The 72,089-nt window shown below is 39.6% G+C and overlaps 1 long non-coding RNA gene across 2 annotated transcripts; it reads right to left on the bottom strand.

Moving 5' to 3' along the window:
• Positions 1-35,947: 35,947 nt before the first annotated feature.
• LOC309857215 lies at positions 35,948-67,646 on the bottom strand. 2 transcript variants are annotated; one of them, XR_014307553.1, is made up of 3 exons: positions 67,566-67,646; positions 52,185-52,244; positions 35,948-35,976 (listed from the first exon to the last, which is right to left on the bottom strand). It is a non-coding gene; the product is annotated as an uncharacterized lncRNA (long non-coding RNA). The 2 variants fall into 2 exon arrangements; XR_014307554.1 differs by lacking the exon at positions 67,566-67,646 and adding an exon at positions 65,586-65,615.
• Positions 67,647-72,089: the final 4,443 nt, after the last annotated feature.

Genomic DNA, 72,089 nt, shown 5'->3' with positions numbered 1-72,089 from the left:
AGGAAAGGGACACATCTGTCACTGCAGAGCGAAGGAAGCCGGGCTGCTAAGGAGACACGAGGGGAAGATTAGGGCAGGGGAAAGGGCTCCACTCTGAGGAAGGAGTCTGGGCAGAAAGCATGCCTGTCCTGAGCCTTTGGGCCCAAGGAGACAGCAGCTCCTTGGCCACCTGACCGTGGTGGAGCCATGGGCGTGCCACCAGGCGCCTACCCTAAACTCGAGAAACAACTCCCAGAAAGACCTGGCCATCAGATGCCGTCTTCCTCCGGGATGTAGAAGCTTGGAGGAGGCCCGGGTTTTAAGGGGGAGGAGTGGTGACAGTCCCCCAAAGCTCCCTATTCAGTGCACGGGTGGTGTGCAGGGATCCTGTCACCTCTCCTTTCCTGTGGGGAAAGCACAGGCCTAGTCCGCGAGTCGGCCTGAGCGCCAGAGTAAAAGGCCAAGCGATGCCTACACCGGGAGATGGTAGTGTGCATGGAGTGCCATCCTAGGCTAAGCGCGCTACTGCACGGTTGCGACTGTGTCTGCTTAGTTCGGCCTGGCAGGGTGAACCCAGGACGCGAACATGGAGCCAGGGAAAGCAAGGCCCAAGAGGCACCAGCTCTCCCTCAGCTCTTCTTCCCTGACGCGACAGAAGCCTTGCTGAGGGAAGCAGTGGCGAAGTGCTGTTTGCTCCAAACCAAAGCCTCTGCGAAAGGACAGCATTCCCCGAGAAATGTTTTGGTGGCTGCTGCTGCGTGCCTGAGCCCAGTCTCGCGGTGGGAGAAACCCGCATACAGCGAAAGCCCCTTTGCCTTGGCATCTCCCTTTGGAAAGCACAGCATTCGTTGGGAAATCAGAGTTGGGTTTGGGGATGCTGCTGCTGCTTGCCTAAGCGAGTCTCCGCAGCACAGGATAGCCTGCCGCGGCACGAAATGCAGGCCGGTGGCCAGACATGTGTCACCCGCTCCCTGTGCGGAGAGATGGAAGCCTGGCTGCTAAGGAGACATGAGGGGATGACTAGGGCGGGGGCGCGTGCTCCACTCTAAGGAAGGAGTCTGGGCAGAAGGCAGGCCTGTCCTGTGCCTCTGTTACCAAGGGGACAGCATCTCCTTGGCCACCTGTCCCAAGGGCAGACTTGGGCTTGCTACCAGGTGCCATACCTGGAACTTGCAGAAACAACCCCATGGAGAAACGGTCAGTCAGATGCCATCTTCCACCAAGATGTGGCAGCATTGTGGGTGACAGGGGGTGCGGCGGGGAAGGAGTGGAGACAGTTCCCCACAGTTCCCCATCCCAGTGCCCGGGCCGTGTGCAGGGATCCTGTTGCCTCCTCTCTCCTGTGGTGAAGGCACTGGCCTTGACCCCGAGTCTGCCCGAGCACCGGAGCAAAAGGCAAAGCCTTACCAGAGCAGGAGATGGAATTAGGAATAGAGTGCCATGCTAGGCCACGCACGCTGCTGCAGGGTTGTGACTGTGTCTGCCTAGTTCGGCTTAGCAAAGTGAAATCCGGGCGCGAACATGGAGCCAGGGAAAGCAAGGCCCAAGAGGCAACAGCTCTCCCGCAGCTCTTCTTCCCTGACTCGACTGAAGCTTTGCTGAGGAAGCAGCGGCGAAGTGCTGTTCGCTCCAAATCAAAGCCTCTGCGAAAGCACAGCATTCGCTGAGAAATGTTGTGCGGGCTGCTGCTGCTTCCCTGAGCCCAGTCTTGCGGTGGGAGAAACCCGCATACAGCGAAAGCCTCTTTGCCTGGGCCTCTCCCTTAGGAAAGCACAGCATTCGTTGGGAAATCAGAGTTGGGTTTGGGGATGCTGCTGCTGCTTGCCTGAGCGAGTCTCGGCAACATGGTGGAAGATACCCGCATGGAGCGAAATCCTCTTTGCCCTAGCATCCCCTCTGCCTGAGAGAGAAGCATGGTTGCACACGTCTGTCACCGCGCTCCCCAGGAGCAATTTTGGGGAAGGCACAGCACGCCGCCCCAGGGAAGAGAAGGATCCCTTGGCCTTGGGTCTGGAAACACTCGGGAGTCAGAATAGCCTGCCGAGGCACAAACAGCAGGCCATGAGAAGACAAGTGTCCTCTACTCCCTGTGCGGAGAGATTGAAGCCTGGCTGCTAAGGAGACATGAGGGGACGACAAGGGCATGGGTGCGTGCTCCACTCTGAGGAAGGAGTCTGGGCAGAAGGCAGGCCTGTCCTGTGCCTCTGGTCCCAAGGGGAAAGCATCTCCTTGGCCACCTGTCCCAAGGGCAGACTTGGGCTTGCCAACAGTTGCCATACCTGGAACTCGCAGAAACAACCCCATGGAGAAACGTGCAGTCAGATGCCCTCTTCCACCAAGATGTGGCAGCATTGTGGGTGGCCGGGGTGTGCCGGGGAAAGAGTGGAGACAGTCCCCACCGTTCCCCATCCCAGTGCTCGGGCCCTGTGCAGGGATCCTGTCGCCTCCTCTCTCCTGTGGTGAAGGCACTGGCCTTGACCCCGAGTCTGCCCGAGCGCCGGAGCAAAAGGCAAAGCCTTACCTACGCCAGGAGATGGTAATAGCCATAGAGTGTCATGCTAGGCCACGCACGCTGCTGCAGGGTTGTGACTGTGTCTGCTTAGATCGGCTTAGCAAGGTGAACCCCGGGCACGAACTTGGAGCCCGGAAAAACAAGGCCCAAGAGGCACCAGCTCTCCCGCGGCTCTTCTTTCCTGCCGCGACAGAGCGAACGACCAAAGCCTTGCTGAGGAAGCAGAAGCGAAGTGCGGTTTGCGCCAAGCTGAAAACCTCTGCGAAAGCATAGCAGTCGCTGGGAAATCAGAGTCGGTTCTGTAGGCTGCTTTTGTTGCTTCCTTAGCCTAGTATTCGTAGCACGATGGGAGAAACCCGCATAGAGCGAAAGTTTCTTTGCCGGGGCATCCCCTCTGGGAAAGCACAGCATTCTCTGGGAAATCAGAGTCGGGTCTGTGGGATGCTGCCTGCTGCTTGCCAGTGCTAGTCTCCACTGCACGGTGGAATAAACCCGCATGGAGCGAAATTCTCTTTGCCTGGGCATCCGCTCTGCCTGAGAGAGAAGCGGGGTGGTGCCTGTGGAAAGAGCCTTAAGGAAAGGGACACATCTGTCACTGCAGAGCGAAGGAAGCCGGGCTGCTAAGGAGACACGAGGGGAAGATTAGGGCAGGGGAAAGGGCTCCACTCTGAGGAAGGAGTCTGGGCAGAAAGCATGCCTGTCCTGAGCCTTTGGGCCCAAGGAGACAGCAGCTCCTTGGCCACCTGACCGTGGTGGAGCCATGGGCTTGCCACCAGGCGCCTACCCTAAACTCGAGAAACAACTCCCAGAAAGACCTGGCCATCAGATGCCGTCTTCCTCCGGGATGTAGAAGCTTGGAGGAGGCCCGGGTTTTAAGGGGAAGGAGTGGTGACAGTCCCCCAAAGCTCCCTATTCAGTGCACGGGCGGTGTGCAGGGATCCTGTCACCTCTCCTTTCCTGTGGGGAAAGCACAGGCCTAGTCCGCGAGTCGGCCTGAGCACCAGAGTAAAAGGCCAAGCGATGCCTACACCGGGAGATGGTAGTGTGCATAGAGTGCCATCCTAGGCTAAGCGCGCTACTGCACGGTTGCGACTGTGTCTGCTTAGTTCGGCCTGGCAGGGTGAACCCAGGACGCGAACATGGAGCCAGGGAAAGCAAGGCCCAAGAGGCACCAGCTCTCCCTCAGCTCTTCTTCCCTGACGCGACAGAAGCCTTGCTGAGGAAGCAGTGGCGAAGGGCTGTTTGCTCCAAACCAAAGCCTCTGCGAAAGGACAGCATTCCCCGAGAAATGTTTTGGGGGCTGCTGCTGCGTGCCTGAGCCCAGTCTCGCGGTGGGAGAAACCCGCATACAGCGAAAGCCCCTTTGCCTGGGCATCTCCCCTTGGAAAGCACAGCATTCGTTGGGAAATCAGAGTTGGGTTTGGGGATGCTGCTGCTGCTTGCCTAAGCGAGTCTCCGCAGCATGTTGGAAGATACCCGCATGGAGCGAAATCCTCTTTGCCCTAGCATCCTTTCTGCCTGAGAGAGAAGCATGGTTGCTCACGTCTGTCACCGCGCTCCCCAGGAGCAATTTTGGGGAAGGCACAGCACGCCGCCCCTGGGGAAGAGAAGGATCCCTTGGCCTTGGGGTCTGGAAACGCTCGGGAAGCAGAATAGCCTGCCGAGGCACGAACAGCAGGCCATGAGAAGACAAGTGTCCTCACCTCCCTGTGCGGAGAGATTGAAGCCTGGCTGCTAAGGAGACATGAGGGGAAGACAAGGGCATGGGTGCGTGCTCCACTCTGAGGAAGGAGTCTGGGCAGAAGGCAGGCCTGTCCTGTGCCTCTTGTCCCAAGGGGAAAGCATCTCTTTGGCCACCTGTCCCAAGGGCAGACTTGGGCTTGCCACCAGGTGCCATACCCGGAACTCGCAAAAACAACCCCATGGAGAAACGTGCAGTCAGATGCCGTCTTCCACCAAGATATGGCAGCATTGTGGGTGGCCGGGGGTGTGCCGGGGAAAGAGTGGCGACAGTCCCCACCGTTCCCCATCCCAGTGCTCGGGCCCTGTGCAGGGATCCTGTCGCCTCTTCTCTCCTGTGGTGAAGGCACTGGCCTTGACCCCGAGTCTGCCCGAGCGCCGGAGCAAAAGGCAAAGCCTTACCTACGCCAGGAGATGGTAATAGCCATAGAGTGTCATGCTAGGCCACGCACGCTGCTGCAGGGTTGTGACTGTGTCTGCTTAGATCGGCTTAGCAAGGTGAACCCCGGGCGCGAACTTGGAGCCCGAGAAAACAAGGCCCAAGAGGCACCAGCTCTCCCGCGGCTCTTCTTTCCTGCCGCGACAGAGCAAAGGACCAAAGCCTTGCTGAGGAAGCAGCAGGGAAGTGCGGTTTGCACCAAGCTGAAAACCTCTGCGAAAGCATAGCAGTCGCTGGGAAATCAGAGTCGGTTCTGTGGGAGGCTGCCTGCTGCTTGCCGGAGCTAGTCTCTACTGCACGGTGGAATAAACCCGCATGGAGGGAAATCCTCTTTGCCTGGGCTTCCGCTCTGCCTGAGAGAGAAGCGCGGTGGTGCCTGTGGAAAGAGCCTTAAGGAAAGGGACACATCTGTCACTGCAGAGCGAAGGAAGCCGGGCTGCTAAGGAGACACGAGGGGAAGATTAGGGCAGGGGAAAGGGCTCCACTCTGAGGAAGGAGTCTGGGCAGAAAGCATGCCTGTCCTGAGCCTTTGGGCCCAAGGAGACAGCAGCTCCTTGGCCACCTGACCGTGGTGGAGCCATGGGCTTGCCACCAGGCGCCTACCCTAAACTCGAGAAACAACTCCCAGAAAGACCTGGCCATCAGATGCCGTCTTCCTCCGGGATGTAGAAGCTTGGAGGAGGCCCGGGTTTTAAGGGGAAGGAGTGGTGACAGTCCCCCAAAGCTCCCTATTCAGTGCACGGGCGGTGTGCAGGGATCCTGTCACCTCTCCTTTCCTGTGGGGAAAGCACAGGCCTAGTCCGCGAGTCGGCCTGAGCGCCAGAGTAAAAGGCCAAGCGATGCCTACACCGGGAGATGGTAGTGTGCATGGAGTGCCATCCTAGGCTAAGCGCGCTACTGCACGGTTGCGACTGTGTCTGCTTAGTTCGGCCTGGCAGGGTGAACCCAGGACGCGAACATGGAGCCAGGGAAAGCAAGGCCCAAGAGGCACCAGCTCTCCCGCAGCTCTTCTTCCCTGACGCGACAGAAGCCTTGCTGAGGTAAGCAGTGGCGAAGTGCTGTTTGCTCCAAACCAAAGCCTCTGCGAAAGGACAGCATTCCCCGAGAAATGTTTTGGTGGCTGCTGCTGCGTGCCTGAGCCCAGTCTCGCGGTGGGAGAAACCCGCATACAGCGAAAGCCCCTTTGCCTTGGCATCTCCCCTTGGAAAGCACAGCATTCCTTGGGAAATCAGAGTTGGGTTTGGGGATGCTGCTGCTGCTTGCCTAAGCGAGTCTCCGCAGCATGTTGGAAGATACCCGCATGGAGCGAAATCCTCTTTGCCCTAGCATCCTTTCTGCCTGAGAGAGAAGCATGGTTGCTCACGTCTGTCACCACGCTCCCCAGAAGCAAGTGTGGGGAAGGCACAGCACGCCGCCCCCGGGGAAGAGAAGGATCCCTTGGCCTTGGGGTCGGGAAACGCTCAGGAACAGGATAGCCTGCCGCGGCACGAAATGCAGGCCGGTGGCCAGACATGTGTCACCCGCTCCCTGTGCGGAGAGATGGAAGCCTGGCTGCTAAGGAGACATGAGGGGACGACTAGGGTGGGGGCGCGTGCTCCACTCTAAGGAAGGAGTCTGGGCAGAAGGCAGGCCTGTCCTGTGCCTCTGTTACCAAGGGGACAGCATCTCCTTGGCCACCTGTCCCAAGGGCAGACTTGGGCTTGCTACCAGGTGCCATACCTGGAACTTGCAGAAACAACCCCATGGAGAAACGGTCAGTCAGATGCCATCTTCCACCAAGATGTGGCAGCATTGTGGGTGACAGGGGGTGCGGCGGGGAAGGAGTGGAGACAGTTCCCCACAGTTCCCCATCCCAGTGCCCGGGCCGTGTGCAGGGATCCTGTTGCCTCCTCTCTCCTGTGGTGAAGGCACTGGCCTTGACCCCGAGTCTGCCCGAGCACCGGAGCAAAAGGCAAAGCCTTACCAGAGCAGGAGATGGAATTAGGAATAGAGTGCCATGCTAGGCCACGCACGCTGCTGCAGGGTTGTGACTGTGTCTGCCTAGTTCGGCTTAGCAAAGTGAAATCCGGGCGCGAACATGGAGCCAGGGAAAGCAAGGCCCAAGAGGCAACAGCTCTCCCGCAGCTCTTCTTCCCTGACTCGACTGAAGCTTTGCTGAGGAAGCAGCGGCGAAGTGCTGTTCGCTCCAAATCAAAGCCTCTGCGAAAGCACAGCATTCGCTGAGAAATGTTGTGCGGGCTGCTGCTGCTTCCCTGAGCCCAGTCTTGCGGTGGGAGAAACCCGCATACAGCGAAAGCCTCTTTGCCTGGGCCTCTCCCTTAGGAAAGCACAGCATTCGTTGGGAAATCAGAGTTGGGTTTGGGGATGCTGCTGCTGCTTGCCTGAGCGAGTCTCGGCAACATGGTGGAAGATACCCGCATGGAGCGAAATCCTCTTTGCCCTAGCATCCCCTCTGCCTGAGAGAGAAGCATGGTTGCACACGTCTGTCACCGCGCTCCCCAGGAGCAATTTTGGGGAAGGCACAGCACGCCGCCCCAGGGAAGAGAAGGATCCCTTGGCCTTGGGTCTGGAAACACTCTGGAGTCAGAATAGCCTGCCGCGGCACGAAATGAAGGCCGGTGGCCAGACATGTGTCACCCGCTCCCTGTGCGGAGAGATGGAAGCCTGGCTGCTAAGGAGACATGAGGGGACGACAAGGGCATGGGTGCGTGCTCCACTCTGAGGAAGGAGTCTGGGCAGAAGGCAGGCCTGTCCTGTGCCTCTGGTCCCAAGGGGAAAGCATCTCCTTGGCCACCTGTCCCAAGGGCAGACTTGGGCTTGCCAACAGTTGCCATACCTGGAACTCGCAGAAACAACCCCATGGAGAAACGTGCAGTCAGATGCCCTCTTCCACCAAGATGTGGCAGCATTGTGGGTGGCCGGGGTGTGCCGGGGAAAGAGTGGAGACAGTCCCCACCGTTCCCCATCCCAGTGCTCGGGCCCTGTGCAGGGATCCTGTCGCCTCCTCTCTCCTGTGGTGAAGGCACTGGCCTTGACCCCGAGTCTGCCCGAGCGCCGGAGCAAAAGGCAAAGCCTTACCTACGCCAGGAGATGGTAATAGCCATAGAGTGTCATGCTAGGCCACGCACGCTGCTGCAGGGTTGTGACTGTGTCTGCTTAGATCGGCTTAGCAAGGTGAACCCCGGGCGCGAACTTGGAGCCCGGGAAAACAAGGCCCAAGAGGCACCAGCTCTCCCGCGGCTCTTCTTTCCTGCCGCGACAGAGCAAAGGACCAAAGCCTTGCTGAGGAAGCAGAAGCGAAGTGCGGTTTGCGCCAAGCTGAAAACCTCTGCGAAAGCATAGCAGTCGCTGGGAAATCAGAGTCGGTTCTGTAGGCTGCTTTTGTTGCTTCCTTAGCCTAGTATTCGTAGCACGATGGGAGAAACCCGCATAGAGCGAAAGTTTCTTTGCCGGGGCATCCCCTCTGGGAAAGCACAGCATTCTCTGGGAAATCAGAGTCGGGTCTGTGGGATGCTGCCTGCTGCTTGCCGGAGCTAGTCTCCACAGCACAGTGTAATAAACCCGCATGGAGCGAAATCCTCTTTGCCTGGGCATCCCCTCTGCATGAGAGAGATGCATGGTTGCACACGTCTGTCACTGCGCTCCCCAGGAGCAAGTGTGGGGAAGGCACAGCACACTGTCCCTGGGGAAGAGAAGGAGCCATTGGCCTTGGGGTCTGGAAAATTGAACAGCCACATGCAGAAAATGAAATTGGACCATCCTAACACCATACATTATAATCGACTGGAAATGGATGAAGAAGCATAATGTGAGAAAGGAATCCATCATAGTCCTTGAGGAGAGAACAGGTAGCAACTTCTTTGACCTCAGCAGCAGCAACTTCTTCCTAGGAACATCGCGAAAGGCAAGGGAAGCAAGGGCAAGAATGAACTATTGGGATTTCATCAGATCCAAAAGCTTTTGCACTGCAAAGGAAACAGTTAACAAAGCCAAAAGATCACTGTCAGAAGTTATCTGGGAGAAGATATTTGCAAATGACATACCAGATAAAGGGCCAGTATCCAAAATCTATAAAGAGCTTATCAAACTCAACACCCTAAAAACAAATAATCCAATGAAGAAATGGGCAGAGGACATGAACAGACATTTCTGCAAAGAATACATCCAAATGGCCAACAGACACATGAAAAAATGCTCCACATCACTCGGCATCAGGGAAATACAAATCAAAACCAGAATGAGATACCACCTCACACCGTTCAGAATGGCTAAAATGAACAAGTCCGTCAATGACAGATGCTGGCGAGGATGTGGAGAAAGGGCAACCCTCCTACACTGTACGTGGGAATGCAAGCTGGTGCAACCACTCTGGAAAACAGCGTGGACGTGCCTCAAAAAGCTGAAAATAGAACTACCCTATGACCCAGTGCTTGTAGTACTGGGTATATACCCTACAGATACAAACGTGGCATTCTGAAGGGGCACATGCACCCAAATGTTTATAGCAGCAATGTCCACAATAGTTAAACTATGGAAAGAAACTAAATGTCCTTCAACAGATGAATCAATAAATAAGATGTGGTATATATGTTCAATGGAATACTATGCAGCCATCAAAAGAAATGAAATCCTGCTATTTGTGATGACGTGGATGGAACTAGAGGGTATTATGCTTGGCGAAATAAATCAATCAGAGAAAGACAACTATCATATGATCTCCCTGATATGATGAAGTGGAGATGCAACATAGGCAGTTTCGGGCGTACGAAAAGAAAAATAAAAAAAGATGGTATTAGGAGGGAGACAAACCATAAAAGACTGAATCTCACAAAACAGACTGAGGGTTGCTGGGGGGAGGTGTGTTGGGAGAGGATGGTGGGGGTATGGACATTGGAGAGGGCAGGTGCTATGGTGAGTGATGGTGAGTGCTGTGAAATGTGTAAACCTGGTGATTCACAGACCTGTACCCCTAGGGATTAAAACACATTATATAAAAAATTTTAAAAAATAATTTAAAAAACCCATTAAAGAAAAAACACAGATTGCAAGCCCAGAGCTAATCTCATATTCAATCAAAACTTTTGAAAGTTTTCCCCTTAAAGATCAGAAGAAAGACAAGTGTGTCCATTTTCACTACTCTCATTTGACACAGTAGTGGATGTCCTAGCCAGAGAAACAAGGAACACATAGAAATAAGAGACTCCAAAAAAAAAAAAAGGAAGAAGTAAAATTTTCTTTTTTTGGATAACATGAACTTACATGTTAAAAAATCCTAAAAAATTCACAATAAATTTGAATAAACAAATTTAGTAACATTACCAAATACAAGATCAATATATAAAAAAAAGAATTTTGTTTTGTTTCTTTTTTTTTTTTATGGACTGCTTCCCAGTTTGTCATGTCATCCTTGTTCAGTGATCATGCTAATCTTCTCTGCACCATTCCAATTTTAGTATATGTGCTGCCAAAGTAAGCACAAGACAGGAGCATTTTAACATTCTAATGATGAACTATCTGAAAAAATAAAGAAAACAATCTAATTCACAATAGCATCAAAAATAATAAAATACTTAGGAATAGATTTAACTAAGAAGATGAAAGATCTGTACTCCATAAACTATGACATTGATAAAGAAATTGAAGGTGACAGAAATGGAAAGATAGCTCATATTTATGAATGGTAAGAATTAACATTGTTAAAATGTCCATACTACCGTAAACCATCTGTAAATCCAATTCCTATCAAAAATCCAATGTTAGGGGCGCCTGGGTGGCTCAGTGGGTTAAGCCGCTGCCTTCGGCTCTGGTCATGATCCCAGGGTCCTGGGATCGAGCCCCGCATCAGGCTCTCTGCTCAGCAGGAAGCCTGCTTCCTCTTCTCTCTCTGCCTGCCTCTCTGCCTGCTTGTCATCTCTCTCTGTCAAATAAATAAATTAAAAATCTTTTTAAAAAATCCAATATTATTGTTTTACAGAAGTAAGTAAAGAATCCTAAAGTTTATATGAGACCATGAAAGACAACAAATAATCAAAGCAGTTCTGAGAAAGAATGAAGAAGGGAGATTACACTTCTTGATTTGAAACTATACTACAAAGCCCTCATGCTCAAAACAATAAAGTATACTGGCATAAAAACAGACCAATAAACAAGTAGAACAGAATTGAGAGTCCAGAAATAAATCCTTTCATACAGTCACCTAATATTTGACAGGGGCCAACATATGTAATGGGGAAAGATAGTCTGTTCAATAAATGATATTTAAAACTGAATAGTCACATAAACAGTATGAAAAGGGAACCTTATATCACTCATAAGTCTGAACTTGAAATAGATTAAAGACTTAAAGGTGATGCATGAAACTAAATTTCCTAAAGGAAAACATAGGAAAAATTCTCCTTGACATTGGTCTTGCCAATAGTTTTTTGGATACCAGACCAAAAACACAAGCAAAAAAAGCAAAAATAAATAAATGGTATTACATCAAACTAACGTTTCTGCATTGCCAAAAAAAGGGAGAGAGAATGAAAACACAATCCACAGAATGTAAGAAAATACTTACGAATCTTATATCTGAAAAGAGGTTAATAACCAACAGATACAAATAGAAAAAAATATATGATTAAAAAAATAGCAAAAGGATCTCAATAGACTTTTTTTTCAAAAAAGTTATATAAATGACCAACAGGAGCATTAAAAAGTGCTCAACGTAAAAATCTCAGGGCAAAGTCCTTATGTTGTTGTTGTTGTTTACCTCTGAAAAACGCAGCAAGATATTAGAATATATACTACCAAAAAATTGAAACTAACCAATTTTGGTAAATATTGGGGAAAACGGGGAACTTATGCACTGTAATAAAGATATAAATTTGTATGGAAAACAGTATGGAGATTATTCATATTATTAAAAGTAAAATTACCATATGATTCAGTAATCCCACTTCTAGGTATCTATCTAAAGAAAACGAAGTCACTGTTCAAAGACATATCTGCACTCTTATGTTTATTATAAAATTATTAACTCTAAGCAAGAGATGGAAATAACTTCAGTATCCATTAATGGATGAATGAGTAAAATAAGTATGGTAAATATATACTACGGAATACTACTTAACCATGAAAAATTAAGAAATACTGCCATTTACAACAGCATGGATGGATCTTGAAGGTATTATTCTAAGTGAAATATTTCAAAGATTTTATATATTTTTTAAATTTATGTATTATGATATCCCTTACATACAGAATCTGAGGAAAAGGAAAACTAATGGAAACTTAGAGTTGGGTTGACAAGGGGTGAACCTGGGGTGGAGTAAGATGGTCAAAGGGTGCAAACTTGCAACTATAATATGAAAAAGTTCTGGGGATCTAATGTACAGCATGATGATCATAGTTAATAAGATATACATACTTTTTATTTATTGTGCTTCCCTTTAATAAACTTTGCATATATCACATTCTTACAAGTTGAAAGTTTATAGCAATCTTGTATAAAAGAGGTCTGCTGCCACCATTTTTCTAACAACATTTGTTCATTTTGTGTCTCTTTGTCACATGTTGGTAATTCTTGCAATATATCAAGTTTTTTCATTATTATTGTATTTGTTATGGTGATCTGTGATCAGTAATTATGACCCACTGAAAACTCAGAACTAGTGTACTTAAGGTATATACATTGATTTTCTTTAAAAATATAATGCTTTTGAACAGTGCAGTATAGTTTTTATTTTTTATATGCACTGGGAAACATAATTTTTTATATGCACTGGGAAACCAAAAAATATAATAATTTGACTTCGTTTATTGAGATAATCACTTTATTGAGGCAGTCTGGAACAAAACCCACAAGACCTCTGAAGTTTATCTCTACTATACTATATACATAAAAGTTGCTAAGAGAGTAGATCTTAAAATTCCTTACGATACATGCATAAAAATCAGTGGCAACTATACGAGATAGTAGATGTATTAACATTTTTGTGTAGATTATATTGCAATAAAGATGTATACCAATTTATCAAATTGTACAAAATTTACACAATGTTAAAAGTTTGCAATGTTATAAGAAATCATTTCTTAAATTTACAAATATGTCGATTTTTTTCAATAAAGCTGGAAAAAACTTTTTGTAGAATTAATCTATTTTTCAAAAAAGGAAGTAAGGCAGTAGAAACTGCAACTAACTCTGAAATAATAGAATATAAAATCCATTTTCGTTATATACACTGTGACAAAAACTATTACTTAGTTTACAATGGAGGAGTACTTATGAAGCATGAAGGATGGTCTATAAAAAAGGCTGAAAGAGCTCAGTTTTAAGGTTTAAATTTAAAATCTTCTTTTGAAATACTAAACTGACCACCCAGTGTTCCAAACATCAATGTCTTAACTGCATGAATTTATTTCATACAACTCTATAATCTAGTTTCATAAGAAAGCAGCATGCAAAGTTTGAATAAGACAGACTTGCTTAAGTTTCTTTATGTTCAACAGTAAAGGATACCTCCTTAAAAACAAATAGAAGAAAAATCAGCATATTTATTATGATAATTATTATTCATAAGGAGATTCATATTGAATTAGGGAATATATATCCTCAGAGGGGGTAAAGTAAAATGAAATTTATGTTGGTAAATGTGTCTAATAATAGTCAATACAATGCCTCAATATAAATGAATATTACCATTTTGAACAATTTAATTACTATTACTAGAAATATTATAAGTATAATAAGTATAAAAATATACTTATACTTATAATAAGTATAAAAATATACTTATAATAAGTATAAAAATAGCTATCATTTTAGCATGGAATATGAGACTCTCATGCTCCATGCTTCATCACATCCACACAACAACGCTGCATAATAAGTATTATCATCACCATTTCATGGGTGAAAAAACTGAGGCTAACACATTTAGATAACTGGTTTATGATTACATGGGTAGCAAAAATGCATCAAACTAATTTAGGCTTTATGATTTCAGAATTGTACTCTTTCCACTGCACATTCTATTACTCTGTAAATACTTGGCCTGTTTTCATTTGGTTCTTTAATTTTATTCATGTGGTGATGGCTTAAAGCTTCCTTTAAAGGAAGCTTAAAAATTTCATTTAACCAAAAGCTCCCAAGAATTAAAAATGCCACGGATCTAATGTAGACATGGATATCATTAGTTAATGGGTAACTATATATTTTCCACCCTAGTGTGATAACAATCAGAGTATTTTTCTAAGTTTTAGTCTCTCAGTGTTAAAAAGGACTTTGTTAAAATAGAAATATTTAGACAAAGGTGATCAAAAGTCTGAATCAGGTCACCTTAAGGTAAATATTAGGAAACTGAGGAAACAAATGGAGATTTGAACACTGAGCTATGATATAATGAATGGTTTCAAGTATTTAGTAGAGTATAGAAAAGCCCTTTAAAGCCTGGTCTTAGCCTAGCATTGCAGCTTCTGGGATATCTGTCTATCTATCATCTATCTATCTAGATATAAATTTGAAAACTTTTTTAACTTAAAGATTTTGAGAAATAGAACATAATCAGCACCATAGAAGATCTGTTTCTGATAACAACCTAGCCCCTCCTCCCAGTTTGTTAATATTCTCTCTTATTTAATGTAACATTGTGCAAATAGACCACTACTGATCTGCCGTTATGAATGAAATAGCTATAATCATCTGTTTGCATATCCTGGTGAAAATATTCATTTAGTTCCATGTTGTATTTCTAGGAATGGACCAAATTTTTATTTTTATTTTTAAGTTTTCTAAATATTGTCCAACTTACCTCAAATGTTTTTATTATGGGCACTTTCATTCTTTCACATTCTTGCAAGGCAATTTTACTGTTGCCCAATATGGTAAGTGTGTAATAGTATGTCATTTTAGGTTTTAATTTATTTTTAATTTAATTTAATTTAATTCCAGATTCATAATAAAGATAAACAGTTTTTATATATGAGTGGCCATTTGGATTACCCTTTCTGTAAAGTACATGCTCAAATCTTTTGATATCTTAACACTGTGTCATACTGACTTCTTTAATAGTAGGTTTTCTGAATGAACTTTTAGCTGTGTAGGTCTTCTCTATTTTATTTTGAACTTGTTTTCATTTCAAAATCTTTATATTTATTTTCATAATCTGCTTTTATTTTTCTTTGTCTATTATCTATCTATCTATCTATTTATTTGCAAGCAAGAGAGAGTGAGCAAGTGAGAGTGCAGGGAGGGATAGAAAAAGAAGGGAAAAGAATCTTAAGCAGGCTCCAGGCTCAGCACAGAGCCCAACTCTGGGCTCTATTTCACAACCATGACATCATGACCTGAGCCAAATTGAAAGAGATAAAATAAAATTAAGGTGTTAAAAAAAAAGGAAAAAGAATTGGAGGTTTAATTAAGTGAGCCACCCAGGCACCCCTGTGGTATCTTAAATTAGCTGTCATATCTTTAAAGTTCTAGAGTATCCATTTGGTTCATTTATAAAATTTTTCTCAATATCATTTTTAGTGTCAGTTTTTTGTTCAATTTGCTTCCCCTTTCATTTCTTTGAGCAGAGTAATCAAGCCATTTTACAATCTTTATTGATCATTTTAACATCATACTTAATCCCATTTTGTCTATCAAATCTTGTTAATGGTTTTTCTTTGTGTGCTTTGTTACATTTTGCTATGTTCAAGACATTATATTTGAAACTCTTATTGAGTAGGGATAATTAAGAGCTATAATAACGGTATGGTCCTCCTTGGTAGGATTTTCTCTTATATCTGAGACTCTACAAGACACTCATACTCCAAATTCAGTGATTGGCTTTCTCAGTTTACACAGAAGGCAAGGTAGGCTATAGTCTTATTTCTGCTTCTCCTTGTGCTTTGGGGATCTCAACTTAAATTTGGGTTGTACCAAAGTCCTCAAATTTGATTGCTGCTGGATTTGTTTCTCTAGTATCAAGAGTCTATGAACAACACAGCTCAGTGTGTTTTAGCAGTTTCAAATGCTCTCATAGCTAAAATGGCTTCAGGGCATATATCTCTAGGCTCTCATTGTATTTCGTATTTTGGCCCAGTAATCCCTCACTTATTTTTATAATCATTCTGATATTTTTAACTTTAAAAGCTATTTTGTCTGGATTTTTAGTTGTCTTAAGTAGGAGTTTTTAGATCACCATTACTAGAAGCAACAACAAATATACATGAAAATATCTGCAGTAGTTTATCACATCTTTATGGCTTTGAACTTCCATAAGCTGAGGCATCCTTCTCTAATCACTTAGGCAAACTCCAATTTACCCTTTAATACAACCCAAGAATTGCTTCATTTAAGAACATGTTCAGGGATGACTCTTCCCCACTGTTCTTACCAACATTCCCACACACTCTTTGCTACCCACACCTTGTTTATGAACTTTCGTTAGGTATATCAGCGTGACCAGAATTTTGCTCTATTGTATTTTTGTCCTTTAGAGCTTTAATTAAATATGAATTCCATACAAAGTCTGTCCCTTTTCTTTCAAACCTGGGTTAGTTATTTCTTCTCATTCTTTGTCAGAAGTTACTTTATTAGAGAAACTATTGTGACTTTGGAGCCTTTAGAGTTTTTCGACTGGAAAAATCACCCATCCCTGAGATTTTTACGCAGCTTCCTAGCTGATATTATTCAGAAATCTGTTCAAAACATACTTTTTCAGGGAGGCCCTTTCGGACCACTCAGTTAAAAAACCTCTTCTCAATCACTGCTCTTTTTAAATGTGCTTATTTAGTTCAAATATGCATCTCTATTAAAGAAAAAGCAGTACGATTTTTTTTTTTAAAGTTGGCTTACCTATTATCTATCTCTCCCATTAAAATGATTCCTCTGGCCTGGGGTTTTTTTGTGCTCATTTTAGGCCAGGCACTCAATAAATTGTCTCTGAATGATTGAATTGTTTGACTCCCTTGCTAGATTCTCAACTTCATGAGGCCAAGGATTGTTCTATTCAGTCCTTCTTTATCCTCAATGTCTGTTATATTGCAGTCACTTACGTGACTAATGGGAAAAATCACAGAAAGAAAGAGTTAAAACTACAGAAAAACCCTGTAGGTTCAATAACACAAAGCTTTCTAAAATTATTTAGCCCAGGAATTGAATACTGGCTGCACTTTTGATTTTTTTTAAATGGTATTGAATTTAATTTAAATGGAAATACTGGAATGGTAGAATAATAAAAAAATTATAAAAGCAACTTGCTCCTTAAAGTAAGAATTATATAGGGCATCTCTTCTAGAAGCAAAATTTTCAAATGTCAAACATCTGAAAGCATAGAAGGAGAAGTAAGAGTGTGAATTGTACTTCAATGCTCTTTTCTTTATATTCAGCAAACAGCTTCATTCACACACCTTTCCAATTTTTTCAACTCTTTTGACAAAGCCTTCAGAGGAGTTACTGCTGATGACAACCATCACAGCCTAACAGGAGAAATTTTATAAAGAAAAATAATAGCATGTTTTTCCCAAATTGTTAAGGATATGGTGAAGCTCTGTCGGATTCAAAGGAGGAATGTGCAATTCCATGCTATATATAATAATAACTTATTTTAATAGTGGCTTTGCAATTTTTCAGATATATCCATTTACTGAAACCACTATCAAATAAACAAAAACAAAGAAATGAACAGGGGTTCGAGACAGAAATTATCTAATCTAAAAATAGCACATGTTCACAGAATACACAACACATATCCCAAGTACTACTATAGGTTTCAAGTAATAGTCAAAACAATAGTAAAAATGATTCAGACCACACCAGTCAAATCATAAATGGGACCTTAACTGTAAATCCTTATCTTTAGATCAAAGCGGGTAATTGGGGGCTGAAGATACATTATAGAACTAATATGTTATAGAACTCCTCTGAAATGAGTCATTTATTCCATCACTTTTCCTGCACAGCTGCTGACCCATGTTTTGGTTCCTGGAAATAGCTGCTACCCTGTCATACTTCTTTAAAGCACATATATTGATAACTCTACTCATTCCTCCATTCTCTGTGACTGTCACTGTGTTAAAATGTGGAGTCAGCTGACTCACTTGTGATGGTAATAAAGTAGATGAGTTTGCCAAGTATTTTGTTATTTCTAAAAATGCAAAAACCAAATTACATTGAAATCATAAGGGGTGTTTCAGGGAGAGCTGTAGGATGTGGTTTCTTGTGTAATCCACAGAGATTAGCTCCAACCCATATTTAAACTCTCCTCTAGGAGCAACCTTAGTGGTAAAACAAGAAGATAAACAGATGTATACACACCCTGGCACAAAATTATCACTTATGTTTGGCTTCCTAGTCTCCTCGTGTTACTTATTTATCTTAACTTCTCTCTGAAATCAGGGAACACAGAATCTCAATCAGTTGACATTTTTCTACTGAATTACCCAATAGTCTGATCATACCCCAAGACTTTTTTAAATTATTTCACTCATAATCCCAAATCTGCTTTGCTTCCTCATCTTAGTACACTGTAATTTGATTTCAAAATGAGGACAGTTGTCAGTAATGCCACATTCGTTCATCTATTTTACAATTCCATGTGCTTATAACTATGAAGATATGTTAATAACATCCATTCCAATAAGCCACCCTAAATTTATTATCATGAAACAAGACCTCAAGAAAGAGAATTCAAAATCATCCATGTATTTGCAACTTATTGCAATAAAGCCTTTATCAATAGACTTCCCTGTACACATGGTGGTCAAATTGCTGGTGAAAACCAGCCAGATCTATTACAAGCTTTCTCATGGCTTCTAGGTAACCCAAGTGAGCCTTTATTGATACTGGGAAGGGATAAAGCAGGGAAGGGATAAACAGTGCTGTAAGAATTGGCTAGACAAAAGTAATGACTCTCATTACAAAGTGAGTATTTTAAAGCAAAAGAGCCTGTTGGGAATATTGTTTTATAAAATAGTGGTTTTTTTATTAACTTTTTAAAATTCAATTAGGTAACATATAGTGTACCATTAGTTTCAAATGTAGATTTCAGTTATTCATCCATAGCATATAATAGCTAATGCTCAGTACTTACTGTGATAGCTTCTTGAAAGCAGAATTTTAACCCACTGAGCCACCCAGGCGCCCTTGAAAGCAGAATTTTAGATCACATTTTCTGATTACTTCCATGTCGTACAACACTTTCCTGCTAGCAACCTTCAAAACATACTGTTTGTTAGAGGAATTTCTTTAATAATAAATAAATAGGAATTTATTTAAATTTATAAATATATAAAATAAATAGGAATTTATTTAAATATTGCACACTGTTTCATTGTTCATAAATAAGGTGATGATATTATAGCCATTAGTTGGTAGCACTGATATATCACTTTCTTTTTACTTCTCAGTGCATTCTCTTTACACAAAATAGATATATATTTTAAAAGAATCTGAATCTGTGGCAAACTTGTAAAAAACCCTATACAGTAAAGTTTATCATTTTAAGTAATCTCAATTATCTTCCTCAATTGTGATTGTATATCCTTCTATCTAGGCCAGATATTGTATGAGGGATTTGAAAAGACATACTTTTCTAAATTTCACTTTTCTCATCTGCAAAATGCTTATCATATCCTACAATAAAATACACTTACAATTTTTTGATGAAAATTTATTTATTTATTTTAAGATTTTATTTCTTTATCAGAGAGAGTGGGCGAGAGAGCAAGCACAGGCAGACAGAATGGCAGGCAGAGGCAGAGGGAGAAGCAGGCTCCCGGCCGAGCAAGGAGCCCGATGCGGGACTCGATCCCAGGACGCTGGGATCATGACCTGAGCCAAAGGCAGCTGCTTAACCAACTGAGCCACCCAGGCGTCCCTTTTGATGAAAATTTAATCTGTATAAACAATATATTTGCTGTAATGCGTGGTTCATGGAAAACATCTTATTTAATTATAAGCAACAACAGTATTAGAAATTAAGTAAATGTGTCTATAATATTTAAAGTTTTAACACATAATTCCACTGCTTTGCCTTATTTTCTCAAATCCCTTTACCACTTTCACTGACAGAGTTAAATGTACTTTTTCTACTAGTAGCCAGCTCTTTGTCTTTTGTCAGAAAGATGCCCTTGTGAATTATTTATAATAGAGATATTAGCAATAATAATAATAATAATAATAATAATAAATAGCAATGAAAATGTTAAAAAAAAGTTTTCTTAACTAATTAGGGTTCTTAGACATCAATTAGAGGAACCACCTCGGGCAAGCAAATTAATCTGCAAGACATTCCCAGAATTAACAAGTCAGTCAGATACAGGGTTGTCCGTAGACTGAAAGGTGAAGCAAAAGGACTAGGTTTGGAAAATAGGTAAGGACAGTGAAAAAAGTGATCAAATTTTGGGGCAAAATAAATTCTTAGGTGTCCTTTCAATGGAGTCCTGTTCATTATGTAGCAGAAACTCTAGAGATTATCTCAATCCATTGGAGTCACCCCGTTTATTAGCTTGCTATTGACAAAGTTATTTACAAACTGTAGAGCAAGAGGTTATAATGTAGAAAACTGATGGTAATGCACAGGATTCTTGTTAACAATAATGCAAGTTAGTGATTTTTCATTAGAAAACATAAATTCTATAACCCAAATTATGGGCCCAGAGCACTTCTGCTGCACAACTCTGCTTACATCCCAAATAACCATGTGAACTAGTTTTAATATCTGCTTCTCTTATTAATTTTTGAATAAAAATTCTTGACACAAGTATTTTATAATTGTGTGATAACCATGCATTTAATTTCTTGGAGAACAAAACACACTTTAGCATAACTAGGTTCGTTCACAGAACCAGCCTTGATAACACACTTCTATATGTTAGAAATGATGTAATAAATGTAGAATATTGGGCACTTGTTTGGTATTCTTTGCCATGTTTTGCACTATCTAAAAAGAGATCAGTGAACTTGGACTGGAGTTAGTAGACATGGAAGAAAATAAAATATTACAGAGAAGAATACTCTGTGGTCCACAACCTAAACGGGCTGGGATTCCCATCATTTGGATCCCTGTAGCTTTACAAAAGTCAATTAAATTTTTGTATCTCTGATTAAAGTTGATTCCCCAGTACTTTTTCAAACATCTTTTGTAAAGTATTGTTTCCCAGAAAAAAAGGGATTTTGCACATGTATCTGCCTTTGTCTCTGGTCATGATCTCAGTCAGGATCCTGGGATCGAGCCCCATTTTGGGCTTCCTGCTCATTAGGGAGTATATTTCTCAGTCTCTCTCTGCAGCTACATCCCCCTGCCCCACTCATGCTCTCTCTCTCTCTCAAATAAATAAATACAATCTTTAATTTTTTAATTAAAAATAAGATACATAAAATAAAATAAAATAAAAAGTCTGGTCTTACTGCCCCATTTAGCTCCTTTTTTTTTTTTTTTGAGTTGTATTTAAAGCAGCATGAGAGAACATGAGGCTCTCAAACTTTAAAAGAAAAAAGGAAAAAATTGAGTTTTGTTAGGATTTAAGATCTTGTCTGCTAGACAAAAACGTTGGCTTTGTTAACATGTGAAAATCAACAAAAGAGAATAAGATCGAATTCTAATAATTTTTGTAGAAATTAAAAATTTCCTCCAACCCAATTACATACAGACCCATTAAGTAAATTCATTCCAATGTCCCAAACCAACCTTTTCTAATAGTAATGCATCTGTGTAAACAGGGTCAACCCAAGGAATAAATAAATATTATTATTTTTTTCCCTGTCTCTTCCACAGTCACATCTGGGTATATTGGTAGCAAGCCAATTATCTATCTTATAAGACATGATATCATAAGGAAGGTTATTCTGTCCATTTGGAACAACTGAAAATCATTGTAATTTTATCTTGGTGCAGTAACTTGAGATGGCACAGTGTGGGTTATGAATATATTTTATTTTTTTTACTGGGAAGAAGAGATTATAGAGATATTGGTTATCCAAGAGAGACTGACAGGTGTTGATAGTTGCCAGGTCAATATCCATCTACTCTTTCCTTTAATATCAGAAAGCACTGAGGGATTGACAACAAGGAAACTTAAAACAACATCAAATATTTTATTGTCTCTTTTCTAGTTACATTGTAACCTTATGACAAAGTATCAGTCGTACAAGATATCATTCTCTTTTACCTCTATCTTTCTGCCAGAAATGTGGGCTTAATAGTGAGAACTCCAACAGCAATTTTTGCAACTGTGAATAAAAAGCCATGAAAACCTCTAAGATAGTTCACTTGACTTTCTTAAGACTCTGAACCAACACATTACATTTTTGCAACTGTGAATGAAAAGCCATGAAAACCTCTAAGATAGTTCACTTGACTTTCTTAAGACTCTGAACCAACACCAGAAAACACTCTCTGTAGTCTTCTTGTTAAATGAAAAATATGGTTAAACCACTTTTGACAGTCTACTACCTACAGCAAACTGTAAATCTTAATTGAAATATGTCCTCTCAGCTGTGCTTAAGCAACTGAGTCCTGAGCTTTTCAGGTTTTCAGTCTGAAAGAGTACACCTCGGGTGCTCTGAAAGGGAAGAGAAAGGACACCCTGTTCTCCATATAAATTAAAGAAGAGAAATCTGTGCATTTAAGTGGGCCATATAAAATTTATCAAGCAATTATCTCCTAACTCCTTCCTATCCAAATTACCTGATATGCTCTCCCTACTCCTTTATTCCACGTTACTGCCTTTTCCAGGATTCTGTATCACATCACAGCATGTCTTCTGTTATTTCCTTCTTGCAAGCTAGTTTTGTTTTCTCCATCTAAAAAAATCAACAATCATTGTGTATTTCAATTCCCATTTTCCTCAAATGCATTGATTCTTCTTATCTATTACTCTTTTCTCATACTCAGTGTCTTTGTCTTTATGGGGTTTGTACTTTGCTTTTCCCCATTCTTTACTGCCATTATATAATCAAATCTAATAACTTCTTAGAGAAAGTTAAAAATTCCTTCATAGCCACACATGAACACAAAGTCACCGATTTTTAGCAAACCTATAAGATAGTCAGACATCCATTCAATTTCTTTTTAAGATTTTATTTATTTATTTGACAGAGAGGGATGAAAAGCAGGCAGAGAGGCAGGCAGAGAGAGAGGAGGAAGCAGGCTCCCTGCTGAGCAGAGAGCCTGATTTGGGGCTCGGTCCCAGGACCCTGGGATCATGACCTGAGCCGAAGGCAGCGGCTTAACCCACTGAGCCACCCAGGCGTCCCTCCATTCAATTTCTTAACTGAGTCCCAAATGCATCCTGACTTCTAACCTAAACCTAAGTTCTACTTCTTACACGTTGTTATATGACCAAATTCTTTCAGTTCAGTATTTTGTAACATTTAAATATTAGTCAATTGATGCTTTGTTTGTGTATTTCTATGAAAATAATTTGAATACTGTAGATTTATTGTTATATTTATAGATTTATAATCAAAGTTTCATCAGTTGAAGTTTTTGGAAATTTCAGATATAATGATTAACCTAAAATGATACTGCCTCAAATCCCTCTGATATCAAGGCCCAACTCCTGATTATAGCCAAACCTGTGGTGGATAGTTCCATGGGAAATTGCAGTTACTTAACAGTGATAGGATCTCATGTTCTCTCTCTCATTTTGGAATGTCTCCAACACAACCCAAAAGTGTAGGAGAGTTAATGTCCTCTGAGGACAGCTCTCAGTGAAGTGGAAATAAGAACCATAGGTAAAATTGTCAGTTTTCAGGTCTTCATGAGGACAACTTAAAGAAGTTTCTCAGGACCTTTCAGTAAAAGCAAGCCTTCATTTTCTATCCACAACAATTATATCAACAATGTACCTCTTTGACAAAGTTGCTTCTTCACTGTATCACTTTCCCATTCTTTTCTACCTTGGATAATCTCCCAGATAAACTAACAGTACTCAAATCCTTTGTCCTACTCTTTGCTCTCAGGATAAATGGAGCCAAAAGACTTAGATTAATATCAAGTTCTGAATGGGATCTTAGAGCTATTTCTGTCCAGATTTTCATAAACATAGGGACCTTTGAATTATCAGGCTATAAATAAGTTCTAAATGGAGGGGGCAAAAGCAAAAAGTAGAAATTTTTATGTTTGATTTTTAATCATGATTAATTGACTTTATTGATTATTAAAAATACTAACATTATAAAAGTGTGGATCTTTGTAAAACAATGTCTTAATGTAAGAAAGAAGTTGCATAGTCCTTTTGAGAATATTAAACCAAGTGTTCAGGTGCCATCTAATTTCTTGTTTAATCCAGAACTTTGGTGTGCATCATCTTGAGGAATAGGATTTTGAAGTCCAGACAGACTAACAGAAAACTGATCCAAATGTGTGTGTTTATATTTCTGCTTTTGTTGTAAAAATCAAAGTGTGATTGCTGGTTTAAAATGGTAAAACTAATAGTGTTCATGGACTCGATTATAAATTTTCTAATTGTATGGGAAGAATCCAACAAAGATAGAATTAATTGATTTGCAAATCCTCAAAGAGCTACAGGATCAGGTAGTGGTATGTTCTGATTCAACAGCATCATAATGCAGCATTTTATATGTGTGGCTAATGGATATTTTCATGAATGTTTGCTAGCTAGTCAGCCAATACAGAGAAATATTAGGTAGCGTAATTACTCACAGTTGTGTTTAATAAAATGAGAGAAAATTATCAAATGACACTAATAATAATAATCCTATAGCAGGCTAAATAATTCAATGATAATTTCAAGTATTAATCTAGCTTTCTTCCCTGATTATGACTCTTCTCTCCTTTATCACAATGGGAGTAGCAGATTGTCTGCAATGAATTGTGAAAACGCAGCAGTGACTTTGGCAGTGAAGGCCTCCCATCAATTTTGATAGGTTAAAATGATTCTGGTTGGTCTTGAGCAAATGTGTCAATTTTTTTTTTTCTGTGTGTGTCATAAAAGAAAGAAGCAATAGTAAATTCTTGCTGTTATTCCATGGAGCCAATAAAATCATACTGCCAACAAGAGGCTGTTGACACCATAGGTGTAGTTAACTGTCTTGAAATACTACGCCTGGAAATAAAATCCTAATATTTCACATAACCTCTTTTTTTAAAAGAAACAAAACAAAACAAAACAAAACAACTATACTGCTTACATTTAGGGCCCTGCTGTTGTGTAACTATTTTTGAACATGTCTTCTGTAAGTGTATATATATATATATATACATATTTTTCTGTGCAATAAATTCATTTAGAGATAAATTTGGATTGCAAATTATTTTGGGGGAGGCGTGGTATTTGTGGCTAGTCTTACAAGTAAAAAGGACTAAAAGAAAGAAGAAAAACATTTTTTATTACAGCATATTTACATCTGTCCAAAGTACTTATCTACTATAATACTGACTAATGTATAATACTGTACACAAAGAAATAAGCTAAATGAGTTATAATTCAGTCAGTGTATAGCTGGCCATTTTAAAACTTACCACTGAATCTTTCTGGTATGCAATGTGATATCTGGCAATCTGGTCCAGTTCATTACATCAGGTCATTTGTATGTTCTTATTACCATTTTGATAGCATAGCACATTTTATAACCCAGACATTTTACAATGGAACTATGATGCATGTATTTTCAAAAGTATAGACATACATGAAGCTATGAGGTCAAAAAAGATGAATGTCCGTAGTACCATATAGACTCAACAAATAAAAGTGTCCAAGGGTCTGAGTGTGACTTATGAATATTGTATAAGATTAGGCCAACATGTGGTTTTGATATAAATAATCTGTTCTTAAATTAGAATTACAATCGTTGAGTACAGTGTTGAAAATGGCAGATAGATTTTAGCTATCTTTGCTCACTAGGGAAAATGGAAAAATGTTTAGTTTGGTCAGATTTTCACTTAACTTCTGAAAAATCTTACATTTGAGAGAACCCTTCTGAAATAAGAATCCTTAAAGACATAACCCCTTTGGCACAAGTTTTCAAGAAACTTGTTTGATGTTGTAGACAATTCTATGGCACACGTACAGTTCTAGATGTTTCATGCCAATAATATGTAAGCCATACCAAGGCTACATATACATATAGAGATGTTCCTCAGCTTACAAGGGGGCTATGTACAGAGAAACACATAAAAAATTGAAAATGCATTTAATACCCCTAAACAATCAAATATCATAGCTTACCTTAAGCTTATTTAAACATACTCAGAACACTTCCATTTGCCTGCATTTGGGCAAAATCATCTTAAGCAAAGCCTATTTTATAACAAAGTATCAAATATCACATGCAATTTATTAAATATTACACTAAAAAAAGAAGAATATATATATTCTCTATATAGAATGCTTGTAAGAATATCAGGTGTTCACCCCTGTAATCTTCTAGCTGACTGGGAGCTGTGGCTCACTGCCGCTGCCCAGAATCACAAGATGGCACCATATAGAACAAGAGTTTCAGGTGGTAGGTGTTGTAAGTTTTACCCAAACTGACTTTGGTCAAACTCGTTTTTGTCATCATATATGTCAAGTAGTTTTCTCGGGTTTATTTTTAGAATATCCTTGTATAATGTATATTTACACTGATATCTAGTATAAAAATCTTGCAATTTAACATTAGAAACATTAAGATATTGAAAATCAATCTATTTCTTTAATTCATTGAAGACATTTTTGGCTTGTTTCCAGTACTTTCTTACTGGTTAAAAAGTGAATTTGAAGTAGTCTGGATTTCATTATTATATGGCACTTTCCCAAAGACGATATTCTATATTAGCTATCTGAGAAGAATTTATTTTTTTAATTTTATTTATTTGTAAGAGAGAGAGTGAGAGAGAGCACAAGCAGGGGGAGCAGCAGGATGAGGGAGAAGCAAACTCCCGGCTAAGCAGGGAATCTGTTGCAGAACTGAGTCCCAGGACCCTAAGATCATGACCCGAGCTAAAGGCTCAGGCGTTTAACTGACTGAGCCACCCAGGTGTCCCAATCTGAGAAGAGTTCTGTATGCTATTCCTATTAATATGCAGTTTAAAGTCTAGGTAATTAACTTAATATTTTAGTGGCTATTGCATAGATAGCACTATGTTCCAGGCAGAGAGTAAGAAAGAAATATTAAATCAACCATATTTTATGCATTCTAAATGAAAATAATTAATCAATCATAAAAATCCTTCTATTTATGGAATATCAACTTATAAGCTTTCCTCCATATGAACAATGCCAAATACCAGAATAAAGGGTCGTCTAATACAAATAAAGGATAGAATTAAAGAATTCTGGTAAGCCATTTAATTTTGAAAAATGGTGTTCTATTGTTGCTGAGTTGTGGTTTTCAGTTACATAATATCTGATAAGTGTAGAAGTAACATGAGTGTTACGTGAGATGAGAAATGGTATATAATTAAGATATTTTCAAAAGTACAGATAAATACAAATTTGTAAACATAGCATTATGGAGGAGTAAAAATAAATGATAGCTACACACTCTAAAGTGAATAAAACTTGGAAAGCTAATAGAGAAGTAAAACAAGGACAGTGCAAAAAGTATGGTACATTTTTATGAAGTTCAAACAAATTCTGTGAAACCATAGATGGACTTAAAGATACTATTATGTATCAAATATTGTAAAAATTAAGCAAGGAAATAGCAAACATAAAATAACCAAAGCATACAAACTTGGGTAGATACAAGAGGTGTGATCATGTTCTACTTCATAAAGAGATGACTTAATAGATAAATACAAGTAACTAGACTTTTTAGAAGTTAATAAAACGTTGCCTGTTATTTCTTAGTAATATAAAATATATGGTTTTCTAACAAAAACGTTTATCTTAAAAATATTTAAAAATAAATTTCAGGCTACTCCTAAGGTTATATATACTTTTCCACTGAAGGAAAAGCTGGTTGTTGTAGTTGTAGTTGTTTGTTTGTTTTAGTCTCCTCCTAGTTTTTATTATTATAATGTGGAATGAGGAATGTTAGATTGAAAAGTGAATTATTTTATAGACAAAAATCATTACTTGATTCACCTCCTGGTACAGCAGATGGAACTCCTGAAAATATGCCCTTTTGCCTTATGGAAGAGTAACAGTTATGCTTACTTCTGAAACATACTTGGTGGTGGCCCTAAATAGTGACACCATAGTAAACATTTTGAATATTTGCAATTAATTTTTATAGTCATAGGGCTCCAAAAGGCACTGCAGGTATCTTAGCAGGTATTTCAATAAGGCTAAAATTTGCCTGACTGTTTAAAAATATTAGCAAGGCACAAAACATGGCAGAAGTATTGTCCTCAGATATTATTTTTTTCCATATGCTCCTGATTCCACACATGACAAGTTATTTTTTAAATATTTTTATAAAAGATTTTATTTATTTATTTGACAGAGATCACAATTAGGCAGAGTCAGGCAGAGAGAGAGAGGAGGAAGCAGGCTCCCTGCTGAGCTGAGAGCCCGATGTGGGCCTCGATCCAAGGATCCTGGGATCATGACCTGAGCCGAAGGCAGAGGCTTTAACCTACTGAGCCACCCAGGCGCCCCCATGACAAGTTATTTTTGATAGATGTATATACAATGTATTTTCCAGTTATAAGAAAAATGGTTCTGCTATTTTTAAACTTTTTTTAAAATTAAATGATTTTTTTCATTAAAATTTTATTTTTTAATGTTTTACTTTCCTTTCCTTTTTTTAAAGATTTTATTTAATTATTTGAAAGACAGAAATCACAAGAAGGCAGAGAGGCAGGCAAAGAGAGAGAGAGAGAGAGATGGAAGCAGGCTCCCTGCAGAGCAGAGAGCCAGATGCGTGGCTCAATCCCAGGACCCTGAGATCATGACCCGAGCCAAAGGCAGCAGCCCAACACACTGAGCCACCCAGGCGCCCCGATGCTTTACTTTTCAATATACTACTTAGAATAGAAAACCTATTCCATTTTGTAAGAAGTTTACCATTTAAAAAATGGTAATTTTCTCATTGTGTCTTCCCCTCACATTGCTTTATTTTGAATAAAAAATTTCACAATAAACATAACTGATGCTTTCCTTCTGATGGTCCCTCTGTTGGTCATATTGTATATGAGCCATGACAATTAGTTTTACAAAATTTATTGATGTTTGTTGATATGTTTTATCATAACTAATTTTCCCTCCCTTATCTAGATTCCCCAGCTTTCAGACAGGTGGACACTTCAATAAACCATACCCAAGGGATGTATCAAGTACTTCTTAGACATTCTCTCAGATCCTTGAGGTGTCATTTTGCCTAGGGATTTGCAATAGGTTCTGCCAGAGGCACCACTGTGACAACTGATGTCCATGGTCTATCTCCTGCTAAGCTCAAGAGGTCACTGGTTTCCAAGTTTATCTATACAATTAATGCATACCAGCAAGTTCTTTTTTTTTAATATTAACAAACTTATTTTAAAGTTTATATGGAGAGGCAAAGACTCACAATAGTCAACATAGTGTTGAAGGAGAAGAAAGACTGAGGACTGACTTTAAAGTTTACCATAACGATGGGGCGCCTGGGTGGCTCAGTGGGTTAAGCCTCTGCCTTCGGCTCAGGTCATGATCCCAGGGGCCTGGGATCGAGTCCCGCATTGGGTTCTCTGCTCAGCAGGGAGCCTGCTTCTCCTCATCTCTCTCTCTCTGTCTGTCTCTCTGCCCATTTGTGATCTCTCTCTCTGTCAAATAAATAAACAAAATCTTAAAAAAAAGTTTACCATAACGATAATTGTAAGCAAGATATTGTAATACCACAGAGAGACTAGATTAAAGCAACAGAATATATATTATCAATTATATTTTATATTTAATAGAAAAGCAAAAGCAATACAAGAGAGCAAAATACAATCTTTTAAACAAATGGTTCTGGAGTAATGGTGAAGCTAAATGTAAAAATATAAAATAAAATAAAATAATAAAATAAAATAAATCCAGGCAGATATCATACACTCTTCACAAAAATTAACTCAGATTGGATTATAAACCTAAACATGAAACATGTAGAAGGTAATATAGAAGAAAATTTAAATGACCTTGGTTTTCGCAATAACTTTAGCTACAAAAGCACAAGCACTGAATTTAAAAATGTCTACTCTGTGAAACACAATGCCAAGAGAATGAAAAGGCAAAGCACAGACTATGAGAAAAAATTTGCAAAATACACATCTGGCAAAGGACTGTTAATCAAAAATACACAAAGACCCCTTAAAACTCAACAATGGGGGAAAAACCTGATTAAAAATGAGCCAAAGACCTTAGCAGATACCTCACCAAAGAAAATATTACAGATGGCAAATAAGCATATAAAAAGATGCTTCACATCATAGGTCATCAGGAAAATGCAAATTAAAACAAAAAAGAGACACCAGTACATACCCAGAATCCAGAGCACTGACAACAGAACACGAAATGTTGGTGAGGATGTGGAGCAACAGGAATGTTCTTCCATGTGTATTGAGAATAAAGAATGGAAAACAACTTGGCAGTTTCTTACAAAACTAATCATATTCTTGCCAGATGATTCAGCAGTAGCAGCTCTTGGTATTTATCCAAAGAAGATGAAATCTATACCCACAAAGATGTCTATAGTAGTTTTATTCATAACTGACAAAAGCTTGGAAGCAACCAAGATATCCTTCCATAAGTGAAAGGTCCAATAAAGTGTAGTACATGCAAACAATGGAATATTATTTAATGCTAGAGAAATGAATTACCAAGCTATGAAAAGATATGGATAGAAATATTTAATAAATATTTGATTTTAGGCTTCTACCAGTCTATCAATGGTATTAGTATATTTTAACAGTGAATGCTCAGCATTCATGAATTTACCTAATAAAACATTTTGGGTTCAATATTTTAAATACTTCAACCTCTATGATTATATTCCTAATAATTTTGAATTGGGGTAAATAAACCTTAATTTTTTGTAACTTGTTTCTTATTGCAAAAGAGCTCAATGAAATTTTAGAAAATAAAAATTTACCAAAGAAAGTTTAGTTTACTATTGCCAAATAATTTAAAACTTTATCTTATATTCAAATACATATATTTTTCTAAATTGATTTATATGCTACTAAAACCAAAAACTTTTAGTTATACTAGATTTCATATCCTGCAATCAATGCCAGAAATCCATCTGGCAATGATTTGTCTTAAATAGAGTTAGGATGGGTGTTATTACAATGCAAGATGGAAACAAAGATAGTATAACAATTGGTGTTACATAACTTTTCCGTTTTGATCAAGTTACTAATCTACAAAAGGCTTTTATCAGTGACAGACTTGGGACTTTAACAAAACTTTTAAACTAGCATGTGCGACTCATTCCTAGAAAACAACACAATCAATAACACTTTATTTAGATTAAATCATGACTATTTCTCCATTTGAATAAAAAAGGTAGCAACCCCAATAAGTTTATTGAACATGAAAAGTTGAAATGCTATAATGCTCCTAAGGCATTAAATGATCCAGTCAAGAATTACAAAAAAAGGATATAAATTACCAAAGTGTTTGTATAATTGTAATGTACAACTGCCCATTATCGTTCCATAGTGTAGGCTTGTACAAGAACTCTATAAAAGAACTCCACTTCTAAACTGTGGAAAATATGTTCCCTTTCCCCCCATATACAACTATTAAGCCATTCATTTAGCTTTTAAAATATCCACTTAATACAGGCTTTTTACACATTTGAACAGGCAGCAGGGCTCTATTCTTATCGCTTACATCTGAAGGATAGACTTCTAGCGTAAGAGGTAAAGCCCATAAAGGAGCCCAATAATAACAACAAAATACAGTTTAGTGAGCCCTTACAATCTGCCAGCTACCTTTCTGAGAATACTTCAATTATTAAAACATATAAAATACCTGACCACAAAGAGCTTACATTCTTTTGAAATATAATAGTGAAATAAACCAATAATAGAGGGGCACCTGGGTGGCTCAGTCCATTGAGTGACTGCCTTTGGCTTGGGTCATGATCTCAGGGTCCTGGGATGTAACTCCCCAGCAGGCTTTCTAGGCAGTGGGGTGTTTTCTTCTTCCTCTGCGCACCCTCCCAATTCTCTCTCTCTCTGTCTCAAATAAGAAAATAAACCAGTAAAAGAATAATGATTGATGGTTGATGGTGATAAGTGATACAAAGAAATACAAGAAAGGTAAAAGCCATTGGAGAATGCTGGGATGAAAGTTAATTTTATTTTGTGTTGGGTGGTTATATCTCATTTAGGAGATGTTATTTGCACAAAGACCCAGGAAGTGAAGGAGAGTGTTATACAAATATTAAAGGAAAAGATTGCTCTAGGCAGAGCAAGTAAGTATATAGACTTTGTGTGAACAGCTTGTCTGTTACTTTTGAGGAAAAGCAAGGAGGCCAATGAGGAGTTCATAGTGGTGGAGAGAGGAAGAACGTATTGATGTATGACCTTCTAGTACATTGAAACGCCTTCAGTTTTTATTTAATATGAAAGGGGAAGATACCAAAAGACCCTTAACAGCAGAATAAAATCATATGACTTGATTTTTAGGTTAAATTGCTGTACCAAAATAAATTTGCAGGGAGGAAGGAGTGCAGTATGTGTGGAAGTGGGGTTATCAATCAAGTCAATAATTCAGGAACATATGATTGTGTTTTTAGCATGCTGGGTGGTAATAGAAGTGGCGAGGTATGGTTTTCATTGTGTATATATTTTGATGGTGAATATTCTGGTGAACAGGATGGGGTATGTGCAGGACAGACATCAACATTTATTTTACCTGCACAAACAGAAGGGTGGAGTCTTCATTCCCTGATATGGAGAGAACTCTGTGTTCAAATGTTCTTTCTCATTAAATGGCATAGTGATGATGAGGATTTAGTCAGACAGTGAAAGAGAGCAGTAAGCATAGTGTTAAGCGGTAAGACATTATAATACATTTGAACATCAAAAAACGTTGTGTTGGATCATCTGTTTATGTGAGTAAATAAATAAATAAAGCTTCCTGGGGTTCTGTTAGAGGTAAAGAAGACTGCTATATGATCCAAAGGGGCACGTGCACCAAATGTTTATAGCAGTAATATCCACAATAGCCAAACTATGGAAAGAACATAGATGTCCATCAACAAATGAATGATATATATATCATTCATTAATGTATATATATATATATATATATATACAATGGAATACTATTCAGCCATCAAAAGAAATGAAATCTTGCCATTTGCGTTGGGAGCGGGAGAGGGTGGTGGGATTATGAACATTGGGGAAGGTATGTGCTGTGGTGAGTGCTGTGAAGTGTGTAAACCTGGTGATTCACAGACCTGTACCCCTGGAGCTAATAATACATTATATGTTAATTAAGAAGAAGAAGAAGAAGAAGAAGAAGAAGAAGAAGAAGAAGAAGAAGAAGAAGAAGACTACTATAAATCAAATGCTATGGTTTTCAGCATAGAGTGTGTAATCAGGCATATTTTATTAAAGTAACCAAGTAAAATGATGGTCGAAAACTGGAATAACAGAAAACATAAAAATCAGAGATTTTAAAAAGAGATATGGGACAGTGTAGAGAATATAGTCAATGATATTATAATAGTGTTATATGGTGACAGATGGCGGCTATATTTGTAGTGATCATAGAATAATGTATGGAGATATTGAAAACCTGAAACCAATGTAACACTGACTATCAACTACACTCAAATAAAAAAATAGTAAAAATAAAACATTTTAATTTAAAAAGATAAAAAGAGGGACAAGAATTTGAAAAGTGAATTTCAAAAAGAGTAAAGATGAGGCTAAGACATACTCTGAACCTTGAGGAAAACACCATTTTGAAAATTCTTCCCATTTTGAGAAAACTCAAATGAATCAATACCATAAAAGAACCCATTTTAACTGAGAGATGTAATGAATGCTCAAGAAATAATTTTATGACAGGATAATTCTTCCCTATGAAACAGCATACAGAAACCCGGGGAAACACCTGGAAGCCAAATAAACTATACTGAAAATAAGAATTAGGAAAAAGATAAATGATGAAAGATAAGAAAATTAGACCTGCGACAGAGACCTAGTGAAGAGAATTTTTAGCTTGTGGTTTAATGTTTTTGAGGATAATCTAGAGTTCATAACTGCCTTGAGGCAGGCTGGTTGTAGGCAGTTTAGGCAGACCCCTAAGACAGGCCTACTTTGGGCAGGTGGTGTTGGAGGAGGCCATTGGGCTGGACAAAGACAAATCCAACCATTTGACTAAAGTGTCTGTGAAGATGTTGAAGTCAGATGCAGCAGAGAAAGACCTGTCAAACCTAATCTCAGAAATGGAGATGATGAAGATGATTGGACAGCACAAGGACACCATCAACCTGCTGGGTCCTGCACACAGGATGGTCCTTCGTACACTATCATGGAATATGCCTCCAAAGACAACATACAGGAGTACCTGCAGGCCCAGAGGCCTCCTGACCTGGAGTACTGTTACAATATCAGCCACAATGCAGCAGAGCAACTCTCCTCCAAGCACCCGGTATTTTTTGCCTACCAGGTAGCCTGAGGCATGGAGTACCTTGCCTCCATGAAGTGCATACACTAAGACCTGGCCACCAGGGAAGTGCTGGTGACAAAGGACAACATGATGAAGATCTCAGACTTCAGCCTTGCCAGAGATATCACCACATCAGTTACTATAAAATGAGAACCAACAGTGGACTGCCTGTGAAGTGGATGGTCCCTAAGGCCATGTTTGACCAGATCTACATCCACCAGAGTGACTTCTTGCCTTTTGGGGGTGATCCTGTGCAAAATTTTCACTCTGGAAGCCTCCCATATCCTGGAGTGCCTGTGGAGGTGGTTTTCAAGCTGCTGAAGGAGTCATTTGATGGATAAGCCAATAAGTGCACCAGAGAGTTAGACACAATAATGAGGGGTGGCTGGCATGTGGTACCTTCAAGCTGCTGGTAGAAGACCTGGATCATACTGTGGCCTTGACCTCCAACCAGGAGTACCCGGACCTGTCCTTGGCCCTGGAACAATACTGTCTATGCTTTCCCAACACCCAAAGCTCCACCTGCTCCTCAGAGAAGAATTCCACCTTCTCTCATGTGCCGTTGCCCAGGGAGGCCTATCTGCCCTGACACCCAGCCCAGCTTGCCAATGGTGGACTCAAATGACTAGTATCCCTATTACTCCTGTCCAGATTCCGTCATAAGCTGTAACCCTTACCCCCCACCCTCCCTGCAAGACTCACTGCCTTCTCCTTTGTCCCTTTCCTACTGGCAGGAGCCAGCTGCCTACCTGAGGCCTTCACCCCTTGAAGTTCACCTCTCTTCCCCTTCCTCTTCCTCCTCCTTACAACCTGCTCATGAAAGAAAGGAACAGAGAGGCAGGTACTTGCTCGTGGCTACTTCCTTCCCTCCCATATGTTGGACCAAGACCCCTCCCTGTCATCTGGTACTGCCTGGACTTCGAGGGAGTTGGAGATGAAGCATGCCAGTGAAAGCTGTCGGAGCTTTCCTGTTTTGGTTTTGTCTGCTTAGCATAACATGTAAGACTGAGTTCTGGTGGCAGGGACCTAGTCCTTGGGGCTATAGCACTAGCGAGGGGAGGTCAACTGCTCTGGGCCTTGGCTAAGTGCAAGCCCTGCTCCAGAGATATGGTGCCAAGGGCTTATTAATTTTGATACTAATTTGCTTTGCTGACCTAATACCTGGTATCAAAAGATGGGAAGGCAAAGACTGGAAGCAGTGTTTGGGGTCCAGCCCCAAACTATGAAGAAAACACAAAGTGTATAAATCTGAGTAAGTATATATTTACACACCTTTTTAAATAGGTTGTTATCAAAGATTTAATCAATGGGTAATATGCTCCTCGTGGCTGGGAAGCATCAGTTGCCATATATTAAAAACAAAGAAAAGAGGTGTCTGGGTGGCTTCCTCCAAGAAGTGTCCCTTCTTTTCAGGTCATATCCCAGGGTCCTGGGATGGAGCCCCACATCAGGCTCTCTGCACAGTGGGAAACCTGCTTCTCCTTTTCCCTCTGCCCTGCTTATAGTTCCTCTTCCTGTCTCTCTGTCTGTCAAATAAATAAAATATTTAAAAAAAAAAACAAGAAAGAAACAAAATGTTTTTAAAAGGCCTTTTTTTTTTTTTAAATTTTCTAGGGGTGCCTGGATGACTTAGTTGTTTAAGCAGATGTTTGCCTTTGGCTGAGGTCATGATTCCAGTGTACAGGGATCCAGCCCTGCATGGGACTACTTGCACCCCAAGGAGCTTGCTTCTTCCTCTCCCTTTGCACATGATTCCCCCTGTTTGTGTGCTTCTTCTTCTCTCTCTCTCTCTCTCTTGCTGTCAATAAATAAAATAAAATATTTTACTAAATAAATAAATAAATAAATAAATTTCTAAACCTACTTTCAGTTTAGGTCCCTTAACAAAAATTGCTACTGCTTCATTTAAAAAAAAAAAGATAATTTAGAAAGATGCTTCCAGAGTTAAAAAGCTGTTTTGTTTCTTTGTCAGGATTCAATATAGAAGTGCTTTAAAAAGTAAAAGAAAAAATATGCTATATTAACTCTAATCACATTATAACTTTGGTGGTTATATCAAGATAATGAAAAGTGATTTTAAAGCAAATTTCATTATCAGACATAAAGATCAAGTCAAAATTACAGAAGAGTAAAAGGATGAATTCATCAGGGAGTATAATAATTCTTGACTTTTAATACGTAACAACAGATTTATGGATATATAGGGAAAAACGAAGAACAAAAATCATAACTTCTACCTTGGACGACAAATGGAAAATAATTTCAACACACTTATTTTAAGATTACATAGACAAATGGTCATCACATTGGTAAGATATGTAAGACTTGAACAAAATGATCAACTAACTAGATATGCTTGATATTACATTACAGTAACTGAACTAACTGAGGTCAGTCTTTGGTGAATCACAGAAACAGGTGGAGTTGTCAAACAAAGGAATCTTTGTTTACAACATACAAGGAGATCACAGGGAATAAGTTCCAAAGCCTTGACTATTTGAACAGGAGAGAGATTTTTATTTAGTATTTAAGATGAATACTCAGAAGGGAGAGTTGTATTATCCCGTGTACGGTTGGTCATAAGGTTGTGGATGCATGCACATCCACATATGTATTTGTGCAATATGTATTGCATGTTCACCTGAATGAAGCTTGAATTCCACCGAGGGCAGAAACGTCAACGTTAGAATAAAGCAGAGGTAAGTGTTGGACAAGGGAAAGGGACTCTGCAGGCTTCAAGAGCAGATAGAAACTAGATGGGATCTTGGGCTCATTTTCTGGGACAAGGAATGCAAGGCCTTGATTGCTTTTGAAATAGCACTAGGAGTTTTACCACTGATTTATTGTCTCAATAGCTTAGGCTATTTCCTGGTCTGGTGGTGACTGTTAGTTTTCCCATTGCCTTGTTCCCTCAAAATCCTTAACGAGTGAGGTTTTTGCATTTCTTTGTAAGAACCTCCCAGGAAGTTTTGGAAGAAGTGTGCTTGGGCAAGTACACAGGTGGGGTATAGATCATTGAAAATAGCTGGGGACAAAAAATGACTTTTCTTATGTCAGGAAAACTATATGTCATCTTAAAATTTCTGGGAACCTCTAACTCTTTCTGCTGATGTTACCAGCAGGCATCTGAGATATTACTGATTGTTCTCTTGAACCTAAGGAAAAGGAAATGTAGAAAGCAAAAGACAAAACTTTAAAATCTATCCTCCAACTCATCAATTCACTGCAGCCACCTCTCTGTCTTTCCCTTTCTCTTTTTCTCTCTTTCTCTTTCTCTCTCACTTTCTCTTTCACATACGCACAACACACGCAAATCAACTTAAAACAATTTTTAATTTTCCCTATTCCATTTTAATATACTTGAGGCACGATCATTTTCTTAGTAAATACAAGGAAAATATCTAGGATTCCATCATTCTGTGTGATTAAAGTATTGAGGAATTTACTTCCAATAGCACTTATAAAAACACATTTTATTTAAGGAATATTATATAATCAGGTGCCTGCATTTTTCTTATTTCCAACTAGTGTTATTTGGCAATTAATATTTTGTCAATCAATATTCCCCTATACCTGAATGTGTGGGCAGTGAGAGATGAGTTAGAGGCAAGGATGGTGAACACTCCCAACAACTGCAGACTACATATATCTTAAGCAATGATTTTCTTTGCAAAGGTCAACATTGATAATGTTGTAGTCATACCTCCGTGTACCAGGAAAGAAGTAGCATATTTCTTTTTTTTTTTTTTTTTTTTTTAATATTTTTTAATTTTTATTTTTTATAAACATATATTTTTATCCCCAGGGGTACAGGTCTGTGAATCACCAGGTTTACACACTTCACAGCACTCACCAAAGCACATACCCTCCCCAATGTCCATGATCCCACCCTCTTCTGCCAAACCCCCTCCCCCCAGCAACCCTCAGTTTGTTTTGTGAGATTAAGAGTCACTTATGGTTTGTCTCCCTCCCAATCCCATCTTGTTTCATTTATTCTTCTCCTACCCACTTAAGCCTCCATGTTGCATCACCACTTCCTCATATCAGGGAGATCATATGATAGTTGTCTTTCTCTGCTTGACTTATTTCGCTAAGCATGATTCGCTCTAGTTCCATCCATGTTGTCGCAAATGGCAAGATTTCATTTCTTTTGATGGCTGCATAGTATTCCATTGTGTATATATACCACATCTTCTTGATCCATTCATCTGTTGATGGACATCTAGGTTCTTTCCATAGTTTGGCTATTGTGGACATTGCTGCTATAAACATTCGGGTGCATGTGCCCCTTTGGACCACTACATTTGTATCTTTAGGGTAAATACCCAATAGTGCAATTGCTGGGTCATAGGGCAGTTCTATTTTCAACATTCTGAGGAACCTCCATGCTGTTTTCCAGAGTGGCTGCACCAACTTGCATTCCCACCAACAATGTAGGAGGGTTCCCCTTTCTCCACATCCTCGCCAGCATCTGTCATTTCCTGACTTGTTGATTTTAGCCATTCTGACTGGTGTGAGGTGATATCTCATTGTGGTTTTGATTTGTATTTCCCTGATGCCGAGTGATATGGAGCACTTTTTCATGTGTCTGTTGGCCATCTGGATGTCTTCTTTGCAGAAATGTCTGTTCATGTCCTCTGCCCATTTCTTGATTGGATTATTTGTTCTTTGGGTGTTGAGTTTGCTAAGTTCTTTATAGATTCTGGACACTAGTCCTTTATCTGATATGTCGTTTGCAAATATCTTCTCCCATTCTGTCAGTTGTCTTTTGATTTTGTTAACTGTTTCCTTTGCTGTGCAAAAGCTTTTGATCTTGATGAAATCCCAATAGTTCATTTTTTCCCTTGCTTCCCTTGCCTTTTGCGTTGTTCCTAGGAAGATGTTGCTGCGGCAGAGGTCGAAGAGGTTGCTGCCCGTGTTCTCCTCAAGGATTTTGATGGATTCCTTCCTTTCGCACATTGAGGTCCTTCATCCATTTTGAGTCTATTTTTGTGTGTGGTGTAAGGAAATGGTCCAATTTCATTTTTCTACATGTGGCTGTCCAGTTTTCCCAGCACCATTTATTGAAGAGGCTGTCTTTTTTCCATTGGACATTCTTTCCTGCTTTGTCGAAGATGAGTTGACCATAGATTTGAGGGTCTATTTCTGGGCTCTCTATTCTGTTCCATTGATCTATGTGTCTGTTTTTGTGCCAGTACCATGCTGTCTTGATGATGACAGCTTTGTAATAGAGCTTGAAGTCCGGAATTGTGATGCCACCAACGTTGGCTTTCTTTTTCAATATCCCTTTGGCTATTCGAGGTCTTTTCTGGTTCCATATAAATTTTAGCATTATTTGTTCCATTTCTTTGAAAAAGATGGATGGTACTTTGATAGGAATTGCATTAAATGTGTAGATTGCTTTAGGTAGCATAGACATTTTCACAATATTTATTCTTCCAATCCAGGAGCATGGAACATTTTTCCATTTCTTTGTGTCTTCCTCAATTTCTTTCATGAGTACTTTATAGTTTTCTGAGTATAGATTCTGTGTCTCTTTGGTTAGGTTTATTCCTAGGTATCTTATGGTTTTGGATGCAATTGTAAATGGGATTGACTCCTTAATATCTCTTTCTTCTGTCTTGCTGTTGGTGTAGAGAAATGCAACTGATTTCTGTGCATTGATTTTATATCCTGACACTTTACTGAATTTCTGTATAAGTTCTAGCAGTTTGGGAGTGGAGTCTTTTGGGTTTTCCACATATAGTATCATATCATCTGCGAAGAGTGATAATTTGACTTCTTCTTTGCCAATTTGGATGCCTTTAATTTCCTTTTGTTGTCTGATTGCTGAGGCTAGGACCTCTAGTACTATGTTGAATAGCAGTGGTGATAATGGACATCCCTGCCGTGTTCCTGACCTTAGTGGAAAAGCTTTTAGTTTTTCTCCATTGAGAATGATATTTGTGGTGGGTTTTTCATAGATGGCTTTGATGATATTGAGGTATGTGCCCTCTATCCCTACACTTTGAAGAGTTTTGATCAGGAAGGGATGCTGTACTTTGTCAAATGCTTTTTCAGCATCTATTGAGAGTATCATATGGTTCTTGTTCTTTCTTTTATTGATGTGTTCTATTACATTGACTGATTTGCGGATGTTGAACCAACCTTGCAGCCCTGGAATAAATCCCACTTGGTCGTGGTGAATAATCTTTTTAATGTACTGTTGAATCCTATTGGCTAGTATTTTGTTGAGTATTTTTGCATCTGTGTTCATCAAGGATATCAGTCTATAGCTCTCTTTTTTGGTGGGATCCTTGTCTGGTTTTGGGATCAAGGTGATGCTGGCCTCATAAAATGAGTTTGGAAGTTTTCCTTCCATTTCTATTTTTTGGAACAGTTTCAGGAGAATAGGAATTAGTTCTTCTTTAAATGTTTGGTAGAATTCCCCTGGGAAGCCGTCTGGCCCTGGGCTTTTGTTTGTTTGGAGATTTTTTTTTTTTTTTAAAGATTTTATTTTTTATTTATTTGTAAGAGAGAGAGAGAGTGAGAGCGAGCACAGGCAGACAGAGTGGAAGGCAGAGTCAGAGGGAGAAGCAGGCTCCCCGCAGAGCAAGTAGCCCGATGTGGGACTCGATCCCAGGACACTGGGATCATGACCCGAGCCGAAGGCAGCTGCCCAACCAACTGAGCCACCCAGGCGTCCCTGTTTGGAGATTTTTAATGACTGTTTCAATCTCCTTACTGGTTATGGGTCTGTTCAGGCTTTCTATTTCTTCCTGGTTCAGTTGTGGTAGTTTATATGTTTCTAGGAATGCATCCATTTCTTCCAGATTGTCAAATTTATTGGCGTAGAGTTGCTCATAGTATGTTCTGATAATTGTTTGTATTTCTTTGGTGTTAGTTGTGATCTCTCCTCTTTCATTCATGATTTTATTTATTTGGGTCCTTTCTCTTTTCTTTTTGATAAGTCGGGCCAGGGGTTTATCAATTTTATTAATTCTTTCAAAGAACCAGCTCCTAGTTTTGTTGATTTGTTCTATTGTTTTTTTGGTTTCTATTTCATTGATTTCTGCTCTGATCTTTATGATTTCTCTTCTCCTGCTGGGCTTAGGGTTTCTTTCTTGTTCTTTCTCCAGCTCCTTTAGGTGTAGGGTTAGGTTGTGTACCTGAGACCTTTCTTGTTTCTTGAGAAAGGCTTGTACCGCTATATATTTTCCTCTCAGGACTGCCTTTGTTGTGTCCCACAGATTTTGAACCGTTGTATTTTCATTATCATTTGTTTCCATGATTTTTTTCAATTCTTCTTTAATTTCCCGGTTGACCCATTCATTCTTTAGAAGGATACTGTTTAGTCTCCATGTATTTGGGTTCTTTCCATACTTCCTTTTGTGGTTGAGTTCTAGCTTTAGAGCATTGTGGTCTGAAAATATGCAGGGAATGATCCCAATCTTTTGATACCGGTTGAGTCCTGATTTAGGACCGAGGATGTGATCTATTCTGGAGAATGTTCCATGTGCACTAGAGAAGAATGTGTATTCTGTTGCTTTGGGATGAAATATTCTGAATATATCTGTGATGTCCATCTGGTCCAGTGTGTCGTTTAAGGCCTTTATTTCCTTGCTGATCTTTTGCTTGGATGACCTGTCCATTTCAGTGAGGGGAGTGTTAAAGTCCCCTACTATTATTGTATTATTGTTGATGTGTTTCTTTGATTTTGTTATTAATTGGTTTATATAGTTGGCTGCTCCCACGTTGGGGGCATAGATATTTAAAATTGTTAAATCTTCTTGTTGGACAGACCCTTTGATTATGATATAGTGTCCTTCCTCATCTCTTATTATAGTCTTTGGCTTAAAATCTAATTGATCTGATATAAGGATTGCCACTCCTGCTTTCTTCTGATGTCCATTAGCATGGTAAATTCTTTTCCACCCCCTCACTTTAAATCTGGAGGTGTCTTCGGGCTTAAAATGAGTTTCTTGGAGGCAACATATAGATGGGTTTTGTTTTTTTATCCATTCTGATACCCTGTGTCTTTTGACAGGGGCATTTAGCCCATTCACATTCAGGGTAACTATTGAGAGATATGAATTTAGTGCCATTGTATTGCCTGTAAGGTGACTGTTACTGTATATGGTCTCTGTTCCTTTCTGATCTACCACTTGTAGGCTCTCTCTTTGCTTAGAGGACCCCTTTCAATATTTCCTGTAGAGAAGTAGCATATTTCTTGAAAGACACAGCTATCAAAGCTCCATTGAGAAACCATAAAGATGGAGAAGGGATTTGCAAATTAAATATCTGATAATGGACATCTACTCTAATTATTTAAAAATGAATAAAAATAAAAAACCTTACTAATAACCAAACAGAGTATCCAATTTTACATGTGAAGGAAATAATGGAAGAGACATGTCACCAAAAGTATATGGATGGCTTTTAAGCACATGACAAATTTCTCAACATTTAAACATTAAAGAAATAAAAATTAAAATCATAATGAGACATGCTTACATATCTATTAGAATGGCTAAAATTATAAAGGCTAATTGTACTTGGTCTGAGCTAGATTGAGAAGCAACAAAAAATCTAAACTGTTGTTGGCATATATCATGATACAACCACTTTGGAAAATAGTTTCAAAATTTTTTTTAAATGAAAAATATGTTGCAGTTACACAAATAGCCATTTTATTCTAGGCATTTCACCAAGAGAAACAAACCCTATGTTCATACAAGGACTTGTATGTAAATTTCATAGCAGCTTTATTTTTAAGAATTGAAAACAGTGGAAATGTTCATCAATGTCCATCAATAGAGCAAAGACAATTGGAGATTCTCAAAGTAATGATGCTGAGAAAAGAAAATCCAGGCAATGAATAGTATATACTGTGTGATTCCATGACTACAAAAACTCTAGAAAATACAAATTTATATATAGTCACAGTCATCAAATATATGGTGTGATTTTAGTGCCTTCTTCTGTGCTCCCATAGCTTCCTACACTTGGATCTCCGAGCATTTGTTACACCACGTGAAAATATAAACTCTTTCTCTTTATTCTGTCTTACTAGAATAAGAATCCTTGAAATATTATGGACATTTGAACTCTCACTTATTAGCAGAAATTCTATCACACAGTAATTTTCCAAATATAAAAGCCAGAGTTTTACAATGACTTCTAAGCTTTTACATGATCTAGCCACTCATTTAACCTCTGTGACCTCTTTCCCTGCTACTCTTCAGTCACTCACAGTGGCCTCCTTGCTATTCCTCAGATATGCCAGGCATGATCCAACCATATGGCCTTCAAGATAGCCAATTCCTTTGTCTGGAGTGACCTTATTGCTGATAGTTCTGGGCAAATTCATCACCTTTCCATACCTTTGTTCAATTGTCAGCTTCATTGTAACTACCCTGATCTTCCTATTTAAAATTTTAACTCCCCATCCCCTGCCTAGCAACCTTGATTTTTCTCACCCTTATCGAATTTTTCTTTTTCCCCATTGTACTCATCCTTTTTGAGTACAATGGGGAAATGCACTATGCCATTTTTGAATGCACTATGCCATTTTTATTAAGGTTTATAGCTTTTAATTGCCTCACCCATTAAAATAAAAGTTCTACAAAGCCAAGTATATCATTTACCAGTGTAGTCTGAAGTAATATCTGCCATATAATAGTTCAGTAGACAACTGGTAAATTTCAAAATAAATTAATGTTGAGAGTATACTGAATTTCATAAGTCATTTCAATACTTTTTTCCAAAAAATAAACTATGTAAAACATACCTTAAATTTACTTTCAAAATATTTTATAGCATATAGTGGACAATATACATAAGCCTTAAAAAAACAATCCTATAATTACCCATTTCATACCTACTTAAAAACTGCATAATACCACACTCTTAGATCCTCTTTGAATGCTCTAAAATAACCCTTCAAAGGAAATACATTTTTAAAAATCACAGATTTTTTGGCAAATAATTTAATAAAATAAAAGTTTCATTCATCTATGTAGATCAAAATAAATGTTTTTAATAAGCATGAAATTATAACTCTGAAGTGTGCTAAAATGAAACCACCTGCTAAGGGTGAGAGAACAAAAATAAACATCCTTTTTCCAAATAAGAGGAATTTATTACCTTTGAATCAAAGCATGTGGATTTGTTTTAACTGGCAATAAAGCAATATGGAGACACAAACCATAGAAAGTCATATTTTAGATTTCCAAAAGACTTCGAAGTGAAGAGTATACATTTTTTAATTGCTACATAATGCTACATAATGACAAGATGACAGGTTGTGACAAATAGCATTTTAAAAGCTCTACTCATAATGGAACGGAAGGTGTCATTTCCCTATAATTTTATATATGTCTTTAATTTACTATATCTGGATACAACTATTACCAAACAGATTTTCATCAAAGACTAAATCATTTTTAATGGAACATAATAATTTGAACCTACATCTATTAATCATTTTTTTGATCTAACATTTATAGTCTCACTAAACATTTTATCAGTTGTTGACAAAATTCAAAATAAATAGGATAAAAAGTCGTGTTTGGAAAAGTAGATTTCTTTTCAAATTGGCATTTAAATGAAAATATTTGCTGATATTTTTAAAACTTTAAATGTAATTTTATATATATATCTTACCTATCAGATGATATAAAATTTTTGGAGAAAATATGACATATTTTTTGATCTTGGTTGAAGGTATTAATAAAGAGCAACTGTTTGTATTATTTGTATTGTGATATCTTAGTTAATAAACATGAATAACTGGTATAAAATATGTTTTTTTAAAAATTTTATTTATTTACTTGACAGAGATCATAGGAAGGCAGAGTGGCAGCCAGAGAGAGAGGATTGGAAGCATGCTCCCTGCTGAGAAGAGAGCCCACTGTGGGACTCAATCCCAGGAACCTGGAATCATGACCTGAGCCGAAGGCATAGATTTTAACCCACTGAGCCACCCAGGCGCCCTAAAATATGTTTTTTTTTTTAAATATAGAAGTATAGTTCTTGCCAAAATATGGAACTAGCTGGAACTGAGTGCCTCCTTCAAAGTCAGCTCTGGAGAAATTATGCCAGTGTAATATGGAACTATTTCAGATATTAACCAAAAACAAAGAAATGATGATAAACTCCTTAAAACACTCAAAGTTGCCCTTGACTGGTATGTTTCAAGCTCTATTCCTGGTTTCAAGACAGGTTTTAACAGGCCTGTCACTGTAGAAATCTGCTGGATGTTTAGAGGCTATCAGAACTGTACAAAACCTTGAAGGGGTAAAGACTTGAAAATTCTTTAGAGAGATTAGCTCCCTAAGGCATTATTCCTCCACACATTTTCCTCCAATCAATTAAGACTGATGGATGAGGGGCACCTGAGTGGCTCTCTCATCACGTGGGTGGTGGGTTAAGCCTCTGCCTTCATCTCAAGTCATGGTCTCTGGGTCCTGGGATCCAGCCCCACATTGGGCACTGCTCAAAAGGAAGCCTGCTTCCCTCCCTGCTTGCCTGCCTCTCTGCTTACTTGTGATCTCTCTCTCTCGCTCTCTTTCTCTCTCTCTGTGTCCAATAAATAAATAAAATCTTTTAAAAAAGGCTGATGGATGATAAATTATGAAAACTGCTCCCTCCAAATGATGCTTCTTCATAAGGATTTAAGAATTTAAAATTGAAACTTGACCGTAGGATTTATTTTATAGAATAACATCAAGTGAAGGCAGTTATTATTAGTTCTGAAGTATTGGTGATTCTGAATTCTTGGCCTCATTAGTAAATTTATTTTTAAATTCTCCCATGGAGTGGTGATTGGCCTTCAGTCTTTCATTGATATACATCATTGGGTCAAATGAGATGTGTGTGCCCAGAACTATATATAATCTTTTTTGTATTTCACTGGAGATGGCATTTCTGAGTTTTGTTCAATTGAATTTGGACAGATGTTTTAATAGTCACTTCTAGAGTTGGCCCTGGAGAATATCTTCCTTTTTTTCTCTTCCCGATTCTCTGAAAAACCCTGACCAATTCACATTATCACAGTGATATCACATTTCAAGTTTTTCCAAACACTATAGCTGCAAAATAGAAGGAAGCTACTCAGAATGGAATACTATTGTGAATGATTGAGAAAGAAAACATTATTATAATTAAGCTACCAGGTTTCAATGTATTTTATTGTTGCTTAGGAAATCCTAGCATACCCAGACTTGACAGAGATTTGATGATCCTAAGAAGAGCTGAACTTATGGACCAAAATAACTATGCACATAAAAAGTACAATTACTTACCTAAAAAATATGATGTGGTTAACTTTATATGCCAATCCAAGTGTTATTGGAACAGGAATTTAAAAAATAGCTTAGGTGCGCCTAGGTGGCACAGTGGATTAAGCCACTGCCTTCAGCTCAGTCATGATCTCAGGGTCCTGGGATCAAGTCCTGCATCAGGCTCTCTGCTCAGCAGGGAGTCTGTCTGCTTCCCTCTCTCTCTCTCTCTCTCTCTGCCTGCCCTCCGTCTACTTGTGATCTCTCTCTGTCAAATAAATAAAGAAAGAAAAACTTAAAAAAAAAAGAATGACTGTACTTTTAAAAAATAGCTTAAAAGGGGTGCCTGGGTGGCTCAGTGGGTTAAGCCGCTGCCTTCGGTTCAGGTCATGATCTCAGGGTCCTGGGATCAAGCCCCACATCGGGCTTTCTGCTCAGCAGGTAGCCTGCTTCCCTTCCTCTCTCTCTGCCCGCCTCTCTGCCTACTTGTGATCTCTCACTGTCAAATAAATAAATAAAATATTTTTAAAAATAGCTTAAAAGTATATGATAAAATAATGATATACATATACAAGGAAAAGAAAGATACTGTACTGTGAATATAAATTAAATGAAAATTGTTGAAATAAAGAATACAATAAATGGAGACTAAGATGAATATAGCTGTAAAATGAATAAATGAGTTGGGAAAAACAAACAAACAAATTAATGCCTTCTGCCCAAATACAGCAGAAGAGAAAAAAAATAAAGAAAATATTTTATTAAGTACTGAGATAAATTTTGGAGAATTAAAGAAAGATAAAAGATACCAGACTTAAAATGATGCCAAACATGAGATATCAGAAACAAAACAAAACAAAAACTACACACACAAAAAAACCCTCATATACATTATGGTGAGTTTTAAGAATATCAAAAACAGAGAAGAGCATAAATGATGCCCAAGAGAAGAACAGATCACCTAAAATGTACAAGAAAAATACCGACAGCACAATTCTCAATAGTAATAGCATATAAAGAGACAGCTGGGTGTTTGTATAGATGGAAAAGATATTTGAAACTAGGTATTATACATCAATCCAAATTATTGATTAAATTTGAGAGCACAGTAAAAATACAATGAAGCATGTTAGGTCTTAGAACATTTATCACACAGAGACACACATTTTGGAAAACTTCCTTGGAAGACAGCTCAATTTAGATCGAGAAAACAGAATTATGTACTCAAAGGCACATTTTGAAGGGAGGATTGAATATAGTCTGCACTGCAAATATTCTTTAATCGTATGTTCTGAATTTCCTAAATTTAAGAAGTATTTGTTCAAATATTTATCTTTAAATAAACCCTAGGAGACTTTTTCTTGGATTCTGGAAAATCAGTCCATTTGGATACAAATCTTTTTGTCACTGATGGAAATTTTGATAGCCCTTAACTGTGGAATGCCTAATGTATTGTTACAGCAATTGTGATTTGCCAATACATGGGTGATGTGTGTGTGTTGTGTGTGTTTATTTTTATTTTTGATGGTTTAACTCTTCTATGAGATTTTTAAGTAGACATGATTTTAATAAATTATGATTTGTTGAAATTTATCTGAGGTTATATATAATAAAATGAAATTTGTGTGAACTAAAGAAGTGCATCTCCATTTTTTTTGTTTTAAGAGTAGACTGGTCTTTAAAAATTGTCCAAAGAAGTACATTATATTCATTATTAAATTTGATAATATACTATAAAGTATTTATGGTCATATTGGACCATTTCAAATTCTACTATTAATTCATATTAATAATTACCATAAGAGGAAAAAGGGATATTTTAAAAAATAAAAATTGGCATATTTTTCAGAATATGATATAGTGTTATTCACTGAACTGAGGGAACAAATGTCAAAGTCTAACACAGTTTACAGAATGTTTTAACATAAATTGAAATTTAAATCTGACCAAATATCACAGTTTTAAGTAAAATGATAGCACTTTATATCCTTGAAAAGTGGTAAGTGACCCAAAACATGGCTTAGAAAAACAAATTTAACACTACACTAGTCTGAGATGGTTAAGTTATGGTACAACTTGCCATTGTGTATCATCAAATGGTATATTTTTTTCTTTTGGGCTTGTCATTATATTTTATTTTAGCCATTCTGGTAAGTGTGTAGTGATATCTCAGTGTCATTTTAATTGCATTTCCTTGATGTCTAATTATGTCAAAATATATTACTTTGATGTTTAATGCTCTGAGTTTTCTCAGTTCAAGACCATGAAGCCACTTAGGAAAAATACAGTTGCAGAGGCACTCATAGACCAACTCTTATTTCGAAATAAGAAGAAACATTACTACCCATTCCAACAGAAAATAGATTTGTTATGCAGCAGGGATTTTATAAATTACCTGACACAACTTATATAGTAAGATGAAATGGGACAGGCGGCTTCTTGCAGCTATATACAACATCATTTTAATTTCAATTTTCAGTATAATTTTTCCAAGGTATACACAGAATATATATTTAATGTAAATTGTGAACATTTTAAACTCTGTATATGGAAATTAGTCAATTTTAAGTTTATAACAATCAAAATTAACGGAAGTTTATTTTAAATTAGTTAGCTTTCTCTGCATTGCAAGACAGAATAATCAAGAATTGGTAAGAAAAAAGTAATCTCTGTAAAATTACCGGGGGTGCATTATAAAGTGTTCGGTAACCGATCAAACTCACAATTTGGATTGAATGGCAAGTGATTTTTAAAATCTGGAACTCATTGTCAATTTTTTTCTTCATTGTGTCTTAATAAATTACTTTGTTCATTTGCATGGAAGTGAAGAAAAATGCATGACATTTCATCTCAACACAAACACCTTTAACTGGCAACTCTAAATGTACTTTACAGCAGTGTAACAAAGTAAAGATCAATGATGTTTCATGAAATATTTGTTATAATTCTCAAGGAGATAGGGAGTTTGTGCAAAAATGCAAATCACTTTGCGACTAAACACATTGTTTATTTCAGCTAATTTTAAGAAAATGTGCTGAGAATCTCTCAAAAAAGGAAGCAATGATTTAGGTTTGCCTTCAAACTCCTTATCTAATCCTGAACCAACAGCACATAGTTCAAAGAGCAACTAATTTGAGTAGCTCCAATTTACACATTTCCTAACAATGCTTAATTTAGTGGAATTTCTGTCCAATTATGGTAATTTGATGTAATGAAAGACAAAAGTTCAAAAAGATCATCCTTAATTTATATAGATGCCAAACTCTGCATTTTCTGAATGACGCCCAGGAACGTATTTTCAAAAACAAACAAACAATGCCAGAACCACTATTAGGTCATCTCTAGGCAGAAAGTGACTCAGAGCTTACATTACTCTCTCCCTGAAAGTATACTGTAGGCACTGAAACTACTACCCTGAGTCTGTGCTATCAAATTCCTTAAGTTAGAAAGTTTTAAAACCCGTCTGTGTGGGAGTATTTCATTTACAGATAGAGATTTGGTTGTTTATACATTTTCATACTTGATTTTTAGGATGTAATAACTATGTTTTAAAATTCATGGTGGTTTTGAATACTGTTGGATAATTGTGCTAAAATGGTATATCCATTCCTCCTAGGAAACAGAAATTATAGAAAGGTAGTGCTTTTCAAATCTGACATCTTTGAGTCATTGCAGTTTCATATAAATGCAATAGGAAAAGTGTCATTCATGTTTATGATATTTTCTATAAATAAATTAGAATGTACTGGAGGCCTGATATAAAGTGGGATGCCTAAACTTCAGTAAAATCTTGTTTTCAATTCAAAATAAATTTTATTTTTTATTTTTTTATAATGTCCCTCAATTTCAGATAAGCACTCCCATAAGGTCCACTCTGTTTTTTATAAGAATTTATTTATTTTATTTGACAGATAGAGATCACAAGTAGGCTGAGAGGCAGGCAGAGAGAGAGGGAAGAGGAAGCAGGCTCCCTGCTGGGCAGAGAGCCCAATGCGGGGCTCGATCCCAGGACCCTGTGATCATGACGTGAGACAAAGGCAGAGGCTTTAACCCACTGAGCCACCCAGGCGCCCCCAAAATAAATTTTAAATTGAATTATGCACCTCTAAGTTCAGAGACAATAAACATCAACCAACACAATTAATAAGTTCTATTTCTTGAAATTTCGGGAACATTGATAGTCTCATCTCCTGGAAGAACAACAGCTAAAATTTTTGGTCATGGATTCCTGCTAAAATATCACTTTCCCAAAGAAAATTAATGTTACGAATTTTTATTGATTGTTATTGATCATGAAGAATATAACAACCACGATAAAAAGAGTAGGAAAAACATGATATCTCATCTGTAAGGGCATGTGGAAAGTAGGAAATGCTAATAAAAATAACTACCATTATTTCCTAAGTTAACATAATATAACAGAACAAAAATATTTCAAAACAATGTTTTCTTTTTTTTTAAGATTTTATTTATTTATTTGACAGAGAGAGATCACAAGTAGGCAGAGAGGCAGGCAGAAAGAGAGGAGGAAGCAGGCACCCTGCTGAGCAGAGAGCCCAATGTGGGACTCAATCCCAGGACTCTGAGATTATGACCTGAGCCGAAGGCAGCGGCTTAACCCACTGAGCAACCCAAGCGCCCCCATAACAATATTTTCTAGGCTCATTCTGTAACTCTTTCTACATTCAAATTTAAAGGTTGAGGCATGTGATATATATTACACAAAAAACATCCCAAGGAATTCGTTAAAAAAAAACTTTAATAAAGAACAAATCCAAAGGAATTTCTTTTCTAATTTAATTAACAAATTATGAATCGACTTACCTATTTCATCACAGTGTATCAGGCACCAATAATATTTTTTAATCGTCACACCTGATGCAATAGTTATCATCTTTCAGACATACTGATCACGAACAAGCAAATAAACAAGAGCACCGTAGCTTAAGATCTACCTGCATAAATATAGGCTACTTCAGACAATCTCTTCACCACAACATAGAAATGAATAGAAATCATACATGCTCTGTATGGACATACAGATGAGATAGAAGGGGATGGATGTTAATATATGCAGAATCTTTATTAATTACATTGTAAAACATAATATGGAAAAACAGAATATAATTTTAGAAATACCCAGGTCACCATCATTGTTTTATTTTTATATGTGTAGATAAGGAGTTTAATAAACAATCCATGACTATTCAACTCCTTATATTTTGAAAATTTTAGTAAAAGTAACAAACCTACCACCTAGAAAATTATACTTATCTGCAACATACAGCTTTGCCAGCATGGTAGAGGAAAAGCAAAACAAAATAAGTAAGAAAAGTTTAACATTTCACAAGAGTTTTACTTTTATTTTTTATTTATTATTTTTTATTTTTCATTTATTATTTACTTCTATTTTCTACTTTATTTTAATGAAAATGTCATGACCATAACATAAGAGCAGAATTAAACCAACATGAGAAATTATTTTTTCATAAGTTAAAATAAACTAGCTTGGTGATTAATTCAAAATAATATTACAAACTTCAGTGTTCTTGAAGTAAGTGTCACTGCATAAACAAATGAGTCAGGAGTCATAAACTAATGATGATTCTAAATGTTATTTAGAGAGACATTCTGTACTTAATATATTTCAAATATTCTACACAAGACAAAGTGGATCCAAGTAATCTGTAGGCAAAATAAGATTTTAGAGAAGTATATATTTCCAACAGTATTTATAAAATATTACCTTTATGTAAGGCATCATCCTGGACTTTGTGGAAAACACACAAAGGAGTAAGAAGTGGCCCTTCAAGAAACATATACAATATCAAGGTTTAACATGAAGCAGCATGTCTTCTCTAAGTAAAAAAAAAAAAAAAACATTGTACCAACTGACTTTACTGAAACTTTATATTTATTGCTCTCATTTTAGGTCATAGTGTCCTTCTGCATGCAGGCTGCTATAACGGACATGATATAGACTTAATAGCTTATAAAGAACAGGAATTTATTTCTCACAGTTCTAGAACGGAGAAGTTCAAGATTAAGGAATGGGCAGATCCAGGGAGAGCCCACTTCCTCATAGATGGCTATCTTCTCACTGTAAACGTACATGATGAATGAATCAAGAGAACTCTCTGGGGTCTCCTTTAAAAGGACTGTAATCCCACTTATGACCTAATCACCTCCCAAAGGCCCCTAAGTTTTAATACTATCACTTCCAGAGTTAGATTCCATAATATGATTTTGGGAGACATAAACATTCACACCATAGTATATATAAACAAAAAAAGACACAAAAACAACAAACAAAAAAATTATTTTAACTACCTATTATTTTAAACTACATAAACTTTTAATTTGTTTCTATATAATATTAAATAACTCATTTGAGTGATTCACTTATATCCAATGCATCTGAGTGCAATTAAATTTGCTTACCCAGCATATCCAGCAGCATATTTCTTCAGACTATCCCATTCCCCACCTTACAGGATTTACCACAATTAGAAGACATGGGATAGGGGATAGATAGATAGATGTATACATAAACACATTTGTACATACACATATGCATATTTTTTCCTGTTAATGATACTCATGCAAATAAAATTTAAGCTCAAGGAAAACTGTCTTGTGTGTTACTTAATATCCAGTTTTTAGTCAACATCCAAAAACAAATAATCCAATAAAAACATGGATAGAAGACATGAACAAGTGTTTCCCCAAAGAACACATTCAAATGTTCAGTAGATACATGAAAAGATGTCCATCATCATGTATCATCAGGAAATTGCAGAGCAAAACTAGAAAGAGATACCACCTCACACCTGTCAGAATGGCTAAAATCAACACTACAAGAAACAAAAGGTGTTGGAGAGGATGTGAAAAAGTAACACTTGTGGGGGCTGCCTGGGTGGCTCAGTGGGTTAAGCCTCTGCCTTCAGCTCAGGTCATGATCTCAGGGTCCCGGGATCAAGTCCCACATCAGGCTCTCTGCCAGGCATGGAGCCTGCTCCCTCCTCTCTCTCTCTCTACTTGTGATCTCTCTCTGTCAAATGAATAAAATCTTAAAAAAAAAAAGAAAAAGTAACAATTGTGAACTGTTGGTGGTGATGCAAACTGATACAGCCATATTTGAAAACAGTATGGAATTTCCATAAAATTTAAAAATAGAAGTCCTTTGTGATCCAACAATCCTGTTGGTGTGTATTTACCCAATGAATATAAGAAAACTTATTCAAAGGGATGCTAGCACCCCTATGTTTATAGCAGCATTATTTATAAAGCTAAGATATGGAAAGCGCCCAAGTATCCATCAATTGATGAATAAATAAAGAATAAGTGGTATCTATATACAATGGAATATTATTCTGCCATAAAAAAGACTGAAATCTTGCCATTTGCAATAACATGGTTGGAACTAGACAGTATAATGCTAAAAGTGAAATAAGTCAGTCAGAGAAAGACAAATACCTTTACTCATATATGGAATAAAAGAAACAAAACAAACAAGCAAAGGGGAAATAATAAGACAAAGAAAGAGAAACAAAGCAAGAAACACACATTTCATTACAGAGAACAAACTGATGGTTACTTGACAGGATCTGAAAGGAGTGATGGATTAAATAAGTGATGGGTGTTAATTAGAGCACTTGTCATGATGAGCACTGAGTGCTATATGTTATATTGTACACATGAAACTAATACAACCATATATGTTAACTAACTGGATTTCAAATGAAAATTTTTTAAAATCCCAGTTTTTAGCTCACATTCTGGCTTACAAAAGGGATTTAGTCGGGAATTTGGAGATTAGTTAATGAACAAATAAGGGGTGAACAGGCAGTTGTTAGATAAAATTACTATCCTTTCTGGTATTATCTTATACCTTTTATCTAGAAGTATTTTTAGCACTTTAGACCCTTCCTATTTTATTTTGAGTCATTAAACAAAAATTTCCTCAAAGGACCTTAGACTCCATCCAATTTGAGCAACAGTGTGAGAGCGGAAATGGTGTCCAGGAGGAAAAAAAAAAAAAAAAAGATGAATCTACTTTTGTTTACTAGTGAATGCATAGTTCATCCACAGAAGAAGCTCTAAATGGTCAGGGCTCCAGCTTTATATGAGTTCAGTCATATGTTCAGAAGTGGTAACACTATCAAAAAATATAAAGCATCTGAGATTATTTTCCCTTATTTGAAACCTGGTGTATGAGTCTGCCGTAGTTTCTTGGGTGTTGATAGAAGACGCAGACTCATGGTTCAGAAATAATATAGTTTATTATTCACAGCAATAGAGGTAGCCAGAATATTAACAGTATTTGTGTGTGTGTGTGTGTGTGTTTGTGTTTGTGTGTGTGTGTGTGTGTGTAGGCGTGGGAGTTATATATCAGTTCTGAGCCTCAGTTCCCACAAGAAGAATCAAAACAGAGGCAGATAATATTTGCAAACACAACAGGTTAAGTTAAAAAAAAAAGATACTATTTCTGTCTTCCAAGTCTATTCAATACAACCATCTTCAAAGGATGGCCTAGAACAAATAATAAATGCAGAAATGTAAGCAACCAATTGAAAAGTGTCTCCCAAGAAACACACTTTGAGAGTCTTCCTTTGACAAAAATACTATAGGATATTACATGGATCAGGTGCATTGAATACTGGAAGGTTAAAATTACAAGGGACCAAATATTTTTAAGCAGTTCTGGCATCCAGTAGAGTTCAAATAGGTTTTATAAGATTGAGGAAAGAAGCCATCAAAACCTGGGCCCAGGGGCACCTGGGTAGCTCAGTGGGTTAAGCCTCTGCTTTCGGGTCAGGCCATGATCTCAGGGTCCTGGGATCGAGCTCTGCATCAGGCTCTCTGTTCATCAGGGAGCCTGCTTCCCCCTTCCCTCTGCCTCTTTGCCTACTTGTGGTCTCTGTCTGTCAAATAAATAAATAAAATCTTAAAACAAAACAAAACAAAACAAAAATCCTGGGCCCAATTTTCCCAAAAGTATGATTCTGATTCTAGTCTCTATGATGTTATCCCTTGAAGACAATGTCTCCAATTGAGTTGAATTAGTTTACTAAAGAGCATACCCCCATTTGTTGTAGGAGATGAACAATATGCAAGAGGCAAAATGCCACATGGAAGCCACCTGGTCTTCAGTGGAATATAGAATCAGTTCCTTTAGGATGAATTTGTTCCACATTTGACTTCCCACTTAAGGGAAAATAAGAGTGCCTTCTAATAGATTTTTAATAGGAAATGAAAACGGAAGCTTATACAAGATTATAAAATGGGAAATTTCATTTAGATAAGCAATCATTTCAAAGTCATCTTCTTAATATTACAGACTCTTCACATAATCATAATTTTATTTTGGTATTATATGGTAATTTCAAATATAGTAAATATAAAGAATTTACCTCTGTAATTATAGCGAGTCTGGTCGTAGTTTAATGGCAACAAATCTTCAATTTAGAAGTATGGTGTACCAATTATTAATACATTTGGAAATGGTGTGTCATCTTCACTCCACTTGTCTCACTAAAACAGTGAGCCAAAAAAAGTAGGTCCAAGCTGTTTACTATGGTCAAAATGGGTTGCTTTTGCACTTGGTAAAGAAGCAGTCATATTTTGGAAGAAGAAACTGAGGCTATTAATATTTTCAACTTATTTTCAGAAAAGGAAAGAAAGGATAATCTAAGCTAAAGCCAAAATCTTACACAAGGTGGCAGGAGAATGATCTTTTCCCAGATAAAGGGTTTTTCAACTTAGCCATGTTAGGAGGAAGAAGAGATGAGACATTGTGGACTTGACTAACGTATGTACACTGTACAAAAAGTTTTCAAAATAATGTGTATTATTTTTCTTCTTTTAGTTGAGACAAAAACAAACAAACAAACAAAAAAAAACACTAATGAGCTTACTCTTAAAAGGAGGTAAACAAGAAACTAGCAAAGATTGAGTGTTAGGTATTGTCCCCCTCCTTTTTTTTTTAATTCTGTTATGTTAGTTACCATACAATACATCATTAGTTTTTGACGTAGTGTTCCATGATTCATTGTTTGTGTAAAACAACCAGTGCCCCATGCAATATGTGCACTTCTTAATACCCATCACCAGGCTCACCCATCCCCACATCCTTCTCATCTTTAAAACCCTCAGTTTGTTTCTTGGAGTCCATAGATTTTCATGTTTCATTTCCCCTTCCAATCCCCCCACTTCATTTTTCCTTTCCTTCTCCTAATGTCCTCCATGCTATTCCTTAGGTTCCACAAATAAGTGAAACCATATGATGATTGACTTTCACTGCTTGACTTATTTCACTTAACATAATCTCCTCCAGTCCCATCCATGTTGATGCAAAAGTTGGGTATTCATCCTTTCTGATGGCTGAGTGATATTCCATTGTATCCATAGATCACATCTTCTTTATCCGTTTGTCTGTTGAAGGGGACCTTGGCTCTTTCAACAGAATGGCTATTGTGGACATTGCTGCTATGAACACTGGGGTGCATATGGCCCTTCTTTCCAGTAAAAAAGAGCTAGCCTATGACCCAGCGATTGCACTACTGAGTATTGACCTCAAAGATACAGATGCAGTGAAAAGAATTAGGTATTGTTAAAGCACAAATGCAGGGGATAGAAGTTATGGTACAGAAGAGGGAAGGGCAACCATATGGCAGAGTAGAATAAAGTAGCTCAGGAAGAAATTAGTCATATCCAGATATTGTAAGGCATGTGGGGTTGGCACGGCGAGCATGAGAAATCATGAGAGAAGAGAGAGAAAATGGACCAGGCAGGAGAGGTTTATAACATTTTAACATCTAAGGTAAGCATATGCAAAGCAGAATAGGGAAAGAAATAAAAGTTCTTATAAGAATCAATACATAAGGAATAACGTAGAGGACACTGGGAGATGGAGAGAAGTGTGCTGGAGGAAATCAGAGGGAGAGACAAACCATGAGAGACTGTGGACTCTGAGAAACAAACTGAGGGTTTTGAAGAGGAGGGTGGCAGGTGGTTGGGTGAGCCCAGTGGTGGGTATTAAGGAGGGAATTTATTACATGAAGCACTGGGTGTGGTGCATAAACAATGAATTTTGGATCCCTGAAAATAAACTAAAAGAAAAAAAAGACTAACTACAGACATGGACCTCAGTGTAACACAGATATGGAACGCACTGTAATACCAGCCACTCCCCACCGACACACACAGACTATGATAATAACAAATAATAATGCAATTAAGAAAATTGCCTGCCAAATAATTTTTCCTCTTTTTTATTTTTATGATTATTATTTTTATTTTATTTTTAAAGTTTTTATTTAAATTCCAGTTAGTTAAAATAAGGTTAATATTAGTTTCAGGTGTACAATATAGTGATCAACACTGCCATACAATGGCTTAAATAAAAAAATGAAAAAAAAATTTTTAAAGATTTTATTTTTAAATAAAACCTCTACACCCAAGGTGGATTTCAAACGTACAACCCCAAGATAAAGATTTACATATTTTACTGACTGTTCCAGCCAGGCACCCCAACAAATAAAAATTTTATAAAATTGTTGAGTTTGTGGGAGTCTCATTTGCTTAGTCAGTTAAGTGTCTGCCTTTGTCTCAGATCATGATCTCAAGAGTCCTGGCATCGAGCCCCATATTGCTCATGCTCTCTCTCTCTCTCTCTCTCTCTGGCTTTTGCTCTTAAATAAATAAATAAATAAAATATTTTTTAAAAAATAGTTGAATTTGTTTAACTAGTTTTAAACTAGTAGACAGAGATGAAGATAAAGGATGATGTCATGGCACGGAAAAATACAACTTACACGTTTTAAAAATAAAATGTGTAATGCAGGGGCGCCTGGGTGGCTCAGTGGTTAAGCCGCTGCCTTAGGCTCAGGTCATGATCTCAGGGTCCTGGGATCGAGTCCCACATCGGGCTCTCTGCTCAGCAGGGAGCCTGCTTCCTGCTCTCTCTCTGCCTGCCTCTCTGCCTACTTGTGAATTCTCTCTGTCAAATAAATAAAATAAAATATAAAAAAAAATGTGTAATGCAAGTTACCTCACTTCTTTTATCACCACACTGGGACTTTCCCTACTGAGTTGTTGTAATGTAAGGACCTATTTTATATTTTTATATTTTAGCAAGAGGCTTTCATTGAGGTTAACCCTTAAACTGTCCTTGCTCCCCTTGCCCCAGGGGATTCACTTAAAAACAAGTCCTGGAAATCAGCTCCAGGTAACAAAGCCCATATACAAGGGTGGGTCAGGCCAGGTGGAGACATCAATGAGCGGAAGGGGGGGGGGCGGTGTTTGCATATTGTCTCCCTAGATACTAATGAGTATGCCCCACTCCTCTGCTCTTTGGGAACCTTTTTGGCACTAATCCTAATCAAGGTGTAATAGGCTGGGTCAAATGTCTATACTAGGGTAAATTGAACCTCAATTGGTCACCTAGCCTCACTGTGGAGTTTCCTGTGTGTGTTAAAATCTCATTGGTCACCTGTGCGTGGCCAGGCCTGACTGCATGGCCTTTGCCCTTAAAAGCTAGACTGTGAAACAGCAAAGGGTTGCCTTCTCTCATAAGAGGTGTGGCCCCAAACGTTCGGTTAGATTCTTGATGCTTCGCATGAAATAAAGCTTTGCTTGACCTTTGCTTTACATCAGTCTCGCTCCTTTAATCATAGACCCATTATTGGGGCATAACAGTATTAATCTTAAAGTTATAAGTCCACAATGCATCCATCATCCATTCTACCCCTTAACATTCCCCTTTGGACAGACCCATGATCTAGAACAAGCCTTATTTTATAGTGCCTTGTAGGAGATTTTGGCTGCTGCCTAAATTGCCTACTTTCCTCTCACCATTACCACGGAAATTGGGTCCACTGAAACAAAGGGGTAGTGTAAGAAATTAAGACTTCCATAAATCTCTTTAAATAATAAAGTATAAGATAGTGATACCTTTTTTTCTGCCACATAACCAATTCTTGCAAAAATAAGGTCATATAAGAGAATTTACAACACATGTTAGCATTATCCTACTGGACCCAGACCATTTGTATGTTTCTCTGTCTCTGAGAAATGTAGATACTTACATGACTGAAACCTAAAAATTGTTTGATATGACCACTAATATCACCTACATTATTTTAAAGCCTGTTTAAGGCTTCTGTAATACATAGGCTTTGTAAACACATATTAAGCATCTTGTATATATCAAACACTTTAAAAATCTCTGCTTTAAAAAAAAAAAAACTCTACCTCAATGGAACTTTGAGTCTGAAAAAGATACAGGCAATATACAAGGCAACAGATAGAATAATTACATATTTGATTATATACTCTGAGGATGTCACCTTAAATTGATATGAAAACGATCAGAAGGATCTGGATTTCTTGTCAAAATTTTTTGCCTTAAAAAGAAATTGATATTTAGGGAAAGTTGTTACTGAAAGAGGTCCTGTGTCAACCAAAAATGTTAAACCATGATCTCGCTAAATTTTCCAGTTGTGATCATTGCTTTGTTTAGCTGTCTTCTATTAAGACTGAATTTAGTAATTCAGTCTCAGATTTCAGTAAGTCTTTTTTTAAAGATTTTATTTATTTATTAGAGAGAGAGAGGGAGGGGCAGAGGGAGAGGAAGAACCAGACTCCTTGCTGAGCAGGCAGCTGATGCAGGACTGGATCCTAGTACCCTGGCATCATGACCTAAGCTGAAGGAAGACACTTAACCAACTGAGCCACCCAGGCACTCTAGACTGTAAACTTCTTAAAGGTAAAAAAGTTTATTCTTCTAGTAGTTCCACAGACATTTCTAACATCCATAAGAAAGCATGTACTGATGTAAAATGCCAGCAAATCAAATTATTTAAAAAAGAAAGAAAGAAAGAAAAGATATATCTGGATAAAGAGAAAAACAGAAAATCTAATAATACATTGAATTATTACAGCAAAGAGTGGAGGAAGAGAAAATAAATATGAAATAGAGATTTCCACTAAAAGAAAAAAATTGAATAAGGCAGGAGATTTAGAAAATTATTATGACAGACTTGAGAAAAAAATAAAATAGGAATTTTTAGAAAATAGCAATGAATGAAAAGGTAAATTGTTCCTACCTCTATAATATTAGCTGTTTGTTGTTGTTGTTGTTGCTAATTTACCTATTTAAGCTAATAAACAAAGAAAGGTTTCATTTAGGAATAAGGTTTCTATGTATATATATATATATTTTTTTTTTCCATTTAGGGATAAGGTATATATATATATATATATATATATTTTAATTTTAATTGTTAGAAAATGTGTCACAGAAAGTATTTAAACTTTAAGATACAGATGCAACATGTAACGAACTGCATTGTTTGAAGGTCTAATTTGTAAATGCTGTTAGAGGAAACTTGGTGGAAATGTTCCTATGTGCTTGTGTTTCTGGAACTAAGTATATTTATTAATAAGGAATAGTTTAAAATTATGAAATGACCAGGAGTGGACAATTTTCCTAATCCTATCAGCTCTTTGCAGCTCTTTTATTAGCCCCCTTCAGGAATATCAGCTTTATTTATCTAATTAAATTTTATATTAATGTGCTTTTGACTTTTGGCCTTTCTATTCCTTCTGTTCTTTTTTTTCCCCTAAATTACATGTTTCTGTTTAACAGCTACTATCAATTCTTTGATATGAATTCTCAACATCAATTTACTAACTCCAGAGATGAAGGAGCATCAATATTTAGAAGCGAAGAATACAAAGCCTTGGGCATCTGGATGGCTCAGTCACTTAAGCATCTGCCTTCGATTCAGGTGGTGATCCCAGGGTCGTGCGATGAAACCCCAGGTTGAACTTTCTGCTCAGCTGGGAGCCTACTTCTCCCTCTCCTTCTGCCTGCAGCTCCCTTTGTTTGCGTTCTCCCTCTCTTTGTCAACTAAATAAAATATAATAAAATAATGTAAATAATACATTTATTTATTTATTAAAATGCAATCATTACACAATACATAATGTATTGCATAATTATAATAATGATTAAATAATTTATTAAATATTTATATTAAATATATCAATTTAATTAAATAAATATTTTTAGAATTTAAAATATTTCAAATTTAGATTATTAAATATTAAATCATTAATTTAATAAATAAATATCTAAACATAATTAAATAAAATAATTTATTTATTAAAATGAATAAAATAATGTTGTCATTATCTCAGCATGTATTTTTAAATAGTCTAAAAAAAAATCTAATAAAGTCTAAATACATTGAGTTCAGATATTTATACAAGTTAACCCAGACACTCAACCCACAGTTTCAAAGCTTTTGCTTTTATCTACTACTCAAAATACGATTTTAATGTATTTATTTGTAACTTTGACATAGCAAGAAAACTTGGAGGAAAAGGAGACATTTGCTTTAAATATTTAAAATTATTTTGTTGATTTAAAAAAATAAAAACCTTAACACGTGAGCATTTCTTCTTAAATAACACTGTGAAGTTTCTGAGTCGCATTCTATTAAAAGTGCTGATAAAATGGCCTCAGTTACTCATTTAAATTATCAGCTGAATGGGTAACAAATGAAGTAGAGAGCTTTTTAATTATTTATGAATGTATTGCTTGTGGATGGAGTGCCACATAGAGTTACCTCTCTTTTTGGCTTTGTTTTGTGAGCAGTAGCGGAATCTATGAATGAGATTAAACATAAGGACATTCACAGAAATTCTTAATGAACTTCTGGGGAAGGGCAATAAGTGCAAGGAAAAACTGCAGCAAGACTAATTTCAAATTTTAAGTGGTCATCGCTTCATTATAGAAGCTTTTAAGTTCAAGTAATATATCATTTTTATGAGCCTATCATATTGTATTAATTACCACAAACTGCACTCTTGAACACTTATCTTTTCACATATTTCTTATTCTTAGTACTTAAAATTACCCTTATGATTGATAAGTAAATGGATTTTACAGACAATGCATTTATTTAAATAAATAAATAATGCTGTTTATATATATAAAAACAATTGAATATGTGTATGTGTTCATTGAATTTTTTTTCAAATTAACATCTTAATTCTACCACATTAGTTACAAATAGATATAGACTTTATAGATTCATCAAATATTTTATTCTCAAATTTATATGTCCTTTGTGAAGTAAATGAAACTGTATATATTAAATATAATCCTATCACATGTAACAGTTACTAGTGCATCCCAGGACATACATAGGTCAGGTCCTCCTCAAGGCATCACGGATAACTGGATTTAACTTTCTATCCTAGGAGTCTTCTGTATATTTCTGTGGCTTTTATACTACAATCAGGAGGAAGAATTCTTTTGCTAAAAGCTTCCAAATGACTATGCGAGTAGATTATTTGTAGACTAGTGATATAATATTATTGTTTAATATGTGAAGCATGATAAAATAAAATGCTATTGCCATATTTAATTTGTTCAGTAAAGCATTCATTTAGTTATCAAGCATTCATTTTCTTTTTTTAAAGATTTTATTTATTTATTTGACAGACAGAGATCACGAGTAGACAGAGAGGCAGGCAGAGAGAAAGGAAGGGAAGCAGGGTACCTGCTGAGCAGAGAGCCTGATGTGGGGCTCTATCCCAGGACTCTGGGATCATGACCTGAGCAGAAGGCAGAGGCTTTAATGCACTGAGCCACCCAAGAGCCCCAAGCATTCATTTTCTTTATACAGAAGAGATAGAACAATATTATATAGTAGAAAATACAGTAAATAATCTAGAAACCTTGATCATTTTGTTTTGGCAATTTTAGAACATAAAATTAGCTAAAGCTCAAGTGCAAGTTATATTTGTATCATAGGAGGAAAAGTTAATTAAAAGTTTGTTTATTACCATAGTTTAACACTTCAACAAAATGATAACGAGTCCAAAATCAATGAATATATGAAGTATACAATAAAAACAATAATCTTGAGTGTATGTGACTCACTGTAGGTATTGATAGGCTAGAAATCCAAGGGAAAGTATCTATAGGGTTTGTTCAGTTCCATGCTCATCAGATTAATAGGCTTTCTCATATTGCTTCCTTCACCACATTAATTTGTCTAATGAAGTTTTCAAGAGTTAAAGACAGTGATAGGTTCATGGCTGGAGAGCAGGTATAGAATCTAAGATAGTTCAGCAGTGCTTATTATTTAAGAGAAAGACAGCATGGGAGTTGAGGGGTATATCATGCATCCTGTTTTCACTCCCTTTGTGGAGCACCTACCCTGGAGGTCATGTAATAATAACCAATGACCAAAAAACAATAAAAAAACCCAAACATCCATGTGGAAGTGCCATCCCTGCCTGGAGATGAGTAGACTGCTCAAACAGATCCTGGGCAGGCATCTCAGCCCAGGCCTGTGCTGGGGAAGCTGGTTCATGGCTTTGGGCGCAATCAGGAAGCCAGCAAACTGACGGGAGAGTGCAGCCAGGGTTAACAAGACTGATGATCTTTTTGCAGCCAGGCCACGGGTGGACACCCGCTCAAGGAGCCAGGCTAGGAGGCTGCCCAGCGCCAGCGCTGGCAAAGCTTGCAGCCCCCGGGGCTTCCCCTCGCGCCCCAGCCAGGGCGGGGCCTCAGGAGGGAGGGGGGCGGGGCCTCAGGAGGGAGGGGGGCGGGGCGGCGCGGAGAAGGGGCTTTGCTAATTGCCAAAGCGAAAAGGGAGCTCGCGGAGGACTCAGGAGGGAGGGGGGCGGGGGCGGGTGGAGAGCGGCGGGGAGAAGGCGCTTTGCTAATTGCCTAAGCTGGAAGTGAGCTCACAGAGGATGTGGCTGAGAGTCTGGGAGGAGGCGGAGGGGCTGGCGGAGGAGGGGCGGGCAGCGCCGCGGTGCTGTGCTGCGGCCCAGTCCGGACGGCAGGACCCACCGGACTCGCCGCCCGTGGGCTCCCCTGTGAGGCCTCGCTGTCCCGCTCCTGCTGCCTGCTGCCCCTCCCCGCCCCAAGGCTTTTCAGGACCACCCTCTGCACAGGGGTAAAGTGACACCGCCCCGCGCCCTCACCTGGAGCAGAAAGCGCGGACCCGACCTGGGGGCGGAGAGGGGGGTTGTGGAGACCCAGCCTCCCGAGAACCCCAGGGCACCGGGACCACCCCAGACACTGCGCCAAACCCAGGTCCGCATGGGGTCGGGCTGGGGACAGCGCCTTGCGAGGTGCCCCTCGCTAGTGGGCGTGCTAGCCGCCATCTTTTGGCAGCCCCATGCGCCCCTGCTGAGGACCCCCTTCCCTCCCCCACCGTGGCCCCGCTGCTTTTGTTCTGGACTTGGGATCCCAGGTGGAAACTAGTCCCTCAGACCTCCCTGGCAGCAAGGAGGGCAGGGAGGGATTCTTGGTTTTCTGCCCTGGCTCCTCCTCTCTCCCCATTCACATGCCTTCTGGGTTCCCTTTCCTCTCCTCATTGTCAGTTTTCTTAAATGGTTTTCTTCTGCATGTTGGCCCAAAGAGCTATTTCATGAATGAATATACACGAAACTGAGTTGGAGCCCACCTGTGAGAGCCCACCTGTAGAGGCCTTTCATTAGAATGGTCTCTGGTTCTAGCCTCAGTTCAGAATACTGCATGTACCTGAGGATCGAGTCCAGATGTTTCTTTCATCTCTGACTTGAATTTGAAATCCTCCTCAGACTTCAGCTTCCAGGATTTCTCCAGTCCTTGCTCTCCCACTGTCTTGGTGGGGATCCGCCATGAGTGTTGAACACAGGAATGAATGAATGATATATACCCCAGATTGCTGGGGCTTTGTCATGTTTTGCTGAGGTTGGAAAGGCTTGGTAGAGACCCCCTGTATGCAGATAGAGAGCTGCATGCAATTGCTTAGATAAACGTGTTCCCCACTTAATTGCTTGGGCATTGAACATTTCGCCCTTAACCTGTGGCTTGAGCAGTTAGGAGGAGACAATTTGGAGGTGAATCAGAAGATGGCTGAATCCACATGGTGGCGGTCTGAGTTTGGGAGATTTTCCTGGAGATTCAAAGGAAAGATATAAATTCTTCCAGTGGGGAGTGGTAAACATTTTATCGATGGGAGATGGAAAATAAATGGTCTGGTTAACCTTTACCTCCCCCTCAAAACCCATTATTTGAAAACACAAAAAGGGAAGTGAAGGGAGAAATCCTCCCACTCCCATGCCCACTCACCTCCATAGCCACCTCCTCTTCCAAGAACCTAACAGACAAGGTGCCAAGAAGTGTTAGGTACCAAGAGTGGTCTCAGATCTCATTCAAGGATCATGGTGAAAGGCATTCAAAGAGATTGTGGGGGCACAGGGATCCAATTAAGGGGAACAAGTTTAAGGTTTGCCTGGTCCCCTAAAAATTAATGGCACTAGAGAAGATGAGCTTTGGGAACTATAGCTTAATGGATACAATGTGTTAAAAGCTTCAGTGAGTCATGGTGGGAAGAGGCTATGAGGGCAGCAAACACAGTCCTAGATGGTGTTATTAATAGCACTATAGGCTCTAGATTTCCTGTGGTGGTGTTCTTGGCAAGACCAGCGTGGCCAAAGTGGATACTCTCAACCTGGAACAGAGGGTCTTGGAGATGCCAGCACGTGAGGTATGATGAGAGGGTAAAATGATAGGAGGTGTCCTTTGGAAGGACTGACTCCTTGACTTTAAAAGGGAGAACCCAAATCTGTAGGTGAAATCTTTCTGGCTACAAAGAGGGCCAAGGCCTCCTAAGGCCAAGGTCTCCTCGTCACTTTCAAAGATGTCGAAGAATATATTCAGACATTTCAAAGATGTCCTCATATCATTGGTTCCCACTCTGGAATTCTATCAATAAGGTGAGAGTTCCTCTAGTTGAAAAAGAGATCTAAAAAGACTTCCTTTTCTCATGTAATTTCTGTAACCTCCAGGACACACCCACCTCCCCCTTCCAGCTCTGTAATGAAGCCACAGCTGGTGCCAATTTGTGGAACTCCTTAAAGGCTATTCTCCCTTATATACCCCTGCACTCACCTCCCACCTGGTGTGTTCACACCTGCAAGTGCCTTTTACCAACCCCTTTGCCAAAAGGCAGCCAGAGTGACCTTTCAAAGACCTATCAGTTCCTGGCATTTGTCTCCATAGAAATCTGCACTGATCTTCTAACAAATTCTCAGTCCTCCAAAGGCACCCATAATCCTCCCATCAGTCTATTCATACCCCTCCAACTGACTGATGCCTGTTCTGCCCCATCTCTCTGCCCTTCAACCACACTGCCTCCTTCTTCCTGTGGAGACCTCTCATGGCACCTGCCTCCAAGCACAGGTGATTCCCATTGATGGGAAGACCCTCTTCTCTCCCCCATCTCCCCACTCCAGTTACTCCCACTTATTCGTGAGCTCACAAGCCCCATAGTACACACTCTCCATGCAGCCTGCTCTCTCTTTTCTAGCACTGGCCTCCGTTTCTAGCTGTGCTTGTGTCATGGATGTCCCTCCCCAGCCAGCCTGCAAGCTCTCCTTCCCTTTAGCTCCAACACCTGACACAGTGCCTGGCACGTAGTAAGCCCTGGCTAGCTTCTAAGAGCCTCACTGAGGGACTGAAAGCATTTTAAAAATGTCACCACTTGGGCTCCAAACTGTAGGCAGAAAAAGCTTTGCCTGGATTGACATTTTAGAGACGTATTGGTCAAGTTGGATGTGTTCACTGACTTTGCCTTGTAAAATTAAAAAAAATAAAAGGACCTCTGTATCGCTTCGCATGTACTGAAGGCGCATGTATACTACTAGACCACGTTATGAGCTTAATGGAAGGAGACAAGATGTTTTCGCTAAGAAAATGTATAAGACTGTTGAGGTCATGTGGGAGGAAACAGTCCGTTTGTTGGAGCATTGCTATCTTACTCTATCACAGCCACTCTTAAAAATCTGACACGGGGTGAGTCAGAATTGTCTGTCGGAGATGAGTTAGATCTGGCTCATGTTCCTACAGACATGAAAGCCAGAAACGAAGAAGGAGGCTTTGAAAGCGTGGGTTGAGGAGGCCGTGTGGTTCACTGCGATGAGCTAAGTGCCCAGGGCCACCAGCAGACATGCTGGCCTGTGTCCCTCCTTTGTTCTGGGGTCCCTCTTGCACCATGTGGTGAGGCTGGTGGCTGGGAGCAGCTCAGGACAGGACCTGGTGGCATCTTACCTCTCCCACCCTCCTGTGGGCTCCAGTAGGTCCCAAGGGACAGCCTGCCTTCCTTGAAAAGCCCAGTAGCACTGGGAGCAGAAACTGGGACCAAAGAGTGAGCACCCTGTTTGACAAGCTGGACCAGCCACCTCTTCTTCAGATGCAGGGGGAGCCCTGGCATGCTGACTCCTCCCTTCTCCCTTTCCCCTTTCCTCTCTTCCTCCCTCTTTCCTTCCCCTCTCTCCTTCCCTGGTGGTGCCCTTTCCCAATGCCCACTTCATCCCTTTTCCTTTCTACATGCCTGTCTTCTAGAGTTTCTTCTCTTTCCTCCCCATTACTTCCCTTCATCTGAATCTCCTCTTTGGTTCCTTTGTCCCTGCTCTCTGCTCCTCCTCCCCTTCCCTGGCTCCTGTTCAGCTCCATTGCTAATGCAGGCAGAGCTGGATTAACATGCTCACTTGCTAGCTCAGCCACCCTCCAGAGAAGTCACTCTTCGGTGGCCACCTTCCTGACCCTCTGGTCGCTTCTCCACTTGTTCAGATATTGCTCTGAAGTCTGAGGAGGACAGAGCGGGGCTGCCACAGAAGCAGGCCAGAGGAGAAACCAAACCATGTGTCCACACTGTCCCCCAGCACTGCTGCTCTGAGAGCTTTCTGAGTCCTCAACAGGGTTAGGATTTAGGGGCTTCTTCAGAACCGGGAGTGAAAACAAGCATAGGTCAAAAGAAAAGCGACGGCCCCACACAAAAATAATAATCACAAATGAAAACTATGTTAACTCTGAGTCCCAAAGTCGAAAAATTGCCTTGAATCTGTCACTAGAAAGCACCCAAGGCCTCACTCTCTGGGTTCTGGGTGCCCTGGGAATGGCAGGAGGCTCTGACAGGCGCGTGGGAGTGCAGAACTATGGGGGCTAGCCTGCCAGCTGGCGGGGGGGAGGAGGGGGTACCTCCTGTGGCGCCGACCTGGCCCGACCCCCTGCGGACAGGGTGTGGTGCGGCGTCCGGGGTGGTCCTGGTGCCCTGGGGTTGGCGGGAGGCTGGGCCCCGACCACCCCACACCCCGCTCCTGTCCTGCGTTTTCTGCTTCAGGTGAGGGCGCGTCGCGGTGTCACTTTACCTGTGAGCAGAGGGTCCTCCAGAGAAGCCATTGGGCGGGGAGGGGCAGCAGGCGGCCTGAAGGCCTGAACGGGAACGGGACACCGCGGCGTCAGGGTCTAGGCTGCAGCGTGGGAGCACAGGGGCAGCAAGTATGGTGTGTCCTGCAGTCCCGAATGGGCTGCAGCACAGCACCCTGGCGCTGTGCGCCCCTCCTTCCCGCCTGGGCAATTAGCAAAACCCCTGCTCAAGGCCGCCCCCGACCCGCCCCCCCCTTCCCCCCTGAGTCCTCTGAGAGCTCACTTCCAGCTTTGGAAATTAGCAAAGACCCTTCTCTGCTCCGGCCCCGCCCCCTAACTTCTGAAACCTGAGCCATGGCTGGGGTGCAGGGCTAAGCCCTGGCATGCTACTGCATTGCCAGCGCCAGCGCTGGGCAGCCTCCTAGCCGGGCTCCCTGAGCGGGTGTCCACGTGCAGCCTGGCTGCGAATAGATCATCAGTCTTAAACGCCGGCTGCACTCTTGGGTCAGTTTGCTGGCTTCCAGATTGCGCCCAAAGCCAGGAACCAGCTTCCCCAGCACAGGCCTGGGCTGAGATGCCTGCCCTGGATCTGTCTGAGCAGTCTCCTTGACTCCAGGCAGGGATGGCACTTCGACCTGGATGTTTGGGTTTTTGTTTGTTTTTTTTGGTCATTGGTTATTACATGACCTCCAGGGTAGGTGCTCCACAAAGGGAGTGAAAACAGGACGCCATATATAAGCATACAGCCATTCTAGAAAAATAGCTTGGGGTTCTCCTGGAAACACTGGATTGGTCCTTGCACTATGGTTTAATAGAAAAGGGATTATGCACCAAGTTACTTAAATGAGCATAGGTTGAAATCGTTTACTGAGAGTAAATATTTTAAATAGTTATATTTTTACTAAATCTATCATCAATCATAAATCTATTACACGAAGGTTACAGGCAATTTAAAAGCAAGAGCACTCTCTTCAGGGTTTTAAATAATCCCTGTCTGTCTTGGCACATGAGAATGCAAAGATAGGAAATGGTTTGTAAAAGATCATATAATAGCTTTTACTAATTCTATTTATTTGACAGACAGAGATCACAAGTAGGCAGAGAGGCAGGCAGAGAGAAAGATGGGGAAGCAGGCTCCTCGTCAAGCAGAGAGTCTGATGAAGGGCTTGAACCCAGGACCCTGAGATCATGACCTGAGCCCAAGGCAGAGGCTTAACACACGGAGCCACCCAGACGCCCCCAGATGAAATACATTTCTGACTTAGAAACTTCAGATAGAATTATTTTGTCCATGATGACAACTGAAAAAAATGTGTCATCCCTAAACCTAACCTTAAATCCTACCAACGCTGAAACCTAAGCTAACCTTAAAGCCCAAACTAGAACCCTGAATCCCAAACCTGGAATGGAACCCAAAGCCTGTACCTGAGCCCTGGATCCAAGCCCTGAACCATGAACCCAAACCCTAAACCAGACCTCCAAGTCATGAAACCTGAACCCAAATCTCAGCATGAAGTCAAACCCCAAATTTGACCTTGAACTTTATCCCATAAGCCCTGAGTCTTAAAGCCTAAATCATAAACTTAAAGCCCTAAACTATAACTCTGTTCCCTTGTCCTTCACTCTAAACCCTCACCCTAACACTAAACCCAAAGCCTGATCTAGAACTCTGACTAAAACCTGAACCTGAACCCAAATTCAAACCCTTCTCCACACTTTGCATATGCACTTGCCATTGATGGATATTTGCAGTTTCTACCTTTTGATTCTTGTGAACATTGTTTGGGTTGGGGGCTAGGGTTAGGGTCTTGGATTAGGGTAGGGTCCAGGCTTGAGACCAAGTTGAGGTCAGAGTGTGGGTCTGCATCAGGGCCATGTTCAGTGACACTGTTTGGGTCAAGGACTGTTGTAATTCCACATTGTTTCCAATTCATTGTTCCTTAGCTATTTGGGGGGAAGTTGGGGGGTATTGGGCTCCATGCAGCTTGAATTTCCGGAATGAAATGGCATCAGCTGGACCCGGGGAGGGAGCAGGACCTTCCACTGAAGGGTGAGCTCCCACAGTCCTGCACTGCCTTCCATCGCCTGCAGAGGGCGCCAGACCCCAGCTCCCGCCCTGAGCCCAGGCTGCACAGCCACAGCTGGGACCAGAGCCCCGCCTCTTCAGGACCCACTGTGGAGACTTCTGGAGAATGTGGGGCGCCTCCCACCCTGACAGGACAAGCTGAGGAGGGTGTGGCTCTGCATCCACACTGACCGGACCCTTTGTGGAGGACGCGCCCACACTGGCAGCAGTCCAACCTCCTAAGGACCAGATGCTGGAGGAGCTGAGGAGAAGCCGCCTGAGTGGACTATCAAGGGGTTCGTGGTCTCAGGACCCCACAGAGGAAGGGCGCCCTGTGTAGACACTGGGGCTTCCGTCGTTTTGTGTGAGGAGACGTGGCCTCCTGCTGTGCTGTGCGCGGGGCTGTGGGGTACCCCCTTTCTGGGCTCGGGTGCTCCTAGGTCCCTGTCTGTGTTTGTGTGCTCGCGGATTCGGTTCCTGGGGCTCCTCAGATGGTCTGCAGTCAGGGAGCGTCTGCCTTCTTCGGTGCTTGTGCTCTCCCCACCTCAGCCCTGCAGGGTCCTTCCCGTGTCCACACCCACTCCAGGCTTGCGCCGAGTCCGGAAATTCGGGAGCCAGAGTGAGGACTCTGTAGACGGTTTTGGGGAGAGTATGTATTTTTCCAGTGTGGGTTCTACCCTGAGCACAGTGCCTCCCCATCTCCGTGTGTACCCCTCCCTGTCTGTCGTCATTGTTGCAGGGCTGTCAGATGACAGGTCTGTCACCTTCTTGGTTCAGGGGCCTCCCGGGTATCTTGCTGTCTTGGATGCAGGTGTAAATGAGATCGTTCTCCGCAGTCTCTTTTTGATGGTTCCTTCCGAGCACCTAGGAGTGCCACTAATTTGTGCATATTGATTTTGTTCCATGCAAGATCTTGAATTTATTTGTTCGATTGGCCTTAAACTCAATCTGCCATTTATTTGACCAGCAGCATGGATTTAATTGGGAAGAGCAGAGAATGGCAGTCTGGGCTGAGCAAGCTAAGGTCCCATCACAGGCAAGTGCGAGAAACAAAGGAGAGTAACATTATTTCATGGAGGAGGAAGAAGTTGGGAAGGGTGCTTGAAGAAAAGTCCCTTGGAGAAAGGCAGGGTGATGGAGAATTCTCACCAGCTGAGCTGCAAAGCTCCTACAAAAAGTCAGGAGATGAACCTCCAGCTTCCCGTGTGGGGCCTGGAATTGGTGAGTCTCTCCTGTGGGGAATTGCAATGTGGAGTCTGTAATGGGCACTGAGCAGCAGGCGCCCCCTTCCAGCCTCCCCTTCTGGCATCCCCAGTCCACTTTACTGGGGCTTCCCTTCCTGCTTTTGCACAGTTCTAACC

The sequence above is a fragment of the Mustela nivalis genome, assembly GCF_964662115.1.
Source record: "Mustela nivalis genome assembly, contig: HAP1_SCAFFOLD_499, whole genome shotgun sequence".
NCBI lineage: Eukaryota > Metazoa > Chordata > Mammalia > Carnivora > Mustelidae > Mustela > Mustela nivalis.
The sequence above is the reverse complement of the archived record's forward strand: the minus strand, read 5'-3'. Positions and strand labels throughout refer to the sequence as shown.